Source organism: Delphinapterus leucas, chromosome 15, assembly GCF_059928025.1.
Source record: "Delphinapterus leucas isolate spDelLeu-1000000601 "Yukka" chromosome 15, BTC_Dleu_Yukka2, whole genome shotgun sequence".
Classification (NCBI taxonomy): Eukaryota; Metazoa; Chordata; class Mammalia; order Artiodactyla; family Monodontidae; genus Delphinapterus; species Delphinapterus leucas.
In genome coordinates this window covers 82216491-82277438 of record NC_143143.1, presented here as the reverse complement: position 1 = coordinate 82277438, position 60948 = coordinate 82216491, and the positions used below count along the sequence as shown (strand labels likewise).

The following is a 60948-nucleotide window of genomic DNA, read 5'->3' as shown; positions in this document are numbered from 1 at the left end:
ACTGCTGATACTGAATTTAAAAAATAACAGCTTTATTAAGACATAATTCACATACCACAAAAGTACGATTCAGTTTTTAGTATATTCAGAGTTATGCAACCATCACCACTAATTCCAGAACGTTTTCGTCACCCCAATGAGAAAGCCCATACCCATCAGCTGTCATTCCTTGTTCTCCTCTCCCCCCGCCCCTGGCAACCATTGTTTCTACTGTATTACTGACTTTCGTATATATTTGAAAAAAAAGTAAAAAGAAAGGATGGACATACTCACTCAAGGTCACACAGTGATGAACAAAAAAAGACAAGAGGGCTTCCCTGGTGGCGCAGTGGTTGAGAGTCCGCCTGCCGATGCAGGGGACACGGGTTCGTGCCCCGGTCCGGGAAGATCCCACATGCCGCGGAGCGGCTGGGCCCGTGAGCCACGGCCGCTGAGCCTGCGCGTCCGGAGCCTGTGCTCCGCAATGGGAGAAGCCACAGCAGTGGGAGGCCTGCGTACCACAAAAAAAAAAAAAGACAACAGACAGATTTCACACCAATTCAAATTTGGACGGTTCCTATCACCTTCTCAAACTCCAGACAGTAATTCTTCCCTATACTGAAGGGCTGACCTCAAAGGTCCCTATACAGATTAGAATGCTGTAATTTGCATGTCTTATTAAAAAATTTCATTCATTTATTTATTTATTTTTGGCTGTGTTGGGCCTTCGTTGCTGTGCATGGGCTTTCTCTAGTGCGGTGCGCGGTCTTCTCATCGCGGTGGCTTTGTTTTGCAGCACGGGCTCTAGGCACGCGGGCTTCAGTAATTGTGGCACAGGCTTAGTAGTTGTGGCGCACGGGCTTAGTTGCTCTGCGGCATGTGGGATCTTCCCAGACCAGGGATCAAGCCCGTGTCCCCTGCGTTGGCAGGCGGATTCTTGACCACTGCGCCACCAGGGAAGTCCCCGCATGCCTTTTTAAGGAAAAACAATCAGAGCCAAAATCCAAGACACAAATGTAATAGGATTTGGCCCAGAAATTAAATACTCACCCCTACATAGATATTTAGTGTAGTATTTTGTGAACGAGGGGCTTGAGTTCTCAGACTCCTATTTGACCCTGCTAAGATTTTTCTGAATGAAAGGCTCTAGACATTTTGCTGCAATCCATTCATATTTACATCTTAAGGCAAATGAGTCTCTTACGTGCACAAATATTGCGAGAGTTGATCATTCTAGAAAACTGGGTGGTTTTCGCAATATACTGCAGGCGGAAGTTTGAAACAGTTAGAATTCAAAAGAGCCAAGTGAGAGAGCTTCTAATGAGGTAATTCCCACCCCTCCTCTCTTAACTAATGTACCACTGAAAACAGTATTTTTTTTTTTTTTTGGCTGCGCGTCATGCGGGATCTTAGTTCCCCAACCAGGGATTGAACCTAGGCCCTCGGCAGTGAAAACGCAGAGTTCTGTCTTAACTACTGGACCGCCAGGGAATTCCCGAGAACACTATTTTGAATTGATTTTCTTTTCACAACCTAGGGAGTCAGATCACCTCCACAGCTCCCAATAAATGTGCAAGAAGGCAGGGACTTCCCTGGTGGTCCAGTGGCTAAGACGCCATGCTCCCAATGCAGGGGGCCCAGGTTTGATACCTGGTCAGGGAACTGGATCCCATGTGCCGCAACTAAAGATCCCGCTTGCCTCAACTAAGACCCGGCACTGCCAAATTAATAAATTAATAATAAATAAATAAATGTGCAAGAAGGCAGATGGCTTTTGCGTACTGCTCTTTATATATGCTTTTATACTGTTTTCGTGTGGACTTTCAGCCATTCAGCTCCATGAGTGGTAGTTCAATACCTGACTTTTTTCTTAAAGTCCAGCCAAACACCACTCAGAATGTCCAAAGCCTTAAAGGCCTGGCAGGACATTTCAGACTCTGCTGCTTTAAAATCACCTTATTATCTGGCAGATTTTAACCTCATGAACGTAGCTCAAAACAGCTCCTTTGGTCAAAGTAGGATTTCATAAATTGCCAAGAAATTCATCTAAATACCCTAGTATAGGGAGAATACAGGGAGGACCGGCATCCTACAGCTACTGTAATTATGAGTGAGAGCTCAGCTTAAGAGCCTGAATTTTGATCCCAAGGTTGAGAGGGAAAAAGAATGAGAGCAAGACTTGAAGAAAAGGATGCAGAGGAAACACTGCAGGTGGAGAGGGGGTGTAAAGCTGGAGGAAAAGGCTGAATGCAGACAGGGAGATCAAGAAAAACCGGGGCAGAAAATGACACCACAGGCCAGTAGTCATTGCGGGTGAGCAGCCAGGAAGAGAAGAGTAAATTGGCCAGAAAATGACTGGGAAAGAGGCTTCATAGATGAAAACACCCACTAAGGGAGTAGCAAGGCAAAGGCAAAGGCTCCAGAAAAAGGGCAAAAACATGAGGTACGAAAGCTATGGACGTGTTGAATGTTTTATAGTTTTTGTTGTTCAAACCCACTTGGTTACTTTTGACGTCCCTTGATCCTTGGCCCCATTTTAGTTATTCTGTTTTAGTTCTTCAAACATATTCTACATATATATTGTGCATCTGCTAATTCCACTAAGTCTGACTCGTTTCTGATTCTCATCACAGCGGCTGTTTCCTATGTTCACTTGTGAACACGTGACTCCTAGCGCTCTCTCTGGGAGAAGGAATAATTGAGGCCTGGTGTTAGGATGTGCTCATCCATGGAGAACTGGTGCTGGCCTGTCTGGCACTCATGGCCACTACCAGCTGGAGTTTGCTTGGAATTCTCAGCTTGCTTTTCTCCAAACCACATAGGTAGTGTGGATTGGTTCACCCTTGCTTGTGGATGAGATTCTCGAAGACCCTCCCCTGCACACCTGAGCCAGCAGTGTGGGGCCGGATTCCTCTTTCTCTGAGGTGGGGATTTTGTCCAGTCCACCCTTTTGCTGAGGGGGCCACTTTTGGGTTCCGGGTTTTCTTTCTGGGTCTTGATCAAAGTTCCTAACCTGGGCTTCCCTGGTGGCGCAGTGGTTGAGAGTCTGCCTGCCGATGCAGGGGACACGGGTTCGTGCCCCGGTCCGGGAAGATCCCACATACCGCGGAGCGGCCGGGCCCGTGAGCCATGGCCGCTGAGCCTGCGCCTCCGGAGCCTGTGCTCCGCAACGGGAGAGGCCACAACAGAGAGGCCACACCAGAGAGAGGCCCGCGTACCGCAAAAAAACAAAAAACAAAAAACAAAAAACAAAAAACAAACAAAAAAAGTTCCTAACCTCGTCAAGACTCACAGAGCCCAGAAATCTTTAGGCTACAAGGGACTGACAAATGTCCTTGGTGCAACCGGCAGCTCTGTCACTGTTAATCCTCTGGATGTGTGCTTTGTGTGGGGTCTGCCTCAGAAACCCCCTCACTTTCTTGCTAGCTCAGCTATCTACTTAGTGATTAAAAACAAATTCTATCCAGGTTTGTACTGAAAGGGTTCTGTCTGGCCTGCTGTTTTTTTCAGTAGAAGAAGTGTCCCCCAAGAAGTAAATGTTTTTCCCCTCCCCCAATTGTTTATATCATGTGTTTTTAAAAAAGGAGGTTCAGTGATTGAAGTGCATGTTGGGGATGATTTTGATAAAGTTCTTCAATCACAGAAAAGGAAGCTATCGCCTGGAAATGACTTGCCTCAACAGAGCTGAGACTTGGATGCCCCCAACATCTCCTTTCCTAAGAGAAACCAAAGCTTAAGGCAAAAGCCAGATTTCTCTGAACGATCTAAAGAAACAGATTATACTAAAAATTGTACATTCATAGAAGAGCAAAGATGCACAGCTAAAGGTGATTAAGCTACGAAAATCTGCCTTCTAGAACAAAGCACTGAAGAAACAGTGTGAAAAGTGTCAGTCCAAAGTCACAACTGCTGTTCGAGAGCTTACGTTCAAATACAGAAACATTCAAGGCAAGCTCCCCACCCAAAAAAAAAAAAAAAAACCCCACAAACACTAGCTTTAAATTATCATTATATACAAAAAGTTTATTTTAGAAATCAGATGTCTTTAAAAAATAACATAGAAGTTATAAGTTCTTAACTGCATATTACTCACCATCTGAATGTCAGGGTGTTATGTGGTAAAATTAAGTGGTACAATTAATGATGTGATGAAACCAAGTCCATGTAATATACCTGGCATTTACACCAGTTTCAAACATTAATGTGATTTTTAAAAGAAAAAAAATTTAAAAAGAAATCTATTTTGGAAACACACAAAAGCATCTTGATCTTGTAAACAGAAGTCCTGAAACTACAGATCTATTGCTGAGACTATTCCAAAAGCTGGAAAAAGTAGGCAGTATCATTTAAATTCATGAACAGTTAAAAAGGTCCAATGGAACTTGTATCAGGAGTGCAGTGTGGTCATCCCAGTGCATGTGCCAGAGAGAATAAGCAGAAAAGTTGAACCTCTGCTTTACAGTTTCATAGGCTGAAAGATGGAAAACGTGGGTAGTTTTGGTTGGTAATTTTGGGGTAGAACTGGTTATCCTTGTTTCTATCCAATAGGTTTCTTCTGGTCGTACAAGAAAAGCACCCGCAGATGGCCAAGCTCAAATACCGCAGAATGAGAGCACAAAATAAATTTAAACTCACTACGGACCAAAAAATATAGCTCTTTGGAAATCTTAACTAAAACCTGTGACTTACCATGCTAGGAATGCTGAAAATGGTTTTACAGACCAAAGAGTTAAAATGATCCTTAAGGATGATGTCTAAAGCAGAATTTTTATACAATAAACTTCAGAACACTATAAAATCCCTGTAACATAAAACAATTACTTTAACATATTTAATATCTTTATCAAATGATCCCAGACTGTATTTCTAGGTACTCCTACCCAGACCATGAGGTATTTGTATTGGGAGATAATGATAAACCAAAGTTTCTCTCTGTAAGGGGAGCTCAGGGCTCTCTGACCTAGCTAGAGTTGAATCCAGAGAACCACTGTCACTGCCTAAAAGGTTTCAAGAACCAGAAAACCTGTATTAGTTCATTAATTGCAAAAAATCTTCTGAGAATGCAGCTGCTGGGTCTATCCACGATGAGTAGTTACGGCTCATGCTGAAGGGAACTGAAAAGTAAGATTTAAAATTACATAAGAACAAAGTCAATTGATAGTAATCATTCCTGAAGATGAGCAACACCTGAGAGCAATAGCGGGATCACCTAGTTTTGATTACACTGGACGTATTTTCAATGTTTCCTATCAAATGGTAATAATCTCATCAGAAACACATTTACTGAAGACGAGCATTCTAGGCTGTGAAAGGATAATGTGGGGCGTGTGATGGGAGACAGACCTCCTATAAATCTTCAGGAAAAGCTGGCCATTAGTTTCACTGCAGTGAAAAATGTGTTAACAGTAACGTCGCAGATCTGAACTTTATTATCAGAGTGATGTCACTTTAGGATAGAATTGATACTATCGATGTTCTCAAATTGTTTTAACGTGGCATAAAACTCTTGATTCTCAGAGCCATATGCCCCCGTATCTGCCAAAATGTATTCTGAAAGGAAAGGTACAAAGGGGATGTAAAACAGGCACGAGAGCTGACAAAATATCCAAATGAACGTTCCTCACGACAGATCCACTTGGGATCTAGAAAGCACTTGAACACTCCATCCTTCTTCAAATGATCAAGGGAAATAGCAAGTCCTGTATTTACAAAAGTGATGAAAATCACACTGTAATAATCAGTGACTGCAGAGCAGCCGCACAGATCTGTGTTTCCAACATTTTCCACCATGATTCTCCATCAAGGTAAAAAAAGATTCTTTCATACAAATCCCAGAAGGACGCAGAGGTGGCAGCACAACTGCCAAAGATGGTACAATGACTTACTACTGAAGCTGATGGCGGGACACAAGGGGAAGGAGGGGCGGAGTCCTCGAGGAAAGAACCCTATTTAACGCCGGCGGCTCTAGTCCGTGGTTGACCTCCGGTACCAAAAGCGCGCCCTGAAGTCGTCGCTGCAGGTCATGAAGCCGGGGTTGGTGGGCGAGTGCACGATACAGCGCACGATGTTGTTGTGGCCCAGCGAGAGCAGGTTCCGGCGCTCGGCCGTCCTCGAGTCCCAGCAGCAGAGGCTGATGGTCCTCTCGTCAGGCAGCAGCACGTAGTCCTCCGTGTGGTTGAAAACGGCCTGCGTCCGGTGCACCTGCCTTCCGCTCAAGCCAGCACCTGCGCAGAGACCGAGAGGTTAAGGCCTGGGCACCAGGGCTAGCTTTCCAGTTCACATCTTAGAGCCCAGACTGTTCTACTTTTGTTATTAGCTCTGTTGACGTAAAAACTGCATTTTACAATTGTTGAAGTAATACACGTTTATTGTGCAATTTTGGTAACTCTAAAAAATGTATGAAAAAGAAAATCACCTTTGGGTCCACCACCTAATGCGACTCTATTAATGTTCTGATGGATTTTTAGGCATAAAAACACCTTAAAAAAATACAAAAGTGGTGCCACATTAGCTAACTTCATGTTGGATACGTTGTGTTTTTACTGGCTGCAAAGTATCCCATTGTTTGGAAGCACCATTAGGTAATGATTCTTTTCCTGCTAGGCAGTTAGTTTGTATCCAACTGTAATATTGTGACAAACATTCTTTGTATAGAACACGTTATTTCTTCAGGACTAAATTCCTAGGACTAGAATCACTGGGATGGATGAACGCCACTCTCCAAGAGGAAACTCTATGCTTTTTGTTTTTCACCATGAATTAAAAAAAGCATATTTTATGTTTCAAGTATTATATGAACTATTAAAAAAAATCTGCCTGATAATTTTACACAGTCAACATTTTGATGAATATCTTTTCCAAATATCTATGTGCGTTGTATACTCATTTGTAATTTACATAAATCAGGGCATACGGCATACAGTTTTTATGCAACAGTTTGTGGTGGAGACCTACAAAGAGGGAATATAGCTTAACGGATAAAAATACACACTTTTGTGCTGCATCTGGACTCAGTACTTATTAGCGATGTGACTTTGAACAAATAACATCCCTGGGACTTAACTGTCTCCTCTGCTCTGCAGGGATAATTACAGCACCTGCCCACAAGATGTTGCAGGGATTAAAATGAGGTGTAATGCCCATTCAGCTTTGCAGTATAAGTGTTCAACAAACATTACTATGAGTATTTATTTTTAAAGGCTGCATGCCGTGAAAGGCTATGTAACAATTTACTCAATGCTTCTTCTGGACATTTATATTCTATCTAACTTTCCACTACTCCAGATAATGCTGGGATGAATACCTTTTTATGTGTGCACGTGCATGCCTCCCAAGAATCTTTTTAGGTTAAATTTCTAACAGTGGATATAGCAAGTCAAAAATATATATACTTGTAATTTTGATAATATGACACCAAGCTGCCCTTCAGAAGTATTTTACCAATCATACTCCTAACAATATGTGATTTCCTGAAACGTTTATCAATACTATATAATACCAATCTTTTAAATTCCTGAAATCTGATGAGCAAAAAGATACTTCCATATTCATTTCTTAGGTTTATAGTGAAGTTGGTCATCTTTTCTTGGGTTTACTGAGCAGCGTATGACCTATGTTTATTACCTATGCTATATTTTTTTTTCCCTAGCCAGCATTTAATTTTGTTTATAGTGTTTTAAATTAACTTTTTTTTTTGGCGGTACGCGGGCCTCTCACTGTTGTGGCCTCTCCCGTTGCGGAGCACAGGCTCCGGACGCGCAGGCTCAGCGGCCATGGCTCACGGGCCCAGCCGCTCCGCGGCATGTGGGATCTTCCCGGACCGGGGCACGAACCCGTGTCCCCTGCATTGGCAGGCGGACTCTCAACCACTGCGCCACCAGGGAAGCCCTAAATTAACTTTTAACATCAAAATTCCTAATGTTTACTTGATAGTTTTTCCTTTTCCTTCATTATTTCAAGAGCCCTCTGAATTCTAACTAAATATTAAAACTGGAAAAGCAGATCCAAAAGTGCTGACATGAAGGGGTCTTAAACTGTGAATTAGAAAAAGAGGGAATTTGCGTATAAATTCATTATAATCTCATTTTAAAATTAAATCCCAATTCTCCAGAAAAACAAACCCATCAGCCACATATAACCATAAAACATCCCAAACATTCGTAAAACAAAAATGACTCTTCCCAAGACTTGCTAGCTATACCATCTACACCAGAAGCCAGAGAGATGGCAGGAAGCAAACTCTGGTTACAATGAGATAAATCTACGGTAGGTTATGCTGCACCCTAGTGGTTCAGATGTCACCAACTCTTCAATTTTCTTCACTTATTAACATCCCAGCAGTCCCTTACAACAGTGTTGTTTTCTTGTGAGTTTTAAAGTTGTGGTCATGGCAATTTCAGTGTATGACACAAACATCTCACAACAGAGGAAACTAGCTGAAGTTTTCTACCAAACAGCCTTTGCTGCTACAAGGAACAGAAAAATGAAACACAATATTTTAATACTTACTATCAAATAATTAGACAAACGCTGACTACAAGTGATAGGATAAATTTAAACAGATCTCATAAAAAGAGCTCACAGGCACAACTGTTACAATTAGAGACCAACATAAAGTAGACAATCAGACTAACAATTTCGTGTTTCTGTCTGAAGGGCCCACTTTATATCTAGGTTCGGAACACTTGGGGTCTCTTTTGGGGGCTCCTTCTCCTCTCTCAGGCATGAGCCAAGATCTTTCCTCTCACTTACTGAGTCTCTTCTCTGGACTGCTTTCATGTTTTTGCGGGAAGTGGGCAGGCCATGGGTCTACAAACAGACCACCTAATTCTCAAGTGTTACTTGCATGGAATCAGATCTAATTTTAGCTGTTAACATTTGAGAAGGGCAAAGAAACTGTGGTTCTATTTCCAGCTCTGCCTCTTGTTTGATCCACATAGATTTATTGTGTGGATCTAGTTCGAGGATCTAAAAGAGAGTTCTGGAAACTAAAATGCCTCAGAAATGTGAAGTAATATCAACTTCTCACATACCTGTGTATCTCACCAGGGTTCGTCCTGTTGATATTTCCCAAAGTTTAGCTACAGAGTCTTTTCCACTTGACAGAATGTATTTTGAATTTTTGGAAAAAATGGCAGAACAAACTTCAGCACCGTCGTGTGCTTTCTCAAAAGTGGTGATGCATCGATTTGAAACACCATCCCACAGTTTGATGCAGCCGTCCTTGCTGCCAGTCACATACATATTGGCACTAGGATTGTAATTAACGGAACATATGGCATCAGTGTGTTGATCTTGAGGATTGCAAGAGACAAAGCACTGAAATGTGTTGATATCGTAAAGCCGAAGAGTAGGATGCTGAGTTCCAACAAGTATAAAGTCTCCAGAAGGATGAAAAGAGATGGAGCGTAACATTTCAGCCTCCTGTTGGGAAAGAGACCAAGTGGTGAACAATTAAACCCACAGGAAATGGGGAAAATGTTTGGCTGATGCAAAGAATCCATAAAACAGTGACTAGATATTACACAGGTAAGAGAAGAACAAAGAACTTTCTGGAATACATAAAAGGACCATCTGAACAAAGATTTCCGAAACTATCTACTGGTGAGATTATGCCGAAGATCACAGGTGAGCTTCATCATTTGCACATAAACAATGGGTGAACTCAGAAGGGAATACTATCAATCTATGACACATTCACATACGATTAATGAATAAAAATAAACTACAAGAAGAGTTTCTTTAATTTGTCCCAGGGCTCCAAATATTGAAGTGGAAGCCACTACTAAAACATTAGCATTTCTGAACCGCATATTCAAAACAGAGCACCAAATGTCGCTTTTCCAGCAAACACCTGAGAATTTCAACTGAATAATTTTTTAATTCCCCTAAGTTAGAGAAGTTTGTTGTGTTTTGTCTTTAAACAGGAAACTGCAACCTTTAAAACGTGACGTGCGTTCTGAACTGTATCTGTGACCAGCAGCCATCCTCACTGGCCAGAGGTGGGCGCGTGACAGCATGAGAGCCGTGCCATTTGCAGTGGGCGCTGCGTCCTTGCTGCCATCCTCTCTATTTACAGGATAACCACTGAGACGACTTTTAACAAGAGAAGAGCCACACAACAGCTCATTGTATTTAGGGAAAAAAATGCATACAGCTCCTTTCCAAACATTCCTAACCTGAATGTATTTGAAGGCTCTTTTTGCAGATGGTTTGGAATAATCAAATAATTTAAGAGTATAGTCCCTTGAACCAGAGGCAAGGATCTGTTCTGTTGGGTGGAAAGCGAGACACGTGACTTCATCCACGTGGTCGTAAAGAGTTCGAATCACTGGGTGGTTTTCCATGTTCTGCTGTGCAGTCTCATTCATCATGACCTAGGCCAGCAAGAAGAGAAGAGAATCTTGAAGTGTAAAATCTATCTGGCTCACAGTATACATTCTACAGCTATGCTAAGTTAAAACTGGTTTAAACTATGCTCTCATTCTCCCAAGAATGAACAACAAAAGGCAAATGGTAAGTATATTACCAGGATTTTTACCTCTATTGGCATGGCACTTTTGGCCAACATTCTTTCTGTGTCAAGTATTTTTATGGAAGCGTCAGCAGATCCAGTAGCTATTAACTGCCCATCTCTACTATAGGTAGCTACACGACATGGTCCTTTATGGGATGTGACATAGCATGTTTCATACTCTGAAGCCTCTGGGGACATAGTCTGGACATCTGCATCAAACTCCAGGTCAATTCCTGTGCCAGGGGCAACTGTATCTGACCGACCAATTGCATACTGAACTGCAGTATCATCGTTTTCCATTCCTGAAAGGAATAAAAATTAAGGGCATGAAAAAACGTTATTTTAAAAAGACAGGACAAAGTTCTGGATCCAAACTGGGAAAGGTGTTTGCTGATGTCAACTTACTCTTTCTTGGAGCTGCATGGTACTTAATACTGTACAAAGTTATGTATTGTGACCTGGGTGCACAAACAGTGACAACGCTGTAAGGCAATAGGTGTTGTGGCAGGTTAGGTTCCAACAGGTAAAGTCACCTCCACAGATACTTGCCTCCAAAAGTTTCTACTTTAACCACAACTACAGAAACTGAAAAACAGCAGTTCTGTAATTAAATTGTCCATTTTTCCCGATTTCGAATTTTAATATTTTTAGTGTTGAGATCTGTTAGTAGCAGCTCTGAAGCTCATTAAGTCAGATATATTGTTAGTAATAACATTAGTGAAACATCTTTGAAAGAACGTTGAGGTTTAAACAAACTGAAGTTTAACAAGAAAATCCTTTTTTTTTTGTTTTGTTTTTTGTTTTTGCGGTACGCAGGCCTCCCACTGCTGTGGCCTCTCCCGTTGCGGAGCACAGGCTCCGGGCGCACAGGCTTAGCGGCCATGGCTCACGGGCCCAGCTGCTCCGCGGCATGTGGGATCTTCCCGGACCGGGGCACGAACCCGCGTCCCCTGCATCGGCAGGAAGACTCTCAACCACTGCGCCACCAGGGAAGCCCAGAAAATCCATTTTAAATTGAAAAATAACTTGACATATCATATAAACAATTTTTATTAGTATAGAAAAAATCAGAAATGCAGATAAACAAAAAACAAACATAACCTTGTATTATATCACCCAGAGATAATTACTGTTAACATGGCGGTATGAATTCTTCTGGACCTTTCTCCACGCACACAGTTGTTTCATTTCTTAAAACACAAATAAAATCACGATATGTAACGTGGTGTGACATACTCGGTCATTTACCCATATGGAATAAACACCTGGCCAGCGTAATAAACGTTCACCCACATCATGTTGTTGGATCCAACTTTATGAATATGAGAACATGTACAACCAATTCCATATTGTTGGGCATTTCAGTGGAATTCATTTTATTTCCTCAGGCCAATTCGAACAGTTTACACTGCCAAGTCAAAGAGTATAAATATGTTTGGCAATTCTGTATTTTACTGAGTGCTTTCTATGACACAGGCAAGCACCTGGACACACTGTTGAACAAGACAAGGTTCAATATCTTTATTAAACTTGCAGTCTGGGACTTCCCCAGGGGTCCAGTCATAAAGAATCCGCCTTCCAATGCAGGGGATGAGGGTTCTATCCTTGGTTGGAGAACTAAGATCCCACATGCTGCGGGGCAACTAAGCCCGGGCACCAGAACTACTGAGCTCATAAGCCGCAACGAGACAGCCCACGTGCTGCAAACTACAGAGCCCTCACGCCACAACTAGAGAGAGAAAACCCGCATGCCACAACTAGAGAGAAGCCTGCACATCACAACAAAGAGCCTGCGTGCGACAACTAAGACCTGACGCAGCCAAAAAAATAAAACCCAAACCAAAACAACTCGCAGTCTTCTGGCAGGTGGTATGGATTGTGTGGGAAACTCAAAACAATACAGAAAATTTCAGACAGTGATTCTGTTACGAAGGAAATGGGATTGTTGTTTTAGAGCACTTGCGGAAGTACAGGGAAGATGTTCGGGTTATTTTAGAAGAAATGAGGAGGACTCTGAGATGACATCTGAGCTGAGACTTGAAGTCAATAATACAGCGGCAGAAAGCTCCAGATAATTCACATAAAGACCCTGAGGCCAGAACCTGCTCAAAACCTTCACAATCTGGACTTTGCTTTCTCCTTCATTATCCAGCACTGTGCTTGACACATACTAGGCACTAAAACTAAAGGGCAGCAATCTTGACAAACATCTGAAAGCTTGTCATGGGCTCACTGAATGTGCGTTCACAAGTCACCTAGTTTGATGAGGTGCAGGAGCTGCTCCGAGGGGGCACACACAGACTGAGGCTTGATTTCATTGATGAGGCCATTAGCAATGCTGATGTAGCCATCATAGAGCAGCTGGCTAATGATCAGCTTGTAGAGCTGCTGGCGATCCTTCAAGCCCACTTTGGTTCTGTACATCTTGGAGGAGAGGAAGGTAATTTCCCTGCCAGCTGCAAGAGAGAAAACAGGTGATGATGAGGGGCAGAGACACTAGCAAACCACAGAAGCAACACAGGAATCTGGTCAGCCTTTCCAGGGCTTAAATCCCAGCTCTATCAGCATTATCTTTGGTCAGCAACTATGTTTCTCTGAGATCAGGGTCCTCAGCTGTTAAATAAGTCAGTGAAGGCTAAACAAGATGATACATGTAGAGCACTGAGCACAGCAGCACACAGAAATGGTTCAAATCACGTTAGCCAATATTTACAGTAGAACCTCTCTCTTCATGAACATTTTTTCTCTGCTAAATTACCCACCTGCAATTTTTATTCTTTACTGCTATCCCAGAATCTTCCACTTCTTCTGTTAATGAAACCCCGGCTAATGTTTGCAATAGGTACAACAGCTGCTACTGTTGGACGTCTAGACACCACTGTTTCCACCAGCTAAGCTGTTATGTTTACTAATGTCAGTTATGGTCATTCTTAAAACATGTTTCAAGGCAACCGAGCTTGTTACATTACATAATTTAATTACAGAATACTTTGGAAAGCATTGCTGAATAAAATATTGGCAAATAGGATATGGCCAAAATAACTATAAAAAATGAAAAAATTGGAAGGACTGTGCGTTTAGATTGATTTACAAGTGTTTAAGTTCTCTCTCAGGCTCAGAAAGCAAAAGAGAAAATTACAGATGGTTTCCAGTTTATGCAAAAAAAAAAAAGAACTCCAATTGGTTGACATGATTAGATAATCTGATTATAAAAATCAATGTCTGTACACGTGTAGATCTGTACAGGTATCGGAAAGCTGCAGGAGCTGGGGAACAGCGATAAAGAATAAAAGTCACAGGCAGACAGGTAGCTGTGGCACAGAAGAAAATTGGAAGGCAGAGCACAGGAGAGAGAGAAGAATATAAGAAAGAAGGGCGGGGAGTGGGCAGTTAACACCACTTCACAGGGGCGATTCTGAAAGCGGGAGGTGCTGTAGGAAAGGGGCGGGAACAGTGTTTTTAACTACCCAAGGCCCTCTGGAGAATTACTGAGGCTAGATGATAAGAATAGCCAACGTGTTTACCATGTTTCATCTCAATCCTGAACAACATCCTATAAAGGAGGTCCAGTAATCTTGTTTACAGGTGAGGAGGGGAAATAACTTGCCCAAGGTCTCAGAATTAGTGCCTGGAGGAACCAGCATTAGAACGCAGGCGGTTTGACTCCACAGATGGTGTTGTTCTAATTGCTGCGTGTACTGCTCCTTAAAAACTTAATGATAAACTAGCTAAAATTCATTAGACATTCCACATATAACACACACGGTGTAAGCAGCTAATATGCATTACGTCATTCAATCTTCAGCTTATCCCATTTTAGAGGTGGGCAACCGAAGGCACAGGAAGGTTAACTCACCCAGGATCCAACAGCCTGTAAATGGCGGAGCCTGGATCCTAACCCAGAGCCTGAGCTCTTACTGTGCTCTACTGATGGGTATTAAGCAAATATATATAAAGCCATGCTCGTGCAGACAACACTAGGACACAACAGAGATGATGAAACCGGCTCAAAGAGGTTAGGAAATACTGCAAGTAAAACGTGGCTGCGTAACTCGTCCAAGGTTAAAGTGGCCACCAGGATTACCCACCCCAGAGCCCAGAGCTTAACCACTATTCCATCCTTCACTCGTGCCAGGCGCATCATAGGACTACCAAGAGATTAAAATAGGAAAAGAGAGGACGAGCCCTGCTTCTCAACTCCCATAGAACGTCCGTTCGCTGGGCTAGAAAGTGCCTAATTACCGCCCCCAATTTGCAGGTGAAGGGTCTGCGGCCGGAAGACAGGAAGTAACCAATCCAGGACTGGTTGTACCCGTAGTTGGAAGGAAGACCAGGGAGAGAACACAAACGCCCCCTCACCGTACGCTCCGCTATGACCCCGAGCTAGAGGCTAGCGAAGAATGGAGGGTGAAAGAGAGGCCTTTGAGGAAGAGGAGCGACAGTGCGGGCCCAGCCTGGCAACTCAGGGCGCATGCCACCCCGCTCACTACTGACTCTTCCCGCCTCGCCCGCGTCTTTCCTGTGGTGCCCCAAAGGCGCTAGCCGACCGCACCCGCCATTCCACGCACCCCGGACTCCCCCATACCGGATCGTCCTGCTCTCTCGGTCTCCCGCGCTCTCTCGGTCTCCCGCGCTCTCTGCTAGAAAAATGGAGACGCAAATCCTGCCCAATCGATCGCTCCGGGCGCACCTTCACTGCACACGCACAAAGGGCATCGCGCCGAACGCTGCGCTATCGATTGACCCCACTCGCTCCAGCCCTTCTCGCCATCTTACGGGCGCGTTCTAGAGATTCGTTGACCTCCTCAGACTTTATCTCCGGCGCGGCAACCCTGACGCCAAGGGACTGCTGCCTCACGGACAAATGTCAGACCCGGAGAGCACCGCGGGCGCTAGAACGGCCGCAGATGTGGCGGGCCTTTGCCTCCATCACTTCCGGGGCCTTGCGAAGCAAGTGCGCCTGCGCGCCGTCTCCGCCGAGCCGTGACTCAAGCCGTCGAGTTGGTTTTGAACCAATGAAAATGCAGCGCCTCTCTAGCCCCGACCAATCAGCTTTCGGGTTCGAGGGTTTAACTCCTATTTAAAATGAAGACTTTGACTCCTAACGGCCGAGCTCTTGGGAGGACTCGGAGCCTTCGGGTCGGAGGTGGGAGGCTGTAGGTACGTAGACCTGGGGCATCTCTGTGAGGCGGGCGGGAGGACCCTGGGTGGCCTTTGGGGGTGGGTGGGAGGGAAGAGGACTTTGGGGCCGCTGGGCCGGCGAGGGGAGGGTCGGGGCGAGAAAGGCTCCCTTGGTCCCCCAGTTCCTCCCTGCGTTCACCCCCCCGTTCCTCCCTGCGTCCCCCCGTGCTTTTCCAGCGCCCTCCCATCAGCTCCTGGGTCCCCAGACGCCGTGTAACATGCTGCCTGGTGTTTATTAAACACCTGGAGTGCGTTGGGTTGTGTGGCGTGGTGGGGGGGCTCTGGGGTGTGCTTTCTGATGGGATTCTCGTGTTCAGTGAGCACCTGGGTAAGGAGGTACAGAAGGTTTTTGCTGTCTTGGAGTTTACGTTCTGGGGGGTGGGGAGACAGACGATGAAGTAGCAAGATAACTTCCACTAGGGAAGGGCGCTAGGAACCGTGGGCTACTTTGGGTAGACTAGCCGGAAAAGGCCCTTGTCCGGGCGGGACGGATGAGTGGGTGAATAAATAACTTCCTCAAAGAGGCCTTCCTGGGCCAGTACTTCTCAAACCGTAGACCTTGGACTACCCTTATCGGGATTACTTGAGCGTCCTTGTTAAAAATGTGAACCCACCTAAGGGATCGGAAGCGCTTGGGTGTAGGACTCAGGTGTCTGTATTTTTATCAAGCTCTGCAGGTGATTCTGATGTTTCGTTGAGAACTAGTGGTCTAGCCCAGCCACATACTGGTCATCCGGGGGTGTCTTTGAAATGCAGGATTTAGTTGTTAGGTCTGGGGTTGGGCCTGAAAGTCTCCATTTCTAGCAAATGTCCTCCTGATGTAGATGTAGCTATCACCCTTGACTTTCACTGTTTCCTTCTCATCCTTAACCTTCCTAGTTCTTTGAATTAAATGCTTCTCAGCAACATACTCATTTCCTCTCCACTCTCTTGCATCTGTGCAGACATTTGCAGCTTTAACGAAGGAAGGAAAAGTCTCAACCCACAGTGCTGTTAAATCTGTTTTGCTGTTTAGTAGGATCTCTGGTTTGAACTGCAGGGATCTTGTGCAGGTCGTCTGGACGTGTGACTCCTGAACTCGGCTGCAGGCCAGAATCACCTGAGAAGCAGTCTTCTTGCGGCTTTCTCCAGAATTTCTGGATCAGAATCATGTTCCATTCTGTTATTGTTCTTCCTGAGAAGGAAAGTGCATTACATTGGAGTGAATGTCTGTAGCTTCTGTTGAAGACGGTTCAATCAGTGTTCATTGGTCTGTGTGCTCTCATGAGTCTGCTGCTTGTAACTGTTCGGGAGAGTGAAGAAAGCATCAGAGCATGTGTGAAATTCAAGGAGAATGTATTTCCTTTTCTTTTTTGTCTATTATGTCTAAATGGCTGTTTGATATAAGGACTCCAGGCTCTTTAGCCTGGTCCCGTCTTCGAGGTGGAGTTATTTGATTACTTATAAAGTGGATGTGAAAGCGTGGGGCTGAAGAGTGCTTTCTGATTGGATTCTAGAGTATAAGGAGCATCTGAGTAAGAGAAATAGAGAAAGGTTTCTGCTTTCTTGGAGTTTATGTTCTACTTACTCGATAGGTTGTTGTGCCTGACTCACAGGAAGTGATTCTAACACTTCCTAAGTGTTAGAAACTATTTTTTATTACTGATCTGTTTTGTTAATGGATTGATTCATTCCCAAAAGATGAGCGTACATACTGTGTGCCAGGCATGTTCTGGGGAGGTAACAGTGAACAAAATGGGACTAAGCTCTTCCTCCTGTGGAGCTTACTTTCTTTAGAGATACTGAGCAGATAGCTGGGTATCTGAGTCTGGGGACTCAGAAGGTAAACAAGTACAAATAATGTTATGTAAGGTGTTAAGTAAAAGAGAGATGATCTGAAAGGGGCATCTCAGCATGAATGAAATGAAGGAACAGCCACACTTCTCTTTTAGGGAGGAGCCTCATAGGTAGAGGGAACAGGAAGTGCAAAGGCCCTGTGGCAGGGGACTTCTCTGCCAGGGAAAGGGAGGAGCCCTGAATGGCTGGTGTGCAATAGAGAAGAGGAGATCTGGTCACAGAGGTGGTCAAGATCCACATTCTGTGAGACTTTATAGGCCTATATGTGCAAGTAAGATTTTGAATTTGAGTTGAGGAACCATGAGGGGCCTCTGAACCACGGACCATGTATCTGACTTGTTAATGGGATCACTGGGCACAGTGTTGAAAATGGACTTAATGGGAGAAGGGTGGAAGCAGAGTGACCATTGGGGAGCCTTTTGCAAATAATTGTGGGGAGAGAAAATTGTGGTTTGACGAGGTGGGAGTAGTAAAGGCTGTGAGCAGTGATTTTGAAGATAGAGCCTGTAAGATATGCTGATGGATCAGATAAGGGGTTTGAGGGAGAACCGTGTAAAAGATTGTGCTAAGACTTTAGACTTGAGCAACTGGCAGGATGGATTTGCCGTCTACTGAGATGGTGGCAGCCCAGTCCGCCGTCCGAGAGAGCGGGTTGCCGGAGATGGGGGTGGGGAAGGGAGCAGGACTTCAGTTGGGGACAGTTTAACATTGAGATGCTCTCAGATTACCAGGTGGTCAGAGTTCCGATGGAAATTTGGGGATCCTCAGCCTGTGGATGGTACTGAAAGCCAGGAGACGGGATGAGCTCACCGAAGGAGTGAGTGTAGTTGGGAAAGAAGTGTTTCTGGGCAACCCCCATGGCAAAGGGGAAAAGAAGTGTGCCGGAGAGAAGAGGTTTCATTTGGTGTGTTGGGTTGAGATGCCTGGCAGACCTTCCTGGGGGATCCTGAGCAGGTTGTTAGAGAGCCTGGCAGTCGCAGGAGAGGGGAGGGCAGGAGATGCAAATTCGAGCTCTCTTGTTAAAGATGTTCAGAGTCCTGGGGCCGTAGGCAGGTGTAGATGGAGACCTGCAGAGTCCATTCCGGAGTCACCCCAGACACTGAGATTGGTGGTACGCATGAGGCTGATCAGCAAAGGCTGTTGCGATGGGACAGCAGCAAGGTGAAGACAGATCTGCGAGCTAAGCGAAGAAAGGAGTGGAAAAAGAGTGCAGGATCCCCTGGAATGCAGGGAATGCACGTTAGAGGAAGGCCGAGAATTGACCTTTCGGTTTAGCAACAGCAGGGGTCAGTCTGGAGCTGGGCTGGCGGTGGGGATAAAAGCCCTGTGGGAGGGAGCTTGTGGCTGCGTGAGGGAAGTGGTAGAGACTTGCAGAGCTTTGCTGTTGAAAGGGGAGGCCAGAGATGTGGTCATAGCTTGAGTCAGTTTTGGGGTAAAGAGGACCTTTTTTATTCTGAAGGCAGCAGGTGTGGAAGCTGGCTTGTACAGTGATGGAAGTGGTCCGTTAGAGAGATGATGGGGCAGGACAGGGCGGTTCAGGAGTGAAGTCTGAGTATCGGGGGAGGGGCGGGCTGCAGTGTGTGAGGTGGGGGGAAGGCCCCATGCCTGCACGTGGTATCAGGCGAGAAAACACTGCTCCCTTATCAGCCTCATTTGGATGACAAAACATGTAAAATTCTGTGTGACGTTGAGGCTTTTTCATCAGGATTTATAACCTTCATCCAGCATAACACTTGGAAGCAGGTGGATTTTTACAAATTAAAGGTGGCTCTTTTTTCTTTTCAGGCATCATGGACAAATGTAAAGAAAACAGCATCTCGGGGCCTAAGGTAAATCGAATAATCTGTAATCTCAAGTCACATTTATAAAACCCAAAGGGAGATTGGGCTTTATTTTATTATTTATTTATATTATTATTATTTTTTATTGGGGTATAGTTGTTTGAGATTGGGTTTAAAATCTAGAATTCTTTTTTTTTTTTTTTTCTAGAATTCTTTTTACCTTTACTCTGGGTTGTAACTTTAGATCCCTCTACCATGTTCCTGGGTGGGAATTAGTCGTTATACTACGCATTCAATAACACTTCGTTGCTTCTTTCACCGTAACTTTTATTTCCTCTGCTTTGTCTTGCAGTTAACTGTTTAAGTATCTGTATTGCTCCATTGCATGCAGGATAATGATGTATGTAGTAGGTGCTTAACACTTGCCTGTACTTCCTTGCTTTCCAGAAATTAATTTCTTTGCCGTAGTTGGTTCTGCTCACGCTTTAGAGGAATGTCGAGCAGCAGTTCAGTGGGCATTTCCTGGGCATTGCAGCCAGGTTCTGTGTCAGGTGCAGGAATCACAACGGTGAAAAGCATGTGGTCTTTGACTTTAAAGAACTTAGAGCCCTTCTGGGTAGGTGTGTGAGCCAGTACCATACTATATCTACATATAACCTGAGTAATTCCTAGGAGGGGTGCTCAGTTCAGCTTGGGGTAGATTGGAATCCAGGAGGAGAGACCCCCTGGCCCTTACTTAGCATTTGATGAATATTTGTGGAGCAGTTAGGTGAATGGGTCTCTCACAGAAAGATCCTTTTAATATAAGTAATCCCCGGGTTTTTTTCCTTCTAGGAAATTAGAAGAATATAAATACTGCTTTTTTTTTTTTTTTTGAGGGGAGGGGTTTGTTTTTAGAAGTCTTCATCTTTGAAAAATGGATGCTTAGCCTTTTTTACTGGCTGAAAGTGTAAAAATGACCAACCAGAAAAAGGCTAAATTGGTTCACTGTATTTGATTCTCAATTCTGATGATAAAAATCATTTAAAAAAATTGCTCTAGGAACTTCCCTGGTGGCACAGTGGTTAAGAATCCGCCTGCCAATGCAGGGGACACGGGTTCAAGCCCTGGTCCGGGAAGATCCCGCATGCCGCAGAGCAACTGAGCCCGTGCGCCACAACTACTGAGCCTGTGCTCTAGAGCCCGTGCTCTGCAACAAGAGAAGCCACTGCAATAAGAAGCCCGTGCACCGCAACTAGAGAAAGGCCGTGCACCGCAATGAATACCCAACATAGCCAAAAAATAAATAAATAAATTTACATAAAAAGAAAATTGCATGATGTTTAAAATGTTTTTTGCTGCCTGAATGTCTGCTGTGTTGTGGATGCTGCTAATTTCAGAAGCAATCTCTTTTTCCTGTAAGTTGGAAACCCTCTCTTGGAAAGCACTTGTACCAGCAAGCTGGTGATGGATTCTGAGTCTTCTCTTCTGGCACTGTTTCCTCGTTTATGAGGAAATTTCCTCCATTGAAGCTAGAGGAAGTGCCCCCTGCCCTGTGTTTGATTAGCTCAGGGCCTTAGAATTTAAGTATTTTAAAAACTCGTGACATCCAACTTACAGGCATGTAAATAATATATTTTAGTAGTAATTTTTTTTTTTTTTTTTTTTTTTTGCGGTACGTGGGCCTCTCACTGTTGTGGCCTCTCCCGTTGTGGAGCACAGGCTCTGGACACGCAGGCTCAGCGTCCATGGCTCACGGGCCCAGCCGCTCCGCTGCATGTGGGATCTTCCCGGACCGGGGCATGAACCCGTGTCCCCTGCATCAGCAGGCAGACTCTCAACCACTGCGCCCCCAGGGAAGCCCTGGTAGTAACTTTTTGAAGAGCCTATGTTTATTTTGTCTTTTGCCTCAGATGCATTTTGTCAGTATTGAACACTTGGAAATTGAAACACTACTAAATCAGTAGTAATTAGCTTTTTGGACTATTAAAACTGTGGTCATTATTGTAAAAAAAAGAAAAGTAATTAGCTTTTGTGGAAAATCTGGCAAGTACAGAAATTCTCCAAAACTTCTTTACTCAAAGGTAATCACTGTTGAGGCCTCCCCTGGTGGCGCAGTGGTTGAGAATCCGCCTGCCAATGCAGGGGACGTGGGTTCGAGCCCTGGTCTGGGAAGATTCCACATGCCGCGAGGCAACTAGGCCCGTGCGCCACAACTACTGAGCCTGCGCGTCTGGAGCCTGTGCTCTGCAACAAGAGAGGCCTGCACACCGCGATGAAGAGTGGCCCCTGCTCGCCGCAACTACAGAAAGCCCTCGCACAGAAACGAAGACCCAACACAGCCAAAAATAAATAAATAATAATTTAAAAAAAATCACTGTTGAATATTTTGTTGTATTTCTTTCAGTCTTTTCTCTAAACATAGGTGTTGTCAAAGAAATGTCATTGGAATTGGGATTTTGGTATAAAGTTTCCAAATTGCAGCTTCTTGCTAAATAATAATTCCCAAGTCATTGTGAATTCTTAGTGTTTAATGCCTCCTTTTTTCAATGAAAGTTTGTTCATGAACATTTGTTTATGGGGGCGTGCTTTTTAGGGGTGGGTGTTGGGGAAGGGGAGGCGGTGTCATTCAGGTATTGCAGCCATATACTGACTGTATGCTCTGGAAGTGCTGATTAAAATCGCTTTCCCCTAACGTCTTATCAGTGAGTGACACTCATTTTCTTATATTGGAAAACAAACTTTTGGAATATTCTCATGATATTCAGCTTTCGTTCATGGAGACCATAAAGTTCCTTTTTCCTCCCCCATCTAGACTACAGTTCCACTTGGTGATGGCCCAAAACGTGTTCCGGTGACTCAGCAATTTCCTTCTCAGAATCCGGTGTCTGCGAACAGTGGCCAGGCTCAGCGGGTCTTGTGTCCTTCAAATTCCTCGCAGCGTGTTCCTTCACAAGTTCAAAAGCTTGTCTCCAGCCAAAAACCTGTACAGCCCCTGAAGCAGAAGCCGACGCAGGCAGCCAGCGCCCCTCGTCCTGTCTCCAGGCCGCTGAGTAATACCCAAAAGAGCGAGCATCCCCAGCTCCCAGCACCTGGTAATCAGCGCTCTGAGGCTCATTGGAGAGTCGTTCTATTTAGTTGCTAAAAAAGCAAGTGTGTAGACGTGTGTTTATTGTTTGGAACCCTAGCTTTTACGTCATTTTCTACTGAGGATGGGGAGAAAATCTGGTGTCCGGGTGAAGTACCTGTGTCTCCTGTGGGCCAGGCCGGACTCCCATCCTCAAGGAAGAGTTGGCAGCCAGGGAGGACACAGCACCAGTGCCGTGTTCTTTGATTGCATAGTAGGGGCGGAGGGGAGGGATGGGGTTCTTGTAGCAGGTACTCTTGGAGCTGAACAACTTCAGGGTTCTGGGGTGTGGAGGGAAGTGCCTGGCGTGGGGAGTGGGTGGACTGAGGCGGGCCAGGTCAGGTCGAGGTGGGCACTGCTGGCCGCGGTGAGTGGGGCTTTATCCCGTGTGCACTGGGAAGCTGCTGAAAGGTTTTTGAGCGGAGGATGGGCTGACTTGCCTTTATAGAAAGCTCATCTGAATGTGGGGCATGAATTGGAGAGTAGCATTGCTGGACCCAGGGGTACCAGATAGGAGGGAAGCCATTGTGGTTTGGGGCCGATATGGCAGCGGCCTGACCTAGGCAGAGCAGGGTCGGTGCTAATAGTTAGCATTTACCAGGTGTGAGTGCTCACACAGCAGGCTTCCTTCATCCGCATTGTGTCATTCTGTCCTCATAACCACTCAAGAAAGGCAGCCATGGTTTTTAACTTGGTTTTGTGGAGGAGGAAGCTAAGACTTTGAAGTGTTAACTTATTTGAAGACAGCCAGGATGGAGTGGTGCAGACAAATCCGAGAGCTCACTTAGGATGCAGACTTGACTGAACTGGGCAATAAACTGGACATGGGGATGGTGGTTATACTGGTGGCCTTAACTGAGATTGTGAACCAGGGAGGGGAAGAGTCCAGTTGAGGCCTGAATTCAAATACCTGACCAGAGCAAAATGTGCTGCTGTTAAGAGTTTGAAGTGCTGGAAATAGACAAGTGGAAATGTCCCATGTAATTTCCCCTTGGCCACCAAGACAGTGGAAGGATGGTGGTGGTTGGCTTATGTTTTGTTGCACGTTGCCTGTAGCAAATGGACAGCTGGCTGGCCCACCTCCTGGGGAAAAGGTGATGAGGTGGGAGCTTGTAATGGATGGGAAGATTGGTAATTCTGCTTTAGAAGCTCTTCATTTAGAAACTGAGGCTTCAGGGGGTTTCCCTGGTGGCACAGTGGTTGAGAGTCCGCCTGCCGATGCAGGGGACACGGGTTCGTACCCTGGTCTGGGAAGATCCCGCGTGCCGCGGAGTGGCTGGGCCCGTGAGCCATGGCCGCTGAGCCTGCACCTCCGGAGCCTGTGCTTCGCAATGGGAGAGGCCACAACAGTGAGAGGCCCGTGTACCGCCAAAAAAAAAAAAGAAAAGAAACTGAGGCTTCAAGGAGATTATCTAAGGGCCTAGCTATATGTATCTGCTTGTCTTTACTCTCGAAGTTCTATAAAGACTTCAAACGGCAGGAGTGAGGTTACAGTGTAGTAAGTAGTCTTTTTTTAAAATATTTTATTTATTATTTATTTATTTTGGCTGCATTGGGTCTTAGTTTTGGCATGTGGGATCTTCGTTGAGGCATGCGGGATCTTTTTGTTGCAGCACACTGGTTTTCTCTTCTCTAGTAGTGGTGAACGGGCTCCAGGTCGCGTGGGCTCTGTAGTTGAGGCGCGCGAGCTCAGTAGTTGTGGCGCATGGGCTTAGTTGCCCCTCGGCATGTGGGATCTTAGTTCCCCAACCAGGGATAGAACTTGCAACCCCTGCACTGTAAGGCAAATTCTTTACCACTGGACCACCAGGGAAGTCCCTTTCTTTTTTTAAAAAAAAAATAAAACTAGAAATAGTTCAGATCTATCATTCTGGACATACACTAATATTTTGGTGGCTATTCTTTGATTCATCTCTAATCAAAGATTTCTAACTTATTCTGTATAGTTATTCTAAAAACAGGTTTTTAACTTACTCTGTCTAGGAAATAATCCTGAAAAGGAAGCGGCATCAAAACAGAAAAATGAAGAATCAAAAAGGTAAAGTTTTATCTTGTTTACAGAGTTCTGTGCCATCATTCTACTAGAATACACCATTTAATTGCAAATTTAGTTATGGGAACACTTTTAAAATAGGTCTTTATACTGTATTTTCACTTAGAAAATATAGAAGTTTCAAATTTCCAATCTTTAAAGAAAGGGAGAAGGAATTTTAATGATGGATGTTTATTAGGGACTCGAGTTTTTCTTATTGCTTTCCAAATTTAGAAATGACTTGTAAGAATCTGCTACAGAAATGTGTGAAGCAAAAGATCTTCTCTACCTTCAGAAGTAACTACTACATATGGTTTATCTATGCTTCTATACTTTTTTCTATTCTAGTAAAGAGGTGGAAGTTAAAAAAAACAACAACAAAATGTGGTCCTATTGCAGAGCTATGGACTAATACATGACTGTCTGGGTATTTTGAAAGTATTGACAGAATTATTATACTTGTTCCTCATAATAAAGCTTGGCTGTATTTTCCCCTGCTCTCAGTCTCTGAACTGTCTAGATTCTAGAATGTGATAGGAGCCAGGAATGAATCCACAGCCTTTTTTTGCTCTAGCGCCTACCGGAGGCTTTCTGAGAATCTACATCCAATGGTTCTCACCCCACTGCCCTGCGGGCTCCATCCCACTTGCTTATCCAGAGTGGTTGGAGGCTGTGCTTGGTTTGAAAGAGGCTCACAGGTGGTTTTGCAGCATTTTTCCCTCTCCAGTTACTCATCTAATCCTTCTTACGGTCCTAAGTGTTGTTGTTAATAGGTCTGTGCTCCAGAGCATAGTACTGCCTTGGGACACTTCCCAGTGAGTGCTTCAGCTCTAACAGTCCAGGTTGTTCCTTGTCACAGAGTCACTCAGCTGATGGCAGGTGGGGGCATGGGGGGCTTAATGTCTGTGGTGACTCATTAATTGTGGTTATTGGTTTGGTTCTTGCAGAGGGTACATACTCAATACAACTTTGAATATAAAATTTATAGGATGTCTACTACTCACTAATATACATTGTTAGAAAAGATGTGTTTTCTTCACATTTTAAAATGTTCAATTCTTTCCTAGAAGGCAGTGGGCTTTGGAAGATTTTGAAATTGGTCGCCCGCTGGGTAAAGGAAAGTTCGGTAATGTTTATTTGGCGAGAGAAAAACAAAGCAAGTTTATCCTGGCTCTTAAGGTATTATTTAAAGCTCAGTTGGAGAAAGCAGGAGTTGAGCATCAGCTGAGGAGGGAAGTAGAAATACAGTCCCACCTTAGGTAAGTTTTCAGATTGATGTCCAGGAAGAGTGGCATACAGAACTTTAAGAGTTAAATGATTGTAAACTTCTTTGTAGAAGGCTGGCTCCATAGTACTGCAGAGTGACTAAATTCACTAGACTTAAGTGCCGTGGTCCTGAAAAATTGCTTGAAGGTTTGTTTTGTTGATGGAGTAATTTACTGGAGGTATTCTTGTTTTGTTTTGTTTTGGTGGATAATTAAAGGGAATGATACCTTTATTTTGAGTTCAGGTTGCAAACTGGCAGCCTACAGGTTGACTTTGGCCAGTGAATCTTTTTCTTTTTGCTTTCAGTGAATTAAAAAAAAAAAAAGCAAAACAAAAAAACAGCCTGTGCTCAGCTGTCCAAAGTTGTCAGCAGCATATCCCATGCCATTCGTGAACGCTGCCTGTGTTGTCTATCTCATGGTGTTTGGGTTTCAACTACTGTGGGAATGCCATGTCTTTTTTTTTTTTTCCAATTTGCAGAGACTTAATATTTATCTGAATTCTTTCCCCACCTAAGAATATAGATGGCCTAAAGTAAGACAATAGTCTTAACTAAACCCAAGGTCCATTAATACCTTGAAATGCATGTAAATTGATAGCAGTGTACATCTTTTTCTTACAGTGGGTCTGTAGTTTCAAATTCTCAAGGGGGGTTGAAGTGGGATCTGTGGCCAGCAGCAGTTTTCACCACTGGTTTCACATGAGCATTTGTTTGATACTCAGTACATATCAGCTCCAAAACCAGGTGTTAGAGTGTTCGTCCTTCGTTGCAGGCATCCAAATATTCTCAGGCTGTATGGTTATTTCCATGATGCTACCAGAGTCTACCTAATTCTGGAATATGCACCCCTCGGAGCTGTCTATAGAGAACTTCAGAAACTGTCAAAGTTTGATGAGCAGAGAACTGCTACTGTAAGTTTTCATTTGTTCAGACTAATTCTGTTTCCTCTATACCTGTCCTACCTAGCAGTGTACCTTTCATTATATAATAGAGGGGGTTTTGTCTCATGGGAAGATAGCTTAATCAGATCAAATATTTGAAATGGAAAAATCAAAATAGCTTAGGTGTACCTTTTATATATAGATAAAATCAGGTACCAAATGGAATATTGTGGTTGGTTTCCACAGCTGTTTCTGTGGAAATGTATAGTTGCTCTCTTTAAAAAAAAAAAAAAAGAAAAATTTGTTTTAGATTAGTTTTAGACTTATAGAATAACTGAAGGTAGTACAGACTTACTTTCTCCTATTAATACACACCTGATTTTCCTATTTATATTTTATCAGTGTGGTACAGTTGTCATAACTAATGAACCAATATTGGTACATAACTATTGACTGAAATCCATACTTCGTTCAGATTTCTTTAGTTTCTCATGATTAGATGAGGGTCACGGAGTTTTGAGAGGAAGATCAGAGGTAAAATGCATTCTCGTATCAATGATACATACTATTAACCTGACTCATCCCTGAGTGTCGGCCTTGACCACCTGGCTGAGGTAGTGTTTGTCAGGTTTCTCCACTGTAAAGTTACTCTTTTTCTCCCTTTGCATGCTCTGTCCTTTCAGAGGAACAGCCTATGGGGGGTTATGTTTCATCTCCTATAGGGCAGGGTATCGACATAAGTTATTTGGAATTCTGTACCAAATATTTCTCTATTCTCCATTATTTATTTACTTACTCATTTTTATTTATTTATTTTTGACATTTGGAAGTAATGTTTACTTCTTATATAAATTTAGTAGTAAATTTTGTAATCCTGAAGGAAAAAATAATAGAGAAATTGGGCAGAAGGTAATGTTTGAAGTGATAATGGCTGGGAATTTTCCAAATTTGATAAATGATATAAATCCTTTGATTCACCAGACAAAATTAATCCATAGACATAAAAGACATATAACAACAACAAGTCTCCACACCAAAGGCAAAATGATGTTAAAATAGTCAGAAAATGGAGTCAATCATTTATTAACATGGACTCATGGATTATTTTATACTTTGAGTATAATCTAATACCACTTTGCTCTCATTGTTCCAGCTTTGGCCGCTGGGAGCCCTCTCGTGGTTCCTGTGTCCTTTGGATATGTCCCTATTGTGTGTGTGCATGCACGTAAAAGCACTTTCTTGTTTTCTGGTGCTGTAAGATGTTCCAGCTTCATCTTGTACATTTCCTATCCCAGTCTTAGAATTCGTTATTTCTCCACGGAGCTTTGGTTCCTTTTATTGGAAAGTGTTATTAGAAACCAAGATCTGGGCGCTGGATATGATCATTGCTACTGAGTGTTATTACTTCTAGGCTTTCAGCTGACGGAGAGCAAGGAAATATGTGTATAGTAATCCATGTAAATGCATGTATCTAGAAGTATTTCTATATTTATCCATCCGTATCTATATTAAGCAAAACATGAGTCCATTATCACATGGATCATTTTACCCTCCTCGCTTGCTTATCTGTAACCTCCACCCCAACACTGAGAAACTTGGGTTCTACCCTCCGCCATCCATTTATCTGTTCAATTCCAGTGTTCACGTGTAGTGGCAGCATTGTTAACCAGCTACCCTGTGGGAAACAACTGTATGCATTTGAGATTCATCTGTATCTTTTTAGGGTTTGATAGCTCATTTCTTTTTATTGGTGAATACTATTCCATTATTCTCTCTTCACCTACCGAAGGGCATCTTGGTTTCTTCCAGTTTTCAGTGATTACGAGTAAAGCTGCTATAAACAATTGCATGCAGGTTTTTGTGGGACATAGGTTTTCAAACTGGCTGGGTAAATACTTAGGGGTGCGATTGCTGGCTTGTATGGAAAGACTACATTTAGCTTTCAAGAAACTATTAAACTGCCTTCCAAAATGGATATACCATCTTGGCCTTCCCACCCACGAATGAGAGTTCCTGTTGCTCCTCACCAGCAGCTGGTGGTGTTGAGCCTTTTGGATTTCAGTCTTTCCAGTAGCTGTAGAGTGGTGCCTCAGTTTTAATTTGCAGTTCTCTAATGACGTACAGTGTCGAGCATCTTTTCATGTGTTTATTTGTCGTCTGTATATCATCTTTGAGGTGTTTCTTCAGATCTTTTGCCCATTAAAAATTTTTGTTGTTGTCTTACTGAGTTTGAAGGGTTCGTGTGTATTTGTGATACGTGTCCTTTATCACGTTTTCTCCCTGTCTGTGGCTCATGTTTTCATTCTCTTAACTGTTTTTCAGGGGCAGATGTTTTTAATCTTAATAAAGTTCAACATTATCAGGTTTTTGTCCCCCCCCCCCCCACGAATTCTACTCTCCTTTATTGTGTGAAAATTGTTTGAAGAAGCTGAGTCTTAATTTGCGCTGTTTTTTGTTGAATTAGCCGATGATGGGCCTGTTGGATGGTGGTTACTTCGTTCTGTTTCTTGGCGGAGGTCTCTGGGTAGTATGTACACTCATTTTCTTTTTGGCGTTGATGTAAATGGCATTAAGTTCAGGTGGTTTTACTTTTATCTTCTGATGAAATCACAGCACTATTGGTGAATGACCCTCCGGTCCTGTCTGTGCAACGAGGACGTACTATTTTAAACTTAAATATTTGCCCTTTGGATAAGTAGAAATCTGTTTTATTTGCTTTTTAAATATTAGTTAACCAAACTTGTTTCTTATTTAATTGGCAGTTAATATTTGTAGTCCTCAGTTCTCCTCAGTCCAGATGGAGTTTACTTTGGTGTAAACAGATAGCTATTTGAAAGAAAAGATTGGTTCTTTCTAGATTCCTTAGTAGTTTGGAGATATATACACGCACCTGTTTTTCTTTATTAATTAAAATAAGACTAATTCTAGAGAAGTGTTAGGGACCTTTACGTGTACCCACAATCTAATGTGGGAGGTGTGGAGGGAGTTGGGTGCCAGAGAGCTCTGGTTCTTGCTGAGGTTTGAGCAGGGACAGCCTGTTGCCCTCCGGAATAGTAACGTGTGCTCCTAGGGCATCATCAACCCAACTTTGGTGCAGGAGACGAGCTTTCTTTGCCTTCACTTTCAGTTTATTATGGTCTAAATTTTGGTCTCTGGCTTTGGCTGAAAATAATGAAAAATGTCCTTTCTGACGATAACATCTGGTTTCTACCCATTTGTTTAGTACACCTTTTTTGGTACAAAATAATGTTCAGTCCTGTCTAGAATTACTTTTGGGAAACAGACACTTCTCTAACTTAAGTCAGAGCTAAATATATACTGTAAAACCATTCTTATTTATATGTTAAAGCAAATTCTGGACCTGCTTGCTAGATCTTTTAGTTGAAACGTGAACAAACGAACGGAAGGACTGACTTGCTTGTGTACTTTGAAGCTGACTAATGAATTACTATGTAGTGTGTCCCCAAATTTAGCTCACTACTTAACATGCCAGGACAACTGCTCTTAGTTATTGTTCAGGATTTTTTTCCTCCGGTGCTCTTAGAGTAAAGTTTTAGCTTCAGACAAATCCTCTTGTTGTAAATTGGCCTTGGTTTAAACATGGGAATGGTCTGTACTTAAGCGTTTTTGTTTTAAATGTTAAAAACCGTTTACATGTCTGACTCCCTAATTTATACCAGTTTTTCAATATTGTCTTAATTCATTGCTGCTGGGCCATATATTGCCACGTGGGGATGTAGTGCTGTCTCGGTGTTTTCCTGTCTTTCAATATCACATCTGCTGTGTTAGCAAATAACGTAGCACAGAATCACTTGTACTTAATGCTGCACACTAAATTGGTTTGTTTTCTTATAGAGTCATCCATTGTCTCTAGTTTGGCTTTAAAAATCTACGAAACATGTTAAAATCTATGTTGGGTTTCCTTTCAGAAGAGATGTCTAAAATTGTGTGATATAAATCTAAAACACAGATTTTCAATACTTTTTTTTTTGAATAGTATATCACAGAATTGGCAAATGCCCTGTCTTACTGTCATTCAAAGAGAGTTATTCATAGAGACATTAAGCCAGAGAACCTGCTCCTTGGATCATCTGGAGAGCTTAAGATTGCAGATTTTGGGTGGTCAGTACATGCCCCATCCTCCAGGTATGTAACTTCAGACGTGGAACTTGTTTGTTTGGTTTAGCAAAAGCCCAGGGGCCAATCATGAGCTAAATAGTAAAATATGTGAAGTATAGATGTGTGCTGAGTTGGGGCAGGTAACTGACACACGTACTTTGGTGTGATTTAGGCCTGATAGTAAACTAGTGTCTTCAAGAACATTTTTATTCTGCAGCCATTTTGGGCTGTTTATCCTGTCCTAAGCCTGGGGTTAAAAGATGCATAATGTCCTTAGAGACTAATGAAGGGGACAAATAAGTAAAAGATATGACAAGTGTATGACAGGTGAAGTGCAGCATGTGTACAGGGGCAGTAACACCTGACTGACTGGTGTGAGGGAGACTCCACTGCTTCCCGGACCAGGAGACAGAAGTTTCTGAGGGCATCGCTTGCAAAGATCTAGAACCAAGAGCACAGTTCTTCAGGGAACTTAAAGGAACCAAACTGGTTTGGATGGAGCTTTCAGGGTGGGGGGGCAAAGATTCTTTCGTCCTCTGATTGTCAACAGAACAGTCCTTTCCTGTCTCCTCTTAAAGTGGAGAGATCAACGTAATGAAACAATTTAAGTGAACTTTGCCAACAGAGCTAAAACATTTTCTCCTTTTTAAAATTTAAGTGGAGTTTAAGTGAGCTTTTGGAACCACATGTGAAGTAGGGCATTTAAAAGCATACGTCCACCAATAAGAGTCTGTCAACTTTGGGGTAGGTCTTTAAAAAGTTTTAGCCAGATTACCTTAAAGCCAGTTGAAAAAAAATTGTGTAGTCTAAAATAGATGCCATTGGGTGTGGGGAGCTTTGTTTTTGTTACAGACCACTCCTAATTGTTTCCAGCAAGGCACTGAATCTGCTGCTGCAGTCTCTGTTTAAAAAAAAAAAAAAAAAGTCTCGTGGTCTGCCACGGGTGGGAGCTGTTGGCACCTGGCTTCATGGCATCGCAGGGCTAAACTGTACCTTAACCCTCCCAGTGGTGTCATCGTGACAGGAAAGGTAGCTGATCCTTTTCTGAAGAGGACACTGTGTAAATGTTGGTCACTTCTCCTCGCCTCCCGTACCTTGGTAACTGTAAGAGCTCCTTCGATATTGTGCTGTCATTTGAGCACCCCCTGATTCGGGCCGTCTCCTGAATCTCGGTGGTGATGAGAGGCTAGGTGTCTGGAGAGGTAGCTCCTTAATCCTGGGTCACCATGCAGTCGAGCGAGCATTTGTGCGCTCACTGGGCACCAGGGAAAGAATAACTGATGTAAACCAGCAAAACCTGCATGGTCTTTGCTCCTGTTTTGATGTTTGTTTCCAACCTCTATTATAAAAACAACATACAGACGTGCTGCATTGGTCACCTGTCGATCCAGTGCCTACACTCAAACAGTTGTTAACATTTTGCCATGTTGGGTGTGTCGTCTACGTATAAGTTGGAGACAGTGTGCTTTGTCCTTTGAGTGCTTCAGGGTGCATCTCCTAAAAATAAGGACATTGTCCTGTATAATCACAACCATTATCACGCCTAAGAAAATTAACAGCCTTATTAATATCTATTTAGTCCATGTTCAAATTTCCCTAGTTGTCCACAAAATTTTATAGTGGTGATACTTTAAATCCTATATTTTGTATCATTTAAGGAAGTTCTGGAGTTGGACAGATTTGGAGTGCAGCTTGATTGCTAGCTGTGAGATCTTGTACATCTGCCTGTCTAAAAGTGGGGATTTATAACAGTACCTGCTTCGTAGCACAGGATCTAGCCTAGGAAAAGCGCTCAACGTTAGTGTAATGGTTGGTGATTTTGAGCAGCTGTTGTGCATCAGAAACAGAAGCACGTCAACCTGAACCTGCCTGCGTTTTTAGGAGAACCACCCTCTGCGGTACCCTGGACTACTTGCCGCCTGAGATGATTGAAGGCCGGATGCATGACGAGAAGGTGGATCTCTGGAGCCTTGGGGTACTTTGCTATGAATTTCTAGTTGGGAAGCCTCCTTTTGAGGCAAACACATACCAAGAGACCTACAAAAGAATATCACGGGTAAGACATCACTAGAAAGGACCCATCATTCCTTATCAGCCTTGACTTTAGGCTACGATCTGAATATTTATCCCGTTCTCTCTTAGCCACGTTTGTGACCCTGTCACTTATTGTACACTTACCCAGGTGGAATTCACATTCCCTGACTTTGTGCCAGAGGGAGCCAGGGACCTCATTTCCAGACTGCTGAAGCATAATCCCAGCCAGCGGCCCACCCTCAAAGAAGTACTTGAACACCCCTGGATCACGGCAAATTCAAAACCATCGAGTAGTCAAAAAAAAGAATCAGCTAGCAAACAATCTTAAGAATCTTTGGGGGCAGAAATCCTCGAGACAGGGCTGCTGATAATCTGCCTGGAACAGGCTGCTGGCGTATCTCCCTGCTGCCTGCCCACCGTCGAGATGCTACAGGAAATACTGTTTATGAGCAGGCAGTGCTCGGCCTCCCAGTTCAGAGCTCCACCTCTGCAGACACGCCGCTCTGCAGTGGGAGTAGCTGTGGTTATATAATCAATTTGGAGGCAAGGTTCAAGTGCAGCCACCCCACAGCCTGTTTTGAGTAAGGTGTCCTTGTGGAAGATGGACTCGCAGCCTGGCTGTGGGGAAGGGCGGCTGTTTGGTCCTGACTCGACCCGTTGAAAATCTGTGCAATAACTTTCCAAGTCCCTGTGTGCGTGTAACTTATCGGGTGGCCCAGTCTGGTAAAGCTGTCGGAATGAACATGTGATTCTTTCTTTTAAATGTTAAAATAAAGACTTTTGTATAGACTTGTATTTTTACCTCCATGGCATTCCTTTAGGACCGCTCTCAGTGTCTGTCCAGTACCCCTGCCGAGCCTGCTTGTTGGTCCTCAGCCACTTACCTCCTGGTGAGACTGAGCGGGGGCCTCTGGGGGACCACCAGAGCTGCAGGTGGTCAGGACAGAGCGGGGGAGTCCTGCACATACACACCTGCCCATCCCTGGTCTCTGACTGTGTTCTCAACAGGATGGCAAAGAGCTTCACACGTGGGGTGAACCAGTTCTTGCCAAATGGATTTTCCAAGTGTGGCTTTTGTCCTGATTCTCTGGTGAAGGAGTGTTTGCCTAAACGGAATCCCTCCTCCGCAGCCGTACTTGGATCTGGGCGCTGTCAGTGTTCATCGTGGCTTATAAAGTGGACGCCTGCTGCCCCTTCAGTACAGCTGGCAGAGGCTTCCCTTCTTCCCCTTGTCACCTGGTTCCCACGGGACACACTGGAGTTGTGGCATCTGTGTGAACTTGAAACCTGACTCCACAAATACACCTGTCTGCAGTACATGGGTAATTCTTTTCACCACCTGTTCACTCTTGGCCTAGAAATGAGGTGCCATGAGAGGAGCTGGCCTCACGTTCTATGTGTTCCTATCATGTAAAATGACGTATTTCTAGCTGCCAACACCTGTGCATCAACCAAAGATGATGAACTTGACCATAATGAAGGCAAAGGTGGAAGTGTTGAACTTACTGGGAACTAGGAGAGGAAACATGCTTTCATGGCCAACTTTCAGTGCAAGAGGCCTACAGAGATCAGAAATGTCTACACAGAAGGACGTGGCTGTACGCTTCCATGTCAGAGTTGCCGAAGTAGTTGTGGAAACTTAAGAACTGAGTAAAACTGCCGTGTCCAGTTAGCCCTGTTGGGACAAAGGAGCTTTTGGTTCCCACAGGCTTGAGCTTTTACATCCCGGAGTAGTAGTTCATCCATCCACCCCGGATGTAGTCAACGCAACGTGACTAACCCCACCAGTGACACTAGCTAAGCTGTCATTTCCCCAAACAGTCGCACAGAAGCACAGAAAAGAGCTCACTGTAGCAGCACAGCATTAATAAACCGGTCACACGCACTGCCGCGTCATAATCAGCAGCAGTGATGGCTTCTTAAGAATAAAACGTTCTTCATAAACTTTACAAAGTGTTTATTTGTTTCACGGAATTTAAGCTGCTCATTTTGTCAGATAAAAAATTAGAGGTGAACAGTGGCTTACGTGTTTAAAATAGATCATCAGTTTTATTCCCCTAGTTCCATAAAAACAATGTAAATACAAGTGATCTGTACATCCTGCTGGTGAATTCACATAATGCTGTAACTCCCTGGTCCTTTGATTGCCTCTCCTCTCTAGTTACTCTGTTCTGCTCTGACAACTGGCCACTGGAGTGGAGTGGAGTTGGGGCTTACAAGAGAATGCTATGGCTACTTGGTATGATAATTTGTTTTATTGCTTGCCCTTTCAGTCCACTCCCATTCAAGCCCTTAAACCTGTAGGAATCCCTATCGGCTTTTTTGCATAGGCATTACTCACGAGTTGAATGGTTGGGAGGCCGGTGAGGAAGGTGGTTAGGAGCCCAGAGCCAACTGTTCACACACAGACAGCAACACAGAAGTGCTGGTCCTGTCCTCATGAGGAATTACCTAGCACTGGTGCCATCTCTCTCTGATGTGGATGTGTCCTGGGAATTAGACCCCAGAAAGGCAGTCTAATTCCAACTTTAAATTGCTAAAACCTTTTGGCAGTGGGCTAACTGCTTTAAAAGGGCGGGTGGGGGGTGGAATAATGGATCCACTTTAAAGATCTTGCAAGTGGAGAATCTGGCTCACAAAGATTCTCATAAAAGTTAACTGAAACAACTGATTGACGTGGGTTACTACGGGCTAACGAGGAAAAACTGTCAATAGTCAGATCTCAGTAAAACCAGGATGATCAGTTTATAGTTCCTTGAGTTTTCTGATTGTCACAAATGTAGTTAATCAAACCAAAAAACTAAAGTAAAAAATAAATCTGGGAGCCAGAAAGATAAATGCAACCCCTGAACCATGGTGGCAGGGCAGTTACACTGGGGTTCCTGCAGTGTGCAGCCAGTGTCCCGTCAGTGATGCTGAAGCCCACGGGAATATAGTCCTTCTCCGTTGCTTGCTCCTGACTGTCTCAAGGAGAAAGTCTCAACTGAGATCTGTGTGCTTGCATTTCTGTTCTTAACCAATGTCCCAAACAGAGAACGAGGGGCCTAAAGTCACACGCCCTTTATCTGGTAAACTAGCTCGGTCCCTGCCCGGCCTGTATTATTATTTTGCGGTTGTCTCCCATTTACAGCAACTGCTAGTAATTTTACTTTTTTAGAGAGTGATACAAAATCTTTTTTTGCATACATAATTTTAACTCAATTAAAAAATATAAGTAGCAACACAATGTAAACACTGTGACACTAGTTCTGGAATGTCTGAAGTCTGAGACAGAGCTTGTCAGGCCAAGATTGTCTCAGCTTTGCGTATATGTACAGTATCCAGATTCCTGAGGACACAGGCGTCCGGGGCCAACTGATGCCATTACTACTGGATGAAGTTTCCGTATTTTACCGAAACAGAGACAAATGATTCTAACCTACTTTGATGAAGTTTGGGAAAAATCAGCTGAGGCAGGCCCCATCATGTCCAGATTTGAAGGTGTCTTGGGATCAGTGAAACGTACCAGAAATACTTGTTTTTCTTTCCCCCCAAACAAGTGTAATGAACGTCAAAGTGTTGATGCTAATTAAGATCCTGATTCCATATTGTGAAGTCTTAAATTCTGCTTCATTAATTGTAGCACTGGCAGCTGTTCTGCACATTACTGCATATTAAAATGAAGGCCGCCTGACAGCAAATATTGGAGGAAGGGGAACTTTAAAAACCAGCTTAGTGAATCGCTGCCCTTTAAGAACTTGAGCAAAGATTAACCCCTGAGGCTTCTTTCTGCACGCAGACCCTCACCAGTGATCCTCCGGAAGGAACATTTCCTGGCTGACAGTTTTGTTTCAGATGATAACTCAATGGTGATGCTTTGCTGACACTGTAGATGGTGCAGACAAGCCCTATGATGAATAGCATTACCAAAACTCATAAAGCAAAAAAATCACAGTGATTTGAAACCCTGAATTTTTGCTGGCAAAAGTAAATGCTATTCACGAGAAGACAGCAGCTAGCCCCTTCCTCACCCCCACCATAAACCCTACATCATAAAACCAGTCCAAAATGTATCATTTCAAAGAAATAGGTTTTCAGGCCCACAGCTGAAGAGTTCATCAAGGCTTTGCAGCTGGAGGTTTAAAAATTCCCACTTTCCGAAAATACCTGACAATCAGGGGCACGGAAACTAAGGTAATGCTTATCCTCACGGGTGCAAACAGCTTGTGGATGGCATAGGCCACCACGAAAGTACTTGTGCCTGCTGCCATTTTCGACTGTACCAGTGACTCTTTAAACCCGAGTTTAAGCAGGATGGCTGACATGTCCACACCACTGGAGGGGAGAGAGGCAAACAGACAAACACAAAAGGGATAGAGTTAACCGATCAATTTGGCTATGACATTTACAGTATTTTAAAAAATGTGATGAAAGTAGCTAGATGAATATAAAGTCTTAGGAAAAAAGTTCTTATTCCCAAAGACACTTGGATGACAGCGAAAAACAAATATCTACTACTGTCAGAATCTTACCTTGAAACAACCATGTAAAACATGCCCAAAGAGATTAATGAGATTCCAATGTGCAGTGACACGCCAACGGCACCATATTCTTGAAAGATCTTTTTCAGCTGCTGCGACTTGCTTTGCTTTTTCTCCTCTGTACTGCTGACGTTGCCGCCTGTTGTCACAGTGATTTTGCTGGTATCCTGCGCACAAGCCAAAGAAGGGGAGACGCTTTAGGGCAGGAGCAAGGATGTTAGTGGTCATCAACAGCCTCAGATTCAGGCAGCGTGCTGCTCTTTCCCGTCCAGTGAGAGGTAAGTTACTATCTTTCTTTGTCAGCTGAGGCTAATGCCCGCTAAGCCACTGAGTGCAGTGAAGGGCTGGGTACCAGGTACGATGGGTGGTACGATGGGCAGAACGATGGCCCCTAAGATGTCTAGGTCCTAGTCCCCAGAACCTGTGAATATGTTACCTTACGTGGCAGAAGGATTTTGCAGGTGGGATTAAGTTAAGGATCTGCGATGGGCAAATCATCCAGGATTTTCTGAGTGGGACCAGTGGGACCTTAATCATAAGGGTCCTGTGAGTGGACACAGGGGGGCAGGAGGGTCAGAGAAGCAGACGTGAGGACGGAAGCAGAGTCAGATTTGCAGAGATTTGTGCTGCTGCCTCTGAAGACAGAGGAAAAGGCCACGAGCCAAGGAGTGCAGCACCTCCAGAAGCTGGACAAGGCAGGAAATGGATTCTCCCGTAGAGCCACTGGAAGGAACCAGCCCTGCCCACACACTGACTTTAGCCCTGTGAGACCCCGTTTGGGCTTCTGACCTCCAGGGCTGTCAAAGAATAAATGTGTGTCGTTTCATGCCTCCAGGTTTGTGGTGACGTGACAACCATGCTAGACTCTACAAGACAGTGGGTACGAAATAAAACAGAGCAGAAGCCGTGACTTATCTACTTCTGGAATCAAGATTTACCCCTGAGATCTGAACGGAGAAAGGGAGGGCTAGTTCTCGGGCCATAAATGCAGCGGCCGGGTTAGTACAGAACATATTCATTGCGTGGGGTGTTTGTTAACAATTACTGAGCATCTACAGGGCCTGGAATGTTTGGGAGAAATAAAAACAACCACCTTGGATTAAAAAGACAAAACTCCTCAATATGGAGAGTGCCTTTTTCATCAAAGGATTTCTTCAGCTCTAACGACAGACCTCAGAGCTCTTCTCACGGGCAGCATCTGGGTCAGTCAGCTCCGGCTACTGACTTTGCAGCGGGACGGCTGCTTTCTTGTATTTTTAGAACATGCTGCAGTGGAGCCATGCTTCAAAGGCTGCGGTGGGGGGGTGGGGAGGTGGGGACACATGACATGCAGCGTGGCATCCCCAGGGACAAAAGTGAAATGACACAGGTGCCCAGGGCAGCAGCCTCCAACCGCAACGAGGCACAGGTCCTCCTCCCGGCCCTGCCCTGCTTCAGAGCCCCTGCTGGCGGGCAGGTGGGAGCTCTGACCAAGCACGTCTGGGGCCTCCCTGCAGACGCTGCCTTTCTCAAGAGCTCCCAGGGGACCCGGATGCTGCTGATCCATCTGTCTGTGCCCAGGTGCCCAGCCTCTGATTTCATAGATGTGGGGTGAGGCCTGGGCACTGCGATTAGGTATCAGTTCCCCTGGTGCTTCTAAGTGATCAGCCAGCGTTGCCAGGTAAATTACCTGCTCAGCACTCTCGCCTCCCCTTGCCCTGCTCCTGCCCACCCTCAGCAGACTCTCCACGTGGCAGTCGCTTCTCAGATGTACCTGCCTTGCAACAGACTGGAGTGAGCCACTTCCTAAGCTGGAAACACAAACGTCACCTCCTCCAAGAGGCCCTCCTTGACCACCTCAGCTGCCTGCCCTCAGTGGCAGCCATGCTATCACATCTGTACTTCCCTCTCTGAGATTTCCATCTTCAGGAGTTGTCCTGCTTATAATGTAACAAATATAACAAATACATGTATGTAAGCATTCCGTTCTTCGCTTGTTTGCTGTTGGCCAGAGGCCCGGAATGTGTGGTTCCAGGGAGCAGGGACCTGGTCGTCTTGCCCGGCTCCTAGCACTGGGAGGGTGAAGGGACCATCTCTGCCCGGTGTATTAGGGGTCGAGCTGGATTGCATGCACAGGTACTAGGATGTGATCAAGAGTTTTTACTTTTTTGGCCACGCCACACAGCTGTGCCTTGGGATCTTAGTTCCCCATCCAGGGATTAAACCCGCGCCCTCGGCACTGAAATCGCGGAGTCCTAACCACTGGACTGCCAGGGAACTCCCTGATAAAGAGTTTTAAGTGCAGCAGGTCCCCTTCCTCCTCAGATACTTCTGGAGGCTTGCCCACCCAAGCCTCGTCCCCCCATCGCACGCCAGGCCCGCACTGTGTCCTCCATCCCTCGTGCTCATCCATGCTGTCCCCTAAGCCAGCAGCCCTGGTGGCCCACCCCCGCCCTTCCCTCCTCAGGACGTGACGGTGTCTGCCCATCAGAATCCACTGCCCCGCCCTCCACCGGGCCCACTGCAGTCGGCCTCCTGGGCTGTTTTCTTTCTTTGACGGCACTCGGACCAGACCTCCCGAGCTACTCTTGCCCGGGCTGTAGGCAGGGACATGAGAGACCAGGGGTCACCCAGGGGCCCGGGGCCTGACCTCGCAGGTCTCCCATGAGGGGCTGACCCTACAGAGTAGCAGACAGGGCTACTGACCGGAGGGGCGCTGAGCGGTGCCAGCCTAGGTGGGTTTAGGGAACGCTGCTTCAGGACCACCTGGCCCAGGCCCCTCATCTCTCCCCTGGGTTACTGTGATGGCCTCCCTCCCAGCTGGTCCCCCAATCCCACCCTTGACCACTCAACACAGTGGCCAGAGGGAGCCTGTAAAAACCGAGGTGGGATTATAGCACCACCCCCGTCAGAGGCCTCCTGGAAGCACCAGCCCCTCAGCCCTCCAGGCCCGCCGCCCCCTACCCCCATTCTCCTTCCTGCTACCCATTTGGGCCACGTGGCCTTCTTGCTGCTTTAAGCAGGCCAGGCCAGGACCGCTCCTGGCCTTGGCATCTGCTGCTCCCTCTGCCTGAATGCTTTTCCTCAGACGTCCTCATAGCCCCGCCTCCAGGTCTTTATTCCGACATCACCTCAGGGAGGCCCTCCTGGAGCACCCTCTTTAAAACCGAGACCCTCACACAGCTGCTCCTGTGCAGTTCCCTCCATCGGGCCGTCACCACCTAACGCCCCACGTGCGTTTCTTCCTTCTCCCCAGGGAGGCCCATCCACTTTGGTAACAGTTTTGCTGGTATATAGATTACAGGCCATTTAAAACGTACAGTCAAATGGTTTATGTGTGTTTGCAGTTGTGCAACCATCACAAGGATCTAATTTTGGAACATTTTTGTCACCCAATTAGCAGTCACTCCCCACTCCTCTCTGCCCCATCCTGATGGGGAAAGGCAAACATGAAACTCCTTTCTGTCTATGGATTTGCCCTTTCTGGACGTTTCATGTAAACGGGGCCATACAGCATGGGGCCTTTTGTGACTGGCTTCTGCTACAGACTGAATGTTTGTGGAAACCCTACCCCGCCCCAGATTCCTATGTTGAAACCGAATCCCCACCAGGATGGTATTTGGAGGTGGGAGGTGACTAGGTCATGAGGGTGGAGCCCTCACGAATGGGATCAGGGCCCTTGTAAAAGAGACCCCAGAGCGCTCCCTTGAACCTTCTACCATGTGAGGACATGGCAAGAAGACAGAAGACAGCTGGCTATGAACTCGGAAGCAGGCCCTCACCAGACACTGAATCTGCGCGTGTCTTGACCTTGGACTTCTTGACTCCAGGACTGTGAGAAATGAATGTCTGCTGTTTAAGCTGCCCAGTCTATGGTGTTATAGCAGCCCGAACAGACTACGGCAGCTTTTTTCACTTATCATCGTGTTTTCAAGGTTCATCCACGTTGTAGCAGGTATCAAACTTCATTCCTTTTTATGAAGCAGAATTTGATTCAACTGAAATACAAAGTACAGATTCTAAAATTTACTCTTCAGGGCAAGCTGGGAGCCACAGTACATTTTGCCCTACAAAGAATGTCTGCAGTGTCTGGAGCCCTGTTGTGTCTGGTAACCCCTGGGGCAGCCTCTCAGCTTGGTTTCATGCTGGACAGGAGGGCTTGGCTCTGGACCAGCTGCCAGAATGGAAGATAAACCGTGGCTGCTGCACGTACGTAGAAGATAAGAAGGCACAAAAGCAGACTCTCCTACTGTCCCCAAAAGAACTAAGTAAGGCTCAGTGAAGGGCCACATTCCATGCACGGCGAGGAGGGGGTGGAATTCAGTCTTGGATTAAAACTTGCCCAGAATTGGGAATTCCCTGGTGGTCTAGTAGTTAGGACCCTGCGCTTTCACTGCCGAGGGCACGAGTTCAATCCCTGGTCAGGGAACTAAGATCTCACAAGCCGCGCAGCGTAGCCAAAAAAAAAAAAAAAAAACCTTTCCCAAAAGAGTTGGCACAAAACTCAGATTTATTAGTTGAAAGAGTCTTTTCATTACCTCCCAACTGAAAGAGCATCTCTTTTGTTCCCAAACTGCAGTTGGGACTGAAAAAAAAAAAAAAAACCAAACAAACAAAACCCCAAAACACCTGGAAGCTTTAAATTAAAGCTTCAATTAAAATTAAATCTGTTTCATTAAAGGCTGCTCAGTCCCTGGGAATTAAGTGTTAAGGTCCTAAGGCGGGAGACGAACTGTATTTCCTCTCTGCCTTTAGCTTTGACTTCTGCGGGCTTTTTTCAGACTTAAGAAAACAAACACTTAAAAAATGGGGAGTGCCTACTAAAATCCAGTATCCATTTATGGGGTCCCAGAGGCTGGTTTTGATAGGCAGGAAAGCATAACGTTTTTTGAAAGGTTTTAGGAAAACCACCAGTGTCCTCAAGAGAGGCTCCTTCTATTGAGCCAGGTACCGGGCTTAGCACTTTAAAGGCGCCATCCCATAAAAACCCTCACAACCCCACGACGTGGGCACCTCTGTCGCTCCCACTTTGACAGATGGGAGACCAAGGTTTGGGGCAAAGCTATGAGCTGGCTGGCGGCGCCCAGACTGAGTTCTGTGCTGCAGGCTCCCCTTCATGTCCCCCAAGAGCTGAACATTCCTCAAGGAAGAGCCTGTTCCAGAACGTCAAGGCTCTGGAGGGGAGAAGGAAAACTGTCACCAGTACCCTTCGGTTGGGCCAGCACCGCGCCCTCCCTGTTCTCTGACACCCAGCAGCCAGAATGGCCGCTGGGAGCTCAGGCTCCTTCTGATAAACAGCTCCCCACCCGCCTTTTGGCTGCGGATGAAGTGCCCCGGATGGGAGATCTGCCAGGCCCTGATAGGAGGAGCAGTGGACAAACCCCGGTTCCAAGAGCCAAACAACGTCCTGAGGCTGATGACGGGTGAAAGCCCCTTTCACTTCCCACCCTGGACATCTGGCCCAACCAGACTTCATTATGTCCCCTCTGTCTACTTGCCAGGACCGGGTGGAACTGTCTCTCTCTCTCGAGAGCCCTTTTCTGTACGACCTCTATTTTGGCAAAAGGCCTTTTGGCCAGAAAAGAAAAAAAGGCAGCCAGGGCTTCCCTGGTGGCACAGTGGTTGAGAATCTGCCTGTCAGTGCAGGGGACACGGGTTCGAGCCCTGGTCTGGGAAGATCCCGCATGCCGCGGAGCACCTGGGCCCGTGAGCCACAACTACTGAGCCTGTGCGTCTCGAGCCTGTGCTCCGCAACAAGAGAGAGAGGCTGCGATAGTGAGAGGCCCGCACACCGTGATGAAGAGTGGCCCCCGCTCGCCGCAACTAGAGAAAGCCCTCGCACAGAAACGAAGACCCAACACAGCCAAAAATAAATTAATAAATAAATATTTTTAAAAAGTTATTCCTTAAAAAAAAAAAAAAGGCAGCCAGACTTCCAGCTACAGAATGACCAGTATCTACTGCAAGACAATGGGAGGGACAAAATATTCAGACACAACAGACAATTTCCTGTTAGCCAGTGCTGCAGTTAGTTTTTAACTTTCTAGAGTTAGAAGCTTATATGGACAATTTTCTTCCTTTTATCCTGGAAATCTCTTTAATCATTGTGGGTCATGCATTTTTCTTCCTAACCCTGGAGGAGAATAAAGAGACTGAAATAAAGGAATTTATGAGGCGATGACCTGCAAGGAATGGAAACTTTTCAGACATTCATTTCTTCGTGAAATATCACCTTAAGAACCTGTGATGTATCCTTAGTCGCTGCCCTGGATGCAGACAACATCTACCTCCCCCGTGTCTGTTCTTAGATAAGTGCTTTCATATACCTGCAGATGGCTCTCTGAGCCCCAGTGTCCTACCTCCCAGTTCTCCCTCACACGCTGCCTTTTCAGGGAGCCCTTCCCTGATGACCTTATTTATTAAACTGGCAGCATCCCTCCCTGCAGCCCTGCCCATCTGCACCCTCCCTCCCCCCTTGGCATTTCTCAGTAGCACCTCTCACATCAACAAGCCTGATATTTTCCTTTTCTGTTTATTGTCCCTCCCATCCCACTAGACGTCAGGCTCCCTGAGGGTGGGTTATGTCTGTTTTGTTCATTGCTCTATCCCCCCACCCCCCGCCTTAGAGCAGTGCCTAGCACAGTGCAGACACTCACGAATAAGTGAGGAACACAGCACAGCTGTTGAGGGCAGAAGCCTTGGAACGAGACTGGTTTGGATCCCAGTTCTGAGAGGTAACCTCTGTGTGATTCTCAGAAAGTTACTCAACCTCTCTGGGCTTAAGCGGGGGGGATGACAGTATTGCTTACGTCACAGGGTTGTTGTGAGGATTACATGAATTAATATTTTCAAAGTACTCAGAACAGTGCCTGGTACAAAGTAAACACAATATAGTGTTTATTGTTAATATTACTTATTGCATGAATGAAAACAGGTGTCACTCTAAACAATCTGAACTTGTGAGCAATTTTTGGCTCATTCCTCAAACCTTCCTGACCCTTCTAATACAGCCTTCTTACTTTAATAAATATGGGGTGGGGGAGCAGTACACACACACACACACACACACCTGCTAGTGCCAGGCTCACAAGACAGACCAGCAAGTCAGGAGGACATTCCATATGATAAGTGCATAGAAGATGCACACCCATGGGGCTGAGGAGGGGGCCAGTGGAGGCACCCAAGGTATCACTGGTGGTCAGGGAAGGCTTCTGGGAGGAAGGGACAGCTGGGCTGATCCACAGAGAATCACCAGGAGACAGCTGGGTGTGCGCGGAGGGTGCCAGACGCATGAGGATCCCCTAACTGGGCTCAGGAGGCAGAGACAAGATCTACCACCTGTCCGATGGGGGAGCAGAAGGCAGGGAAGGAAGTTTCTCCGCCTGTGGCAGAGGCATGGTAAGGTCATGCCTATGCAACATTCAGGAAGCACTGGCTCCCGGTGGCACCATGTTGAGGCCCACATCAGCTCATGGAACTGTTCCCCAAACTATTGTTGGGAAGGTGCTATTTTAAATGCCTGCAAGGTCAGCAAACAGGCTCAGAGGCCTTCAGCACTTGGGGTAGGGCTGCACCGCTGGTGAGTGGATGCAGGCAGGCAAAGGGACCAAAGGTGCAAAGCTCCAGGCACTGCTTGTCCCAACTTGTTAGCTCTGGATCTCCAGACTTCACTGCTTACCACCTTTTCTCTTTAAGAAGACCCACTTCAAAACTTTCAAAAAGGGATTGTCTGCATTACCATTCTGAATGGAAACCAGTTTTCAGTTAGCATACACAGAAGCAGCCGAAGTGAAATATTGATGCAATGAAGTAACACTGGGTTTCTTGCGCGCATCCTGCCTGCAGTCTGACAGGGAGGCCTGCCCTCTAGGTTAGATAAAAAGGGAGTGGCAGCAAGTGTTGGGGGGGTGTTAGAGACCGCAGCACCCACCAAGCCTTTCTCCTCGGCCCAGGGAGGAAGCCCCGGCGCGACTTCAAAGGGAACAACTCTACCGCCCAGTGAGAACGTCGATACCAAGCCCAGGCCCCAGCTCCAATCCTCCCGTCCACCACCACAGTACAGCCTGACGCTTTGGGATCCTGGGATCACCTGGAGGTTGTGACCTTGGGCAGTCACCACACCTCCCTGAGCCTCAGTTTCCCCTGCTGTGAACTGGGAACTCGCTTCTTTTACTTGTAGAGATCTGAGGCCTGGGAACCCTGGCGGTGCTCGGTCTCAGGCAGCTGCGCGAGTCAGGCTCTCCTTCGGCGGAGATGGGCCGACGATCGGGGCGCGCGGGGTTCGGGGTGGGGGCGGGGAGGCTTACCTGGCGGCCGTGGCAGTTCCCGCGGGCCGCGCGCAGCAGCGGGGCGTCCAGCTCGGTCCCGAAGAGCGGCAGAAACAAGGGCGGTGGGGCGCGGGGGGCGGCAGCGCCCAGGAGCCAGGTGGCGCGAGACCGGACCCGGGCGCCCACCCTGCCCGTGGGGCACAGCAGCGCCAGCAGCCCGGCCATGGTACTCAGCCCTGCGCCGCTGCCCGCACAGCGGACAGCAGAGGGAGCAGCGCGGTGGGCGGGGCCCGCGGGAGCCCGAGCCCAGAGCGGCGGGGTGGGGCCGGGGCCGGGGCCGCGCCGTCCTTGGCCCCGCCCACCGGCCCCCGCCCCTCCGCCGCCTGAGCGGCGAGGGCGGGGCTGCAGCCCCGCGCGGCCGGGGCGGGGCCGGAGCTGAAGCCCCGCGAGAAATGGGCGGGGCTGGAGACGCGCACCCCCTCCGACAGCCTGCGAGTTCTAGCCGGCGGATCCTGACTCATCATGCTGGTTACAAGCCAGTCAGAGGCCAGCCCAGCCCTGATTCAGGAGTGAGGGGGTCAGATTCCTCCGACTTGACGGGAAGTGACAAGGTCACGTGTGGAAGGGCTTGTGGAATGGGAAATGTTGTCGTGACCATGTTTGGGAAATGCAATCTACCACGGTAGTCAACTGTTAACTGTAATAAAGATAATAATCTTTGGTCTCCATTCTGCAGAAGAAGAAACTGAGGCTCACAGAAATGAAACCTTCCCTGAGGCCTCTTATCCTCATCCTTTTGTCATGCCTGACCCCCCGGTAGCATTTTTTGGTTCAAACTAGAGGATCCAGAATGCTTCTAGATCTTTGCTATTTTAAGCAGAAAAAACAATTTTTTTTTTTTTACCACAGGGAACCGTTGCTTGGAAAACCATTGGAAAAGCTGGAGGAGTGGACATTAGGCTGACCCCCCAGGAAAGGCTCTCTGGACAGAGCAACACGGGCCGGCAAGAGGGGGGACACAAGCCACAAGCCGTTAGGTGGGTGTCAGGGGTCGGCCAGTGGAATGAATGAATTCTAGAGCACACTGCCAGAGCCGTGACCCCAGGATCAGGAAACTGCCACTGCAGCTGCTTTCCAGCTTCTACAGAACAGATCACTGGACGCCGGAAAGCAGGGTCAGGCGGCTGCCTCGGCCACAACTAACGGCCCACACCCGTGGGCTGGCGACTGCACACCTGAATTCTGCTGCAGAAAACCCCACGTCTCCACACACTTGTTTACCAGCAGCAAACAGCCCAAACCGCAGGAGGATGCCTCCGCCTCCTTTCTGCCTTCGAAATATTCTGCCAGTGCATTCAATTGGCAGAAATGAGTTCGTATCCAGAAACCTAGGTGCAAAGGGAAATTATAGCCGTTCTGCCAGCTGTTCAGCCGTTCTACACTGGAAAGAGATGGGGATCGATGTGCCCACATTCAATACCTCAGGACCCTACCCCCACCTTGAGAAGCCCCTTCTGTCTCACTGGCTACAGCTGAGTCACAGGACACTCTTAGCTGCAAGGGAGTCTGGAATTTGAGGATCCAGCAAAAGAAATAGGCCTGGCTTAGGTCAGAGTAGGCACATCGTCTTCCTGAACACAATCGGGGTTCTGCTGGCAGGGAGGTAGAGGGGGTGGCTGCCGGGGGACGGGGGTGGTAACTCCAGGCAGTGCGACAGGGCTGTGTGCCTGTGCACGGTGGTGAGTGTCACACAGGAAGTGCACGTGTACCATGGGAAAGGGCACACATCAGTGTGTGTGTGTGTGTGTGTGTGTGTGTGTGTGTGAGGGCGCTGAAACCTAAAGGGGGCCGGGGTGCTGGAGGAAGGAAAAGGAGGAACTACTTCTTCCCAGTTTCCAAGGGAACCATGGTTAACCTGCTCAGGGGTCCAGGGCCTCGGGGTTACTCACTGTGGCTCCTTTCTATAAGAATGTGGGAAGGTAGATTCTGGAGCACAAGCAGATAAACTGTGATAAAATAGAAAGTGAACAGTGTTTGGGACACATTGCCACGTTTTCTCCCATTACGTATTCTCTGGTTGTACCTGAGTCTTCCTGAGGACGAGAACAGTTCTCTTCCAGTTCTCTTTCTCTGTCAGATTCTGCACTGTCTGCTCTAAACTGTTTCTGCTCACCTGGAGTCCTCCTTCCTGCCCTGATGACTTCTCTCCTGGCACATACCCTGGCCTCTTACTTCTCAGGGGAAGCCTGAGTCTTAACTGATGGCTCCAGCCCACGTCCCTGTTTCCCTCCACCATTCCCCACCTCCTGCTTCTGTCCCTTTTCCCAAAGCAAATCCAACTACCCGTGCCCATACGTCACTTCTTGCCTCCTCTCTGTTCATTTCCAATCAGCATTCATTATTCTGAACACCTGCTGTGTGCCAGCAGTGGGCGATGCAGTAAAAGTAAGGCTTTGTGGTTTCATGATTTGTTGGTTAACATCACAGCTTTGGTGTGGTGCAGGCCCTGTTTAGAATCTTTGTTAAGTGACTCCAACGATCTAAGTCCCTTGTTTCCTCACTTGCAAGAAGTGAGAGTAATAATACCCATCTCAAAGGGTTACTGTGAAAGTTAAAGGAGATAATATATTTCAGTGCCTGTAGAACCGGGCATGGCACAGTGAGGACTCAAGACGTGGCAGTGTGGCTGGCGTTTCTGTCTATTTTGTCTGCCCAGCTCCCTCTTTTTTTTTTTTTTTTTTCCCTTGGATACGTTTTTTTTGTTTTGTTTTGTTTTGTTTTGTTTTGTTTTTTAAACATCTTTATTGGGGTATAATTGGTTTACAATGGTGTGTTAGTTTCTGCTTTATAACAAAGTGAATCAGTTATACATATACATATGTTCCCATATGTCTTCCCTCTTGCGTCTCCCTCCCTCCCACTCTCCCTATCCCACCCCTCCAGGCTGTCACAAAGCACCGAGCTAATATCCCTGTGCCTTGCGGCTGCTTCCCCCAGCTATCTACCTTACTACGTTTGTTATTGTGTATATGTCCATGACTCTCTCTCGCCCTGTCAAAGCTCACCCTTCCCCCTCCCCATATCCTCAAGTCCGTTCTCCAGTAGGTCTGCGTCTTTATTCCTGTCTTACCCCTAGGTTCTTCATGACATTTTTTTTCCCCTTAAATTCCATATATATGTGTTAGCATACGGTATTTGTCTTTTTCTTTCTGACTTACTTCACTCTGTATGACAGACTCTAGGTCTATCCATCTCATTACAAATAGCTCAATTTCATTTCTTTTTAAGGCTGAGTAATATTCCATTGTATATATGTGCCACATCTTCTTTATCCATTCATCCGATGATGGGCGCTTAGGTTGTTTCCATCTCCGGGCTATTGTAAATAGACAGCTCCCTCTTTCTATTGGAGATGCCCCTCCCTCCCTATTGTAGTTTGTATGAAGCTGTCCAGTCTCAATGGTTGGTGGCTCTCTGGTCAGGGTATGGGTGTGAGATCCAGATCTTGCCAAAGTACCCCACACCCCTAGTATTGGTAGAAATGGGGTGATGTTGTATATATGCATCATAATGTGACTTTTTCACTTCATCTGTCACTAATGTCTTTCCTGTTGAAACCATAATTGTGCAATATTATTATTTAAAAGCTGCAGAGCATTCTATAGTATAGGTGCTCCATGATTTATTTAATCCAGTGTCCTGGTAATGGGTGTTATGGACTGAATGTTTGTGTGTCCCCCCAAATTCACATGTTAAAGCACTAATTCTCAGTATGATAGTGTTTGGAGATGGGCCCGTTGGGAGGTGAATACGGTTAGATTAGGTCATAAGGGTGGGTTCCTCATGATGGGATTAGTGCCCTTATCGGAAGTGGAAGAGACACCAGAACTCTTTCTCTCTGCCACGTGAGGACACAGCAAGAAGCAATCAGCAAGCCAGGAAGAGGATGCTCACAAGAACCGGACCTCGTTGGCACCCTGATCTTGGACTTCCAGCCTCCAGAACTGTGAGAAAATAAATTTCTGTTGTTTAAGCCACCCGGTTTGTGGTATTTTGTTATGGGAGCCCGAGCTGACTAATATAGGTTATAATAAATATATACGTGATTTCCAGTTTTTTCTCTATTATAACTTGAACTATCGTTAGTGACATCTTGTAGCAGTAGATCCTGTTAGTAACCCTCTCCTTGAAAGAGTCTCACCATTCACTTATCAACACGCACTTACTGGGTGCCAACCACATGTGCACATTTTCTTCCATCGTGTGGCACCTACTGATTCTTCTCCCTCTGTGAGGCAGGGTCTTCGGAGGCAAACGGGTCAGGGTGGAGTTTGGGAGCTCGTGACACTAGCCTTGCGGCCCCAAGGAAAGTATGTAACCTGCTTTAACCTCAGCTTTCTTTTCCTGTGATATGGGAATAACGACACATGTGTCTGTGACTTCCTGAAAAAATGAAGAGCAATCCCATGTGCGTACGACGGGCATGGTATCAGTCCCCACAAAGGCTTCACTCCCCACCCTCCTTCCCTCCATCACGACATAGATGGCCTGTGGGGCACAACGAAGGGAGGAGGAGGGCTGAGGAGAAAACGGGCTTCCACGCCCCACAGGCCATGTCTGAACTGGGAACCATGGAGGCATGCGCTGTAGGTCTCTGTAGGAAGAGGTGCATTCGCTCTCAGTTGTTCAGTCACTTTTAATTGAGCATCCGCGTCGTGCTCGGGGCTCTGCTAGGCACCAAGGGGGGCGTGGAGAATGTCACCGGTGGTAGCTGCCACCACCCACTTCCGAGCGACCTCTTTCTCCTCGTGGCCCACCCTGTGGGAGCTCTGTCCTTGTCTGAACTTGGGCTGACATTGGATCATCATCTCTGCTTTTCTTCCTCATTTGGGGAAAAATCGTCAGTAAGAACATGGGCCGTGGAGGTGGAGAGACCTGGATATGATTCCACCTCAGCCACTGACTGACTGTGGCACCTTGGCAAGTCACGACACCTCTCTGTGTTTCTCAGGCTTCACCTCGGGATGTGGACAGTGAATGAACCTCCGTTAGTTTGGTGTGAGGCTTAAGTGGGATGACACCTTTTTTTTTTTTTTTTTTTGCGGTACGCGGGCCTCTCACTGTTGTGGCCTCTCCCGTTGAGGAGCACAGGCTCTGGACGCGCAGGCTCAGCGGCCATGGCTCACGGGCCCAGCTGCTCCGCGGCATGTGGAATCCTCCTGGACCGGGGCACGAACCTGCGTCCCCTGCATCGGCAGGCGGACTCCCAACCACTGCGCCACCAGGGAAGCCCGGGATGACACCTTTTGAGTGCTGTGCCTAGTGCCTGGCTGATGGCAGGAGCTCAGAAAATGTGAGTTATTAAGAGGAATTCGGGTTCCTCCTGCCTCAGGTTACTGCCTGGCTGGGTTTTCTCTTGTTTCCACAAATAAGGTAGAAGATTAGTCCAACGCTTTGAAACAAATGGTGTTTTATGGCTTGGGGCCAAGAGCTGGGGCTTTGGGGTCAGATTGCCTGGGGGTGTGTCCCCCCATTATGGTGCACTGACCGTGTGCCCGGTCAAGTCACTCAACATCTTGGGACCTCAGTTTTCTCATCTGTAAGATGGGAATAATAATAGCACCATATCACAAGATTGCTGTGAAGAATAAGAGAAATTTTATGCACGTGTATGCTCGGCACAGGGACCAGCACATACAATGCCTTCCCGAAAGCTGATCGTGGTGAGCACAGTGGCCATTATTATTATTGTTCCTTTTCATTCATTCGTTCCGAGAAGAGTATGAATGGTGTGAACTGGACACCAATAAAAGCTTCGGGGTGGGGGGCACAGGGCGTAGAACCCGAGCTGTGCGGTCTAGTGAGGCGACTCAGGGAGAGAGATGCTACTTGTAAAACCACCACCAAGAAAAGCGGTAGCTTGTTGAGGAGGAGCGTGCTGCTACGGTTTTCCAAGAATCTCCTCTCGACTGCCTTGGAGATAGAAACGATCACTTCTCGGTACTCGGGAAGGATCTGGATTAGCTGGAACTATGATGTTTGAAGATTTTCTCGTTCGTTCGATGTCTCAATATGTTGCTAATAAGAATGTCTTAAGTACTTGGTAATAATGATTTAAAGACGGCTGACTCATGCCTGAGAAGCATGGGGATTAACAGGAAATAAAATCAATATCTGTCAAGCAAACCAGTGGCTGCCTTTTGTATGCACAACTGTGGAGTCTTTAAAAGTTTAATTGTTTTTTAGCAAAATTATTGTCATAGGTAACATTTGATCATTGTAAAAAAAGAAAAAAAAAGAAAACTCAAAGGACACAGCCAGCAACTTCTTTTATTCATTCATTCATTTATTCTTTTATTCATTTTATTTTAAGCACCTCCTCAGTGCCGGGCACACAGCCGTGAAGTAGGAAGACAAGGTATCCCAGAGCTTATGTTCTACTGGGGAAGACAAGCCAGCGGGGAGGGGTGGTGGGAGAGAATTCAAAACAAAATCTGCTGACAGAAAACCTTTCCACAAAAGGAGAAGAGAAAGAAAAGAATTTTATTATTGAGTAAACATTAAGCTAGAACGTGATGCAGTTCACGGGCAATTCACTAAAGAGATCTCAGAGACGGGAAGAAAGCGCCTTGTTTTATGCAGCTGAGCAGATGCTTCATCCAAAGACAAAAAATAACTAGTTCTCAGGTAAGAGGACTTGACAGCACCGTCTGTCACACATAGCTCACCCTCGTTTGTACTTGCTAATTGTCTTTATCCCAAGGAATAATACACTTCCCGTGCCTCTGTGACAAACATGTAATTATAGCACAGAGCTCGTCACCGGAGTTAAACCCTCACCTGGCCTAGGAGATAGGCTGCTATCTTCCTTGATGTTTACATTTCAAGGAGACAGCTCTCAGACTCTTAACATATTCCTGGGTTTTAAAAACCTGCAAGCGGCTTATTTCGCCTTTAAAAAGATTTACATACATCTCAAAGGGGCAGAGAAAGAATCACATGCTCTAAGAAAAGGAGAGTGGGAATGCGAAGGTTCTCCTCTTTTTTTGCACCAGGGAAAATCAACTTTTTTCTTTTTCAATTTATTCTTACCCTTACAGAGACGGGCATCAAACAAATAAGTGTGCCCTCTGGTGTCAGGTAGCAGCAAATGCAACGCGGAAGCCGAGTAAGGGGCTGGGGAGTTGGGGCTCTGGGACTGTGGATAGGGCAGCCTGCTAGGTCTCGAGGGAGAGTTCCATGTGCCTAGAGCCTGGAGCGAGACCCGGGAAGCCCTCCCAGCAGTAGCCAGCATCAGCCAGGTTTGTGTGTCCTTCCAGCCACGTTTCTGTGTGTGAACAATCACATCTGGCTGTTGTTTTCTCTGATGTTTTCCAAAAAAATGGGATTATAACATGTGTCCTTCATTTGCTTTTTTTTCACCCAGTGTCCCATCAAGGACACCTGTCCATGTCAGTAAATACGGAAATCCTTCTTTAAGCGGCTGCCTTGTATTCCCTGCGGAGAGGGTGTCCTTTCCCCTATGCGATGGACATCTAGGGCCTCCTTCCTGGAGGCTGAGAGCATGAACTCTGGAGTGAAGCCCAGGTTCAAGCTTGAGCCATACAGCTTGCTTTCTGTGGACACTGGTCAAGTTACTTCACTTGAGCCTCAGCCTCTGCACATGTAAGATGGGGACTCGCAGTGAGGATTAAATGCATTAACACATGTGAAATGCATGGAATAGTGCCAGGCTCGGAGCAGGCCCATCCTGGTGTTGGCTATTATCATCACAAATTACGTTAATAATTACTGATTGTTCTCCCATGTCTGTCTTCTCATTCCTTCCCTTTCTCCCTCCCTTCCTCCCTCCCTCCCTCAAATACTTTTTGAACATCTACGATCTGCCCTCTACTCTGCCAGGTTATGCAGGTGGGTGGCTTGGAAATGGTCCCTGCTCTTAGGGAGCTTCGAGTTGGATGGGCCTGATGGGCAGAGAACAGATAGCCAGGGGAGGACAGCATCATGAATTGTGTTGGGCGAGGAGTGATCAGAAAGGCTTCCCGGAGAAGGAGGCATTGGACATCTGGAAGGTGCCCAGGAGCAGACGTGGAGCTTCCAGGGGGAAGAGGGGTCAAGCAGAGGGACAACTGGGTGCAGGTCCAAAGGAGGAAGAAAGCGATGTGAGTGGCAAGTTGCGGGCAGGAGTGTCAGAGGAGGCCTGAGCGGCCCGTGTGCAAGGAGTGAGGGGCTTGAGGGGTTTGGGAAAAGTTGCCAGGGGCCAGATCAGGCGATTTTATTCTAGCTACGGTGAGTAAGCACTGAAGGATCTTTTTTTTTTTTTTTTTGCGGTACGCGGGCCTCTCACTGTTGTGGCCTCTCCCGTTGCAGAGCACAGGCTCCGGACGCGCAGGCTCAGCGGCCATGGCTCACGGGCCCAGCCGCTCCGCGGCATGTGGGATCTTCCCGGACCAGGGCACAAACCCATGTCCCCTGCATCGGCAGGCGGACTCTCAACCACTGCGCCACCAGGGAAGCCCTACATTGAAGGATCTTAATCAGGGAAGCCACATAATCTGATGACCACGTTAAACAGGCCCCTCTGCTTGGCGCCTGGAGGTCGGGGTGGGGGAGGAAGATGGAAGACGGAGACCCCTCGGGTGGCGTCTGCAGAGCTCTGGGCGCCGCGTGGGAGGACTTGGGAGACACGAGCGAAGCCTGGAAGTTGGGTGAAGAGAGGGAGGGCTCGGGGTTGTAGGAGGAGGTCATCGAGAGGATGTGACCTCCGCTGGACCCTTGAACTAAGCCCCGACGATTGGAGGCTCCTCCCACGGCCCTCCGCCCGCCATCCCACAGTGGAAGCCATTTGGAGGACGCAGCCTGAGAGTCACGTGTTGTTGAGACGGTCTGGATGACGAAGGCCCGCTAAGGCCTCGACATAAACTTTTAAGATTCTCGGGCGCGGGGCGGAGAACTGCTCGTTACAACTTTCAAGCCTCGTGTGTAAGTTCCCTGCGTGTTGAAAGCACCACCCACCCATCTGGAGGGTCCGCCCCTTTCTTGGGCCTGCCCTGGCCCTCAGTTGACAGGGGTCGGTTTCGGATTTCACCCCGCAACTCTCGAGCTTGCGAACCCAGGGCCTCCTGCCGGTCCTGACGCTCAGGGCGGATGGACAGACAGACCGACAGGCATCTGCCGAGCCGGGCGAGCTGGGGAAGCGCCCACGTACAGGGTGAGTCAAGCTTCTGCCTGAGACCTCGTGGGAACTCAGAGCCTCCTTTGTCTCAGCACGCTGGGGCGTTGAAAAGTGATGTTGATTCTTGGTTGACCAGGTGTGTGTGTGTGTGAGGGGTGTGTGTGAGCTGTGTGTGAGAATTGTGTGTGGTGTGTGTGTTGTTAGTGTGAGGTATGTGTGGTGTGTGTGTGGTGTGTGAGATGTGTGTGTGTGTTGTGAGTGTGAGGTATGTGTGGTGTGTATGTGGTGTGTGTGTGTGGTGTGTATGTGGTGTGTGGTGTGTGGTGTGAGGTGTGTGTGTGTGTGTGTGAGCTCACCAGTCTCTCATCTGTCTCCCGGCAATTTGGAGGCGTTTCTCCTTAGCCTCCCTCACTTGGCTTCAATGAGGCTACGAAAGCTAACGCCCTGGCAAGCTTTGTGCATCGTGACTGGGGTCTTGAACCAGGTCAGTGCGGCCTAGACCGCGGGGTTCTGGCCTGGGCACCTGCCACTGGCTTCTGGGAGTGACAAGCAAGTGATTGGAACTGCTTAGCCTGACCTGGCTTCTCCATTTTCTTTCTGTAAGATGAGGACAAATACCCAGGGCCGCCAGGCCAGTGAGGAGCTCTGCAGGTAGTAAAAGCAACACGGAGGGTCTTTGGGGGAAAACAAAGCCATTTGATTCACTTAGTTTCCCTTTTTTAATAGATTATCAAGGAAAAAAGGGGGGAGGTGGGGAGAGTTTTGACTTGCTAATATCTATCCAGGAAGAAAAGTTTTTATTACTTCTAGACACAGGTTGCTGGCTTTTGAATTTTAGTCCTGCTACTTGCTTCTAGCTGAGTTTGGCCAAGTTACTTAATCTGAGTTTTCCTTACCTGTGAAATGGGGATAATAATGTTATGGACTTTATGGAAATGCTTGAGGTTTAAAAACGTTCAGTGCACCTAAGGGTCTCGGAGCCTGGCAGACGGTGAATCCCCGGTACTTGTTGTTCCCACACTCCTGGTGGGTGGGGAAGGGGACCGCTATAGATGGCTCTTGTTATGTTACACTTATCCAGAGGAGATTCGGGCCTAACCTTAATAGGTGCTACTTGTTGTGAACTCTGCTTCAGGACTTTGAGGGCTTCCTCTGGATTGTCACATTTGCACCTCAATGAGGTCGGCATTCTCATCATTTCCATTTTGCAAATGAGGGAATTGAGGCTTAGGGAGGTTAAGGGGAAGGTGGTCTGGGGCTCTGAAGGTGGCAGGAGCTGCAGGGCTGGGCCTCGGAAGTGGGTGTTAGGGGACCCCGGCTTCACCGGCTTGCAGCTGAGTGATGCTTGTAGGTCCCTTAGGGTGAGGATCTGTCCCGGACTTACCTCAATAACCCTGCTCTGAGCCCCGGGTGACCCTGTCCCAGGAGCCCTCACCCAGCAGGGGGCGCTGCAGGCCCTCCCAAGGCTCCCACCAAGGAGAGGCAGGCATTGCCAGGGATTCTGAGCTTTGAGGCAAGTTACAGTTTGTAAATGCAAGGACATAAAACAGCTCCCTGGGCCATTAAGTCTCTGGATCTTTCAGCAAATCGCTTCTGCACATGAGTCCTGAATTGGTTTTTGTAGGAAGCCTGGTGTAAACTCACGGCTGAGCCGGGAAATAACCTTAACCACTCATTTCTCTGAGTGCTTTTCTGGGTTGTCGTTGCTTTTGTTTCCTTTTTGTTTTTTTGCCTAACTTTGTTACATCAAAAATGGGCCCAGGGCTTCCCTGGTGACACAGTGGTTGAGAGTCCGCCTGCCGATGCAGGGGACACGGGTTCGTGCCCCAGTCCGGGAGGATCCCACATGCCGTGGAGTGGCTGGGCCCGTGAGCCATGGCCGCTGGGCCTGCGCATCCGGAGCCTGTGCGCCGCAACAGGAGAGGCCACAACAGTGAGAGGCCCACGTACTGCAAAAAAAAAAAAAAAGGGTCCATATTTATGCAAAATGTATGGATTAACGAATATAATGCATTTTCAAGAAGTAAGCAAACTTAGCAGGGACGGTTTTACAGACGATAAACAGGCTTAGAGACACTATGTTCATGGGGTCTTGGAGCTACAAGGAGAACCCAAGTCTGTTGGCTCCAAAGCTGCTCTTTTCCTGAGTCTTCCAACTACTGAAGATTCACCCTCCTTCCCCCTTTCACATCCCCTTCCCCCATTAATTCTCCCAGCAGAAAATGGGATATTTATTGGGGGAAGGGAGACAGGGTAAACAGAAAGATGTTTTCTGAGAAGTGAAAAGTGATTCCAGGGTACTGACAGTGCGTGCGGTCATGGCTGGGGGCGGATCTTTGGGATATACAAGGTGGGAGCTTCTTCTGGGATCAGGAATGGCAAACCCTGCTATGCCCTCAGGGCCAGACCGTTGTGTAAATGAATCACAAGGGCAAGGCTTGTGCAGAAGGGTGCTGACATAGCCCTTAAGGGGGCAGGTGCCTCTATACTCTAGCACACTGTGTGGTTCCATCTGTTGATTTCTTAAGATAAGCTGTGTGTAAAATTGCAAAATCGGCCTCAACTTCTTCCCCTCCTATCCAGAGGTAGAGTCTGTTTTTCCACCCTTCGAATCTAGGCTGGTCTGTGACTTGCTTTGGGCAATAGAATTCGGCCTAAGTAATGGTGTGTGAGTTTTGAGCCCAGGCATCCAGACCTTGCACACCTGCCCTTGCTCTTGGAACCCGTGATTGCCTTGTGAACAAGCCCGGGCTAGCCTGATGGAGGAAGAGACCAAGGTGGAACAGAGCCAATTGTCCCAGCTGAGGCCACCCTAGACCAGCCAGCCCCCATCTGATCCGGCAGCTGACCACAAACACATGAACATGGCTGGCAGAGATCAGTCAAGCCAGCCCAGACCAGCAGAGCCGCCTGGCTGAGCCCAGCCCAAATTCCTGAACGCCGGAATCATGGGACAATAAATGGTTATTACACAGAAAATGCTAACTGACCCAGGCTTGCCATCTGCATTGAGTGTAAAATCTCCTGATTTTAAAACGTTGGCAATGAATTCAAACAGACAAAGAACCTCTACAAGTGTAACCAAATATTTCTGAGCTCCAGATGGGGCCCCAGGAATCACCAGTTTGCAAACAATGTGATAAAGACTATGGAATAGAAACAAATCTTGGTTTTCTGCTTGCAGCAATCTTGGCACATGTAAATCTTAGAGAATTTATAGATACTGATTGAATGTGAGCATAGAGAATGATTTATTGTGACTACTCTCAAAGGGTCTGCATCTATGCGGGCTTGCCTCTTGGGGTGTGGACTTTCAGTTTTGCATCCATGGGTTTCTTTGATCAAGATTATCTCTGGTCCTGTTTGAAAATAGAATCTTTATGCTTCGCACCAGCTGAGCTCTAGCTTTCTCACATCAACCTGCTTTAATAACTGCAGTGGTGAATAATCAATGGGTATTGACTAGGGCCAGGAAATGATAATTTTGAATTAGCGTCCCTGAGAGAGGTAAGCGAGGTAGCAGGAAAGAACCAGCTCTTCTTTTCACACTTCAGATTTTCAAGGTTTACGTTTTGCCTGCATTGTCCATGAGACTCTAAAGAGCTATTAAAAAACAATCTCGGTCCCGAACATCTGATATAGTGAAGCAGATGTAATTCCCTCAGATTTGCAAAACGGGGAAAGAAAATAAAAAGCCTACAAGAGGTAGGAATGGCTACTGATTCTTCCAGAGGAACTTTTCTCTGAGTTATTCACTGGTGGATCTTTTCTGAGACAGATAAAAGGATTGTGACTGTATATGTTTTACGCAGTGGCGCTCAGCTTGCCGTCCCCTGACTTCAGACTTGGAGAAGGCCTGGCTCGAAACCATGCTGGCAAATGCTTTCAGTGTTATTCCCATCTCACCAGCTGTGACGGCTCAGCTAATGGATCAGGGGAGAGGAGACGCCAGCCTTTAGAGCATCTTTTCTCTCAGAGCATCTCTACCTATATTGGGATCACCTGGGGGACTATTTCTTTATAAAGCAGATTCCTGGGTCCAGGCTGCAGCCACTGATTCAGAATCCCTGGGAGTGGGGTCTGGGGATGTATAGTTTAGCAAGCTATCAATACTTAGGTGATTTTCTGCAGTGCTTTAGAGGTGGGAGGGAGCAGGCAGTGTGGTGCAAGGCTGAGCTCTGGAAAGCCTTCCCCTTTGTTAAAATGTCTAAGCTGAAAGCTCTCAGTGAGATGCTGACCTGTAACTTAGAATAGAGAATTGGCTTTGATTTTTGCCACTAGGATCAAGAAAGAATTTTGTAGATAATTAAAACCAAGTCTTAGCAACCACTTTGGTTGAAAGAGACCCATCTTTTTTTTTTTCTTCTTTCCCCCCCATGTTTATGTATGTATTTATTTAATTTATTTTCAGCTGTGTCGGGTCTCAGTTGCAGCACGCAGGGTCTCTGTTGAGGCATGCTAGATCTTTTGTTGTGGTATGCGGGCTTCTCTCTAGTTGTGGTGTGTGGGTTTTCTTTTCTCTAGTTGTGGCACACAGGCTCCAGGGCAGCTCTGTAGTTGTGGTGCGCGGGCTCCAGAGTGCATGGGCTCTGTAGTTTGTGGCTCACGGGCTCTAGTTGAGGCGCACAAGCTCAGTACTTGTGGCATGCGGGCTTAGTTGCTCTGTGGCATGTGGGGTCTTAGTTCCCTGACCAGGGATCGAACCCGCATCCCCTGCATTGGAAGGCAGATTCTTTACCACTGGACCACCAGGGAAGTCCCGAGATGCATCTTTTTATCTGACTTAGAATAATGTCGTTTGGAATTAGTCATGTACTGTGAAATATGGCCCTTCAATAGGATGACTGACACTACAGTAAAGTGTAGTAGTTATCTATTGCTGCGTAACAAGTTACCCCAATGCTTAGTGGCTTAAAACAATAATAAACATTTATTATTGCTTATAGTTTCTTTGGGTCAGGAATTCATAACCTGGTGGTTCTGACTCAAAATTTTTCATGAGGTTGCAGTCAACACATAGGCCAGGGCTAGCATCATGTGAAGATTTCATTGGGGCTGGGTGATCCCCTTCCAAAGTAGCTCACTCACATGGCAGGCCAGTTGGTGTCGACTGCTGGAGGTTCCTCTCCACAGAGCAGCTTGAGTGTCCTCACAATATGGTGGCTGGCTTTTCCCAGCCCAAGGAATCCCAAGAGAACAAGGCAGAAGTTACGATGCTCTTTGTAGCCTAGCTTTGGAAATTACACACTGTCACTTCTGCAACATCCCATTTGTCAAATAGGTCAACCCTATTCAGTGTAGGAGGAGATTACACACAAATGTGAATACCAGGAGGTGAGCATCACTGGGGACCACTTTGGAGTCTGGCTACCAACCTGAACAATATTTAGCTTGTCATGAAAATAATAATCAACTACCATTGATGGAGGGCTTACTCTTGCCAAACACTGTGCCATGCTCTTTACACACATACTCTCGTAATAATATAAAGGCTATTCACTGGTTTTCAGTATTTAGACTTAGCTTGTAAGTTTAGTAATACCTGATGGCAGGTGTTACTCTACGTTGGAATACCACCCAACGTAGAGTAATACCTGCCATCTGTGCAAAATATGACCCCTTGTCTAGAACACCTATTGAAAATTAGCTTCTCATGTCATTTGTTTATTTGTACATTTATTCATTCACCCAATAAATATTTACTGGCCATCTTACTACGTACCAGATACTGTTTTCGGTGCTGGGGGTACTTCTGTGAATAAGAAAGAAAAAAGACTGCCTTGAGAGGGAATGAACTGTAAATAAGATCTGTTTAGAAACATAAAAGCAAAGGAGTCTTGGGCAGTTGTGACATGGATTGGAGGGAGGAGAAGGGCGGGGAGGGGATGGGAGCTAATGAGCATCTTTTAAAGCAGGGGGTCCAGGATCCCCTTGTTGATGGAACAAGAAATAGAGGATTGAGCGTATCATCTAAAATTCTAGAGAGTCACAGAACTATAAATATCAAAAGTTGAGATGGAGAGGGGAAGTTATGGGCTAAGTCATCTTGGTGGGGAGGTAATATGTGTTACCTAAATCAGGAATAATGGTACCAACATATTATTTTGAGCTCTGGAGGTGAACGCTGGGGTTTGTTGGAGATTGGTGCTGTGAGCCCAGATGGGACAATGCTGCCCAGGGAGAGTCATGGATACTAGACTACCTGGAGGAGGGTTAGACCCTCAGGGACTTCCCAGGGGGAAGCAAGCAATGGTCTCAGACTTGAGTTCGTACCA

General features: G+C 46.4%; 3 protein-coding genes across 5 annotated transcripts; 1 reads left to right on the top strand and 2 right to left on the bottom strand.

The window, feature by feature from the left end:
- Positions 1 to 379: 379 nt before the first annotated feature.
- On the bottom strand, positions 380 to 15409 carry CSTF1 (cleavage stimulation factor subunit 1). 2 transcript variants are annotated; one of them, XR_016387948.1, is made up of 7 exons: positions 15081 to 15409; positions 12751 to 12951; positions 10520 to 10797; positions 10158 to 10355; positions 9012 to 9402; positions 5865 to 6203; positions 380 to 490 (listed from the first exon to the last, which is right to left on the bottom strand). XR_016387948.1 is itself a non-coding variant. In XM_022597402.3 (6 exons), exons 2-6 carry the CDS (start codon positions 12917 to 12919, stop codon positions 5944 to 5946), a joined length of 1296 nt encoding a protein of 431 aa, XP_022453110.1. In that variant the 5' UTR covers positions 12920 to 12951; positions 15081 to 15409; the 3' UTR covers positions 497 to 5943. The 2 variants fall into 2 exon arrangements, 1 of the variants encoding a protein (XP_022453110.1); XM_022597402.3 differs by lacking the exon at positions 380 to 490 and having other exon boundaries at positions 497 to 6203.
- Positions 15194 to 34714, top strand: AURKA (aurora kinase A). Of its 2 annotated transcripts, none has more exons than XM_022597403.3 (9): positions 15194 to 15655; positions 19298 to 19341; positions 22088 to 22367; positions 24383 to 24437; positions 25502 to 25690; positions 26471 to 26609; positions 30577 to 30725; positions 32580 to 32754; positions 32881 to 34714. In XM_022597403.3, exons 2-9 carry the CDS (start codon positions 19303 to 19305, stop codon positions 33058 to 33060), a joined length of 1206 nt encoding a protein of 401 aa, XP_022453111.1. In that variant the 5' UTR covers positions 15194 to 15655; positions 19298 to 19302; the 3' UTR covers positions 33061 to 34714. The 2 variants fall into 2 exon arrangements, with proteins under 2 accessions (XP_022453111.1, XP_022453112.1); XM_022597404.3 differs by having other exon boundaries at positions 15196 to 15655; positions 25499 to 25690.
- Positions 34666 to 45816, bottom strand: MIMS2 (mitochondrial inner membrane structural 2). The gene is made up of 3 exons (XM_022597405.3): positions 45538 to 45816; positions 37244 to 37419; positions 34666 to 37046 (listed from the first exon to the last, which is right to left on the bottom strand). The coding sequence occupies exons 1-3, from the start codon at positions 45721 to 45723 to the stop codon at positions 36830 to 36832; spliced, it is 579 nt and encodes a 192-aa protein (XP_022453113.1). The 5' UTR covers positions 45724 to 45816; the 3' UTR covers positions 34666 to 36829.
- Positions 45817 to 60948: the final 15132 nt, after the last annotated feature.

Coding starts and splice junctions, on each gene's coding strand:
- MIMS2 (XM_022597405.3), bottom strand. CDS start 45,723: ATGGCCGGGCTGCTGGCGCTGCTGTGCCCCACGGGCAGGGTGGGCGCC. Junction 37,420..45,537: donor GGAACTGCCACGGCCGCCAG/GTAAGCCTCCCC, acceptor GCTTGTGCGCAG/GATACCAGCAAAATCACTGT. Junction 37,047..37,243: donor TTTTACATGGTTGTTTCAAG/GTAAGATTCTGA, acceptor TCTCCCCTCCAG/TGGTGTGGACATGTCAGCCA.
- AURKA (XM_022597404.3), top strand. CDS start 19,303: ATGGACAAATGTAAAGAAAACAGCATCTCGGGGCCTAAG. Junction 22,368..24,382: donor TCCCCAGCTCCCAGCACCTG/GTAATCAGCGCT, acceptor TACTCTGTCTAG/GAAATAATCCTGAAAAGGAA. Junction 30,726..32,579: donor GTACATGCCCCATCCTCCAG/GTATGTAACTTC, acceptor CTGCGTTTTTAG/GAGAACCACCCTCTGCGGTA.
- CSTF1 (XM_022597402.3), bottom strand. CDS start 12,919: ATGTACAGAACCAAAGTGGGCTTGAAGGATCGCCAGCAGCTCTACAAG. Junction 10,798..12,750: donor CCTGCACCTCATCAAACTAG/GTGACTTGTGAA, acceptor TATTCCTTTCAG/GAATGGAAAACGATGATACT. Junction 9,403..10,157: donor GAGCCTTCAAATACATTCAG/GTTAGGAATGTT, acceptor CTTTCCCAACAG/GAGGCTGAAATGTTACGCTC.